The following is a 72089-nucleotide window of genomic DNA, read 5'->3' as shown; positions in this document are numbered from 1 at the left end:
ACTCCATCATTTGTCCAATGCTTCTTTATCAGCATATATTGGTTGTTTTAATAGATGTTACCCCATGGAGGCCTTTTGATGCTATTCCTGGATTTTAGTTATTTTACAAACTTCATTCAGAGGTAAACCACTTTTCTTTACATTCAAAAAAGGCAAAGATGGGTACTTATTAAAAGCCTTTATTATTGTTCTCTGAAGAGATATCTACCTGTCCAAAAAGTATTTCTCAAAGTTTTTAACCTGTTTGTCATATGCTCTGAGAATCTCCAGCAATCATATTCCTCCTTCTTGATGAGGAAGTATTAATCCTTCCAAAAGTTTGCTAGAGTGATGGGCCCTGTGGTTCATTAATAATGGATGGATTTTTGTTAGCATGTTTTCCAAATATGTTATGCTGTATTTTATAATTCCAAAATTATATGCTGACTGGTATTTTGAGTGTTATTATTTTTGTTTGTTTGTTTGTTTTTTTGGCTAGGCAATGGGGGTAAGTGACTTGCCCAGGGTCACACAGCTAGTGCGTGTTATGTGTCTGAGGCCATTAGTGTTATTATTTTAAATATGTTCTTACAACTGAGTGTTGAATTCAGGGTGATAATAAGTCACAACCACAAATACAACCTTACCTTTCTCCTTGAGAACTTTATACTTTATGTGTGTGGCTTGAAAGAAGCCAAAATATAAGGAATATTTTCACCCTTTGGTTCGATTGGACCTCTGGATTGAAACTAAAGCCATTAGTCTCTATCTTTCTTTGGTGTACATTAAGAATTTTTATACGTATCAAGACTAAATGACATTTTGATATCATTAAAGATGGACTCCAGAGATGGACAAGATAAAGATGTTGTTTCATGAAGTTTTTTTAAAAAATAATTTGTTGTCATCCATGCAGATCAAGTGATTAATAAGACAATTTGCCATGACTCCCTCTCTAACTTGGAAGCCATGTTTATCCTATTCAGGAGATAGAGGGCTAAACTGTCTTCCTGAAAGAGGCCATATTGTGTATAATTGTTTTTTATTGTTATTATTTCTACTAGTATTGAAGTGATTATTGGCATACCTCTACCTGAAGGCTAGCACTATCACTGTCAATGTGATATTCTCCTCCTTCTAAGATCCTGGAGAGGAAATTGGATTAGACCATCTCTAAATTCCCTTCCAAATATGAATCTATGGTCTCATTAGTTAAAAAAAAAAGCTGAGAGTTAAATTTATCAACTAATAAGGCCTCTGCTATTTTCTATCTGTAAAAATAAATTTTAAATGGTAGACCTACTCTCCAGGAACTTTACAGATAAATACATTAAAGCTGTGTCTACCCAGGGTGAACTATTTAATTGAATAGGAAGGATTCATTGGTGAATTTCACTTAGCAGGCTGACAGACCTCCAAAGGCAGTAGCCATATCCCTTCTGGGCATCTTGTGAGAAAAGAATAACACAAGAACAGTGTCAGTGAATGGTAGTCCTCAACTCCTCACTCCTCCCCGTAACCAATCTGTTCCCAATTCTTGCCACATCTCTCATATATGCCCCCTTCTCTTCTCTGATGCCACCTCCACCCAGGTATAGGGAGGACCTAATCACCTCCCTCTTTGGTTATTGAAGAAATTGCCTTCTAATTAATCTCCCTACCTCATCTCCCCACTTCTATCCATCTTCTACTTACCTGTTAAATTGATCTTCCTGAAGCTCAGGTCTGACAATATGTACCCCATTCCCTTAAATTCAATAAATTCCAGGACCTCTCTATTACCTCCAGGATCAAATATAAAATTCAGCTTGACCTTGACCTTGACTCGACCTTCCCATTTTTTCCAATTTTCTTTTGCCTCACTCCCCCTAAGTACTCTGAGATCCAGTGACTCTGGCCTCCTTGCTTATCCTTGTCTGATTACCAAATATAATGTTCTCATCTCAGTCTTCATCCTTCTTGACTTCTGCAGCATTCAGCATTGTTGACCACCCTTGCCTCCCGGAAAATCTAACCTTTCTGGATTCCCATGATACACTTCTGTCTCATTTCTCCTCCTACCTTCCTTCTCAGTTTTCTCTGGATGATCATCAATACCACGGTTCCTAATGGTAGACATTCCTGAAGGCTCTGTCCTGTCTTCCTATTCACCACATACTTGGTCATGTCATCAGTATTTTTGTTTTGATTGTTATTTCTATTAAGATATCTCTAAAATCTTTATATTTATCCCTAGTCTCTCCTGAATCCCATATCACCAACTGTTTGTTATACATTTTGAACTGAATATGATATAGGCACCACAAATTCAATATATCCAAAGTGGAACTCATTATCTTTCCCCACCAACTCATTCTTGGCACTCCCTTAAAACTTTTTTTTTTATTGCCATCAAGGGCACCACCATCCTTTCAGTCCACCAAGTTCTGCAACTTTTGAGTTATCCTCTCAGTACCTCGTGCTCATTCGTCCTTATGTCTAGCCAACTGCCAAATCTTGGTTTACCCATCTTTACAACATGTTTCACACATGCTCCCTTCTATTTGCTTGAACAGTCACTTCTCAAGTTCAGGTGCCCCCATTTTTTTGTATGTTTGTTTTCTTTTGTTTTTTTTTGTGGGGCTTTTTTTGGAGGTAATTGAGGTTAAGTGACTTGTGCTGCAAGATCACACAGCTAGTAAGTGTGTGAGGCCAGATTTAAACTCAGGTCCTCCTGACTCCAAGGCCAGTGCTCTATCCACTGCACCATCTAGCTGCTCCTGCTCCATGTTTTCTTTGTTTGATTTGTTTTGTAATAGCCCCCTAATTTCCCTCCTTGTATCTAGCTAGTCTCTCTGTACTTCAACCTATCTGCCAAAGTGATTTTCCTTATTCAATCAGTTGTCAGCTTTTATGATATCTTTTGTATACGCCATCTTCTCTCCTCTGAAACAGATACCACCCTGATCCAGGACCTCATCAATTTGTGCCTGGACTTTTGCTTTATCTTCTGATTCATCTCCCTGCCTCAAGTCTCTCTGCACTCCAAGCCATCCTTCAATTTGACAATTGACTCAAATGTCAAACTATTCTTCCTAAAGTATAGGCCTGCTTATATCACACACACACACACACACACACACACACACACACACACACACACCCCAATAAACTTCAGTGCCTCCCTATTACCTCCAGGATCAAACATAAAATCCTCTGTTTGATAGTCAAAGTCCTCCATAACCTGCCCCTTTTTTCCTACCTTTCCAGTCTTCTTACACCTTTACCTCCATTTACTCTACCATTCAGTAACAGTGTCCTCCTCACTGTTTCTTAAACACTACACTCCATCTCCCCACTGAGTATTTTCACTGGCTATCCTCTATGCCTAGAATCCTCTCCCTTCTCATCTATGTCCCCTAATTTCCTGGCTTCCTTCACCTTTCAGCTGAAGGCCTACCTTCTTCAAGAAGCCTTTCCCAGGCCTCTTTATTCATAATGTCTTCCTTCTGTTGACTATTTCCAGGTCTTTCTAAATTCAAAGCCAGCACTCTGTCTACCATGCCATGTGGCCCCTCCACACCCCCATAGTTATTACAGTTCTCTCCCTTCTCAAATTATAACATATATACTTCTCTGTTTACATCTTGTATATGCCCAATAGAATGTAAGCTCTTTGGGGGCAGGGATTATTTTTTATTATGCCTTTGTCTTTCCCCCAGCATCTTTTAGTGAGTCTCATATGTAGTAAATGTGTGTTGGGTTGGATTGCATTGGTAAAAGTTCCTAACACTTTTTTCCATTTCTAATGGAGTAGTGTAAGTAGTATAAAGGAACCGCCCTGTTCCTTTCCCCAGAGAAACTATAGAGATGACCTAAGCCACCTGCCTTTTGACTTTCATGATCAACTCTTTGGCAGGCCTGTGCTTACACAGTGTTGGGGACAATGGAGTTACAGTGGTTCCTCTGACTTTATGCTCAGTATTGACTAAGTCAATTACCTCTTTGTGCTTCTGTCTCTTTCATCCCTCAATGATTCTATTGAATATGGCTGAGGGTCTTGGAGTGATCACTAAAAACCAGGCAGCATTCGGGAAGTTCAAAGTTCTCCATGCCAGGTACCTTGAAAAGGGAAACTTGGGCAGCTAGGTGGCACAGTGGATAGAGCACCGGCCCTGAAGTCAGGAGGACCTGAGTTCAAATCCGGCCTCAGACCAAACACTTGACACGTACTAGCTGTGTGACCTTCGGCAAGTCACTTAGCTCCAATTGCCTTAAAAAAAAAAAGAAAACTCGACTCACTTTATAAAGCAACTTTTCTGATCAAGTCTAAGTTTCGCCACTGCCTGAATATCAACTTAGGGTATCATCAGTATTTCATATTTCTTTCATAACCACAATACCCTAAGTGCTATATGAATTTGGAAATGTTACTCCTTCCCTGGATTCACAGTCACAGAATCACAGGTTTAGAAGGGACCTCAGAGTCTAGCCAATACCCAAGTGGTAGTCCCCTCTACAAGATCTATGATAAGGGATCACTCATTCTTCCTTTATAGATCTAAGTGGAAGAGGAGCCTACTGCCTCTCCAAGCAGCCCATTCCCCAAGCAGCATATCCCACTGCCTCCCCAAGCAACATATCCCATTTAAGATAGTTCTAATTTACAAATTTAGGCTTGATGTAAAGGAAAAAAAAACCTTTCTAACGATTTGAGTTACAGAAAAGTGGAATGAGCTGCCATAGAAAGTAGTGAGTTCACACTTACTGAAAGACTATAAGCAAAGACTGGACACTACTTGTTGGGTATATTGTAAAGAGGAATTTTTAAAAAGTTCAGATTGATATAAATGATCTCACTGCCCATTGCAATTTCTTCGATTTCTTTTTCTGTCTATAGCTAGCATTTCTAGTACAATGTTGAATAATAGTGGTAATTATGAACATCCTTACTTCTCTCTTGATCTTATTGGGAAAGTTTCAAGTTTATTTATGTTACCAGTAATGTTTTCTCTTGGTTTTATAGATACTATTTATCATTTTAAGAAAGGCTCCATTGATCCCTATGCTTTTTAGCGTTTTTAATGGGAATGAGTGTTGTATTTTATCAAAGGCCTTTTCTGCATCTATTGATAAAATCATATTATTTTTGTTTTTGTTATTGATATGGTCAGTTATGTTGATCATTTTCCCAATATTAAGCCAGCCCTACATCCTGGTATAAATCCCACCTGGTAATAGTGTATGATCCTTGTGATATATTAATCTAATCTCCTTACTGGTATTTCATTTAAAATTTTTCGCATCAATATTCATTAGGGAAATTGGTCTCTAGTTTTCTTCATCTGTTTTTGCTCTCCTTGGTTTAGATATCAGAACCATATTTGTGTCATAAAAGAAATTTGGTAAGACTCTTTCTTTGTCTATTTTTCCAAATAGTTTACATGGTATTGGAATTCATTGTTCTTTAAATGTTTAGCAGAAATTGCTTGTGAATCCATCTGGTCCTGGGGATTTTTTCTTAAGGAATTCATTGATGACTTAATTGTTTTTTCTAACAGGGTTATTTAAGTATTTTGTTTCTTCTGTTAATCTGAGTTTATATTTTTGTAAATATTCATCCATTTCACTTAGATTGTCAGTTTACTAGCATGAAATTGGGCAAAATAGCTCCTAATAATTGCTTTAATTTCCTCTTTATTGGTGGTGAATTCACCCTTTTCGTTTTTGATGCTAGTAATTTGAATTATTTAGTTTAATCAAATTATTCAATGGTTTGTCTATTTTACTTTTTCATAAAACCAGCTCCTAGTTTCATTTATTAGTTCAATGGTATTTTTACTTTCAATTTTATTAAGCTCTCCTTTAATTTTTAGGATTTCCATTTTGGTGTTTAATTAAAGATTTTTAATTGGTTCTTTTCTAAGTTTGTTTGTTTTTGGTTGCATGCCCAATTTATTGATCTGCTCTTTCTCTCTTTTATTGATGTGCACATTTAGACATGTAAATTTTCCCCTAAATACTGTTTTGGCTGCATCCCACAAATCTAGAATGTTGTCTCTTCATTATCATTCAATTTAATAAATTATTGATTGTTTATATCATTTGTTCTTTGATCCACTCATTCTTTAAAATTAGATTGTTTAGCTTCTGATTAGCTTTAATCTATGCTTCCACCACCCTTTATTAAATGTAATTTTATTTCATTATGGTCTAGAAAAGATTCATTTAATATTTCTGCTTTTCTGCATTTTATTGTGAAATTTTTATTCCTTAATACGTGGTCAATTTCTGTGAAGGTGCCATCTACAGCTGAGAAAAAGGTATACTCCTTTCTATTCTTATTCAGCTTTCTCAAGAGGTCTATCATATCTAACTTTTCTAAAAATTCTATTCATCTCGTTGATTTCTTTCTTATTTGTTTTATGGTTAGATCTATCTAGCTCTGAGAAGTGGAAGTTGAGTTCCCCATTAGTATAGTTTTAATGTCTATTTCCTCCTGTACTTTGTTTAACTTTTCCTTTTAGAATTTGGATGCAGAGGGCAGCTAGGTAATGCAGACAGAGGACCAGCCCTGGATTTAGGAAGACCTGAGTTCAAATCTGGCCTCAGACACTGGACCCTAACTGTGTGACCCTGGGCAAGTCACTTCACCCCATTGCCTCACCAAAAAAAAAAAAAAAGGAATTTGGACGCTATGACATTCAGTGCACATATATTTAATATTGATATTATTTCATTGTTTATTTTTAGCAAAATGTAATTTCCATGCTTATCCCTTCTTACTTAGTTTCTATTTCTGCTTTTGTTTGTATAAGATCATGATTGCTACCACTGTCTTTTTTACTTCACCTAAAACAAAATGGATTCTGCTCCAGCCCCTTATTTTAACTCTGTGTGTCTCACTCTGTTTCAAGTGTGATTCTGGTTTTGAATCCACTCTGTTATCTGCTTTTGTTTTATAGGTGAGTTCATCCCATTCACACTCACAATTATGATTTTTTTTTCAAAATTAATTTATTTTAAAGTATCTACAATCACTTCCATAAGCTTTTGAGTTATAAACTTTTCTCCCCCTCCCTCCCCACCTCCTTCCCCAAGATGGCATGCAATCTGATATAGGCTATACATATACATTTCTATTAAACATATTTTCATATTAGTCATGTTGTAAGTAGGAATTATAACCAATAGGAGGAACCACCAGAAAGAGGAAACAAAACACAACAGAAGAAAAAAAATAGCAAATAGTATGCTTCGATCTGCATTCAAACTCCATAGTTCTTTCTTTGGACGTGGATAGCATTTTCCATCATGAGGCCTTTGGAGAGGTCTTAGATCCTTGCATTGCTGAGAAGGGTCGAGTCTATCAATATTAGACTTAATATCAACATATTCTGTTTTGTGGGTGAGTTCATCCCATTTACATTCACAATTATGATTATTAACTATGCACTTCTCTCCATCCTATTTTCTATTTTTTGTTTCTCTCTCTCTTTCTCTGTGTGTATGTGTGTGTTTCTCTCCCCTTCCCCTTCTAAAGTTCATTTTGTTTCTGACCATTGCCTTCTTTTATCTGTCCTCCTTTTTACAATATCCCCTTTCTCTTACCCCCTTCTCTTACTTCCCTGTTGGGTAACATAGATTTCTATTACAAATTGAATATGTTTATTTTTCCTTTTTGAACCAATGTAGATGTGAGCGAGGTTCAAGCCTTGCAAGCACTTTCACACACACATACACACACACACACACACACACACACCATCTCAACCTTAACTGTAAAAGCTCCTCCTTGCACACCTGTTTTATGTTAGATAATTTTCCTCATCCTTCTTCTCCCTTCCCTTTCTCTCATGGCATCCCTTTTTCTCACCTGCCCATTTTTTTTTGCATCATCCCAATATGCTTGACTCACTCCTGCACCCTCTTTCTATGGACAATCCTTCTAACTACACTAATAATGATAAAGTTCTTAAAAATTACATGTATCATCTTCCAGTATATAAAGGGAAACTGATGAAACTTATTAGGTCCCATATAATTTCTCTTTCATGTTTACTTTTTTATGCTTCTCTTGAGTCTTATATTTGAAAGTTAGATTTTCTATTCAGCTCTGGCCTTTTCATCAGGAATATTTGAAAGTCTTCTACTTCATTAAATATCCATTTTTCCCTTGAAAGATTATACTGAGTTTTGGTGGGTGGATTATTCTTGGTTGTAATCCCTGCTATTTTGCCTTGTGGAATATCACAGTTCAAGCCCTCTCATCTTTTAATGTGGTAGCTGCTAAATCTTGGGTGATCCTGACTGCAGCTCCATAACATTTGAATTATTTCTTCTTGCTGCTTGAAGTATTTTATCTTCAACCAAGGAGCTTTGGAATTTGGCTATGATATTTCTGGGAGTTTCCATTTTTGAATCTCCTTCAGAAGGTGATTGGTGGATTCTTTTAATGTCTCTTTTACATTCTGATTGTAGGATATCAGATCAGTTGTCCTTGATAATTTCTTGAAATATGTTGTCTAGGTTCTTTCTGTGATCATGGCTTTCAGGTAACCAAATAATTCTTACATTATCTCCCCTCAACCTATTTTCCCTGTTAGCTGTTTTTCCAATGAGATATTTCACATTTTTTATTATTATTTTAACTTGGTTTTATTGTTTCTTGGTGTCTCATGGAGTCATTTGCTTCCACTTGCCCAATTCTAATTTCTGAGAATTTTTTTTCAGTGAACTTTTGTACCTTTTTTTATCAGGCCATTTCTATTACTAAGGTGTTATTTTCTGCAGTATTTTGTGCCTCTTTTATCAAGCTGTTAATTATATTTTCATAATTTTCTCCCTTTGCTTTCATTTCTTTATTTTTCTCCTGCCACTTTTATTTGATTATGAACATCATTTTTTCCTCTCTCTGGAATTTTTGTTGGGCTTGTGTCCAATTCCCTTTTTTTTCCCTTGGAGGTTTGGCTTATAGCTGTTTTTACTTTGCTGTCTTCTGCTGAGTTTGTCTCTTGATCTTCCCTATCATGATAGTAGCTTTTAATAGTCAGGTTTTATTGTTGTTGTTGTTTGCTTATTTTCTCCCCTATTTCTTGATTTGCAATTTTATGATAATGTTGGGCTCTGTTCTTGGTGTGAGGGGTGAGGGGAAGGGACTCCATCTCAAGCTTACCACTTTTTTGTACTACTGTTTTCAGACTTCCAAGGAAAGATCATCTCTGACTTGAAAACTCCTGAAGCTGCTGCTGCTGCTTCTGTCACCACCACTTAGTGCCACCACTGGTGTTTCATTCCCATGGACTCCAGGCTAGCCTCCTCCTTTGTGCTACAGATCTCTCTTTCTGACTTCCTAAGTTGTCTTGGGCTGGAAGAATATCTCACTCTGACCTTTTCTTTGCTCTACCACACCAGAATTTGATTTGAGATGTTATTTTTTAAGTTGTTTAAAGGTGAACATTGGAAGAACTCAGCTGGGTGTTTCTCTATTGTACCATCTTGGCTCCACCCCTAGAAGGCTCTAAAATTTTTAAGAAAAAAAACTGAGCTTTTCTCATATTATTGTATTTTCTTTAAATTTTAAAGGAAAGTAATTAAGTTTTGCTCATTTTCCACTGGCCCCCTCACTCAGCCTGGAGGTTGAGATGATTACAGTATCACATTTAATCCTACCTACCTCTACCTACAAAAACCAAGAGAAGGAGAACACAAGTCTTCAGTAACTCTCAGCGGAAATAAGCATGCTCAGAAGTCAGGGCAGATTTAAGATATAATCAGGAAGCCCTTTGTGCTATCCCAACATCCTACCTGCCTACATAACCAGATGCCAGGGTTGGTGCAGGTAAGTTAACCCTGTTATACCAGCCCCTTAATAAGCAAGAAAAGGGACTGTTCCTATCCACCCCTCTTCAGCCCTTGCCTTGGGCTGCTTACTCAGCACTCTCCTTTCTCCTCTCATTTCCCTTCCTATCCCTACTATCTCAGAGTAATACCCAGGGCCAGGGAGCAGCAGCAACCACAGGGATGAGCTGTATAGGGCTGGGCTGGGCTGGCTCAACCCATCTCTATGAGTGTTTGATGGCTCATCTGTACAAGCCCTGAGTGGCAGACACAGTGAGTCCTTCAGCCTGAAGTACAAACATGAGCTTGGTTTTCCCCCAGCATAGGGTTAAAGAGTTGTGAGTTGTCTGGGAAAAAAGGAGGAACTAGTTAGGTCCTGGACCTACTCTCCCCTTGGTCACTAAGGGGTACCCCTCTTTTTCCCCCTCCATCCCACTCCCTTTAATGAACTTTACCTACTTAGAAGGTTGTTTTTTGTAACAATGAAGAAATTAGCTAGAGTGCCTGCCAATTGAAATTGTTTTCTGTTCCAGGCGAGAATTGAAGGTGTGTGTTTAAAGGGCAGGAATTACCAATGGAATAGTCACTAATATTGGCAAGCTGAAATGAAGGCAGTGGAAACTTCCTAACTAAGGTATGTTCTTGTATATTTGACCCTTCTTATGCAATGTCTCACAAGAATGTCCTTTGCAAACAAATTAAAACTGATGGTTCCTTAGTGTTCACAATCACTTGCTATTAACAGCTGTGGAGACCAGAAGTAGGGAAGGGCTATATGTGATAGAGAAGGGAATATACAAAAATAAAGTCTTCAATTGCCATGTGATTTTTACTTATTTAGCACCTACTGGTTGCTGACCACTATCGACACAAAGACAAAATTAAAATACTGCCTGTACTCAGGGTGCTTACCTCCTACTAGGGAAGTAAAGAACTTGTACAGAAAAGTAAAAATGAAATACATATAAAAGTAATTGGGGGAGAGAGGAGGAGGGCTGGAGGCAGACCTAACAAAGAATTCATAAAAACTTCTTGGAAGAGATCACATTTCTAGGAACTAAGGATTGGGAGTTTTTTAGTTGCAAGTTTGTTGTTGTTTTCTAGGATTAGTGAGGAAAACTTCATAATGAAAGGAAATAAAATATGAAACAATGACTTTTCACATGCCAATTACTCTATTGTGATTTTGTTTTTGTTTTTGTTTTTGTTGAAAGAGACTGGTTCACCTTGTCTCACCGAGGGTAGAAGTGCAGCAACCACTTATAGGTCCCATCCTACCAATGATGAACACAGGACCTTTGACCTCCTCATCATACTGATGCTAGGCTCAGTGCAGAAACCAGACTGGTTCTAGCCCTACTTCAGCTTGGACCTTTGAGCTGCTCCATTTCCCACTTGCACCAGTTTGATCCTAGTTAGGCAGGCTGATAACATACATGCATGCACACACATACACACACACACACACACACACACACACACACACACACACACCCCATATTGGATGCTTGGAGTGTGGATACTTGATGGATTTTAACCCTACTACCCTCAAAACTCTTCAAGCCTAGGTCTCCCCCAGTAGAAAGGATGACAAGTGTCATCACCATACCTCACCTACTTTACAAATATTATCTCATTTGATCCACACAACTCTGGGAGGGAGGTGTTATTAATATCCCCATTTTACAACTGAGTAAACCGAGGCAGACAGAGGTGAAGTGACTTGACCAGGGTCACACAGACAATAAGTGACTGAGGCCAGATTTGAATTCAGGTCATGATTCCTGGTCCAGAGCTTTACCACTACATCACAAAGCTGCCTTACTACTACAACTACTCTAATGCCTCATCACAGTGAGAAATAATGATGATGATGATGATGATGATAATAATAATAATAATAATAATAATAATAATATCCAGCATTTATATAGCACTTTTGAGGTCTACAAAGCACTTTATATATCACATTTGATCCTCATATAACCCTATATAGTACAATTGTTTCCCTCATTTTGTAGGTGAGGAAACTGAGGCGTTTGCCCAGGGCCACACAGCTCGTGAGTAACTGAGGCAGGATTAGAGCTCGCATCTTCTTGATTCCAAGTCCAACACTCTATTCACTGAAGAAGTGACACTGGCCTCTCAAAGGGTCTGCAAAGAGAGTACAAGGTCTGATGGGTGCCACCAAAATAGAAAAGCTTCACGTCTATGCCCATTGATGGACTGTGTGTTCCTGTCATCCAAGGACCAACCTAGCTGGCTGTGGGGAATCTCATCACCAGAAGGTTTGGCCACCAGGGATTTTGTGGTGTTTTATTTTCACCTCAACTCTGCATAAACAAAAGAAGAAAGAGAGTATGGCCTGAAAAAAAAAAGCACACTGAAGCTTTATTGCCATCATCATCCTCACAAGAGTAATAATTTCATCTATATCAAGAATTCTTAACTTGAGATCCGCAAACCCATAATGGGCCCATGGATAGATTTCATGGGATCAGGTAAACTTGTATAGGAAAAAAATGACATCCCAATTTTCACTAACTTTCATATTCTTTTGTAATTCTCTATTTTATTCTGTTCTTTTAAAAATATGATTCTGAGAAGGGATACTTAAGCTTCAGCACATTGTCAAAGGGGACCAAGAAACAAAAATGAACCTCTAGACTATACAGTTATCCCTTCCACATGGCTGGGGGGTAGGGGAGTGGCACTCCAACAATTTGGAAAATTCACGTAAAATTGTTTGGCCCTACCTTCCTTTTTCTTTTTATTTTATGAGGTATTTACAGTACCTTATTGTTGATATTGGGTACTTTGGGGTGTGTTTGTTGTATTTATTTAAAAGATATTATTAAAATATTATTTTATTTATTCATTTATTTATTTATTATTTAAAGTATTAAAGTATAAAGTATTAAAAGATAAAATATGTTGATATTATACAATACTATACACATATTTTACGCATCTCTGAGTTTCTAAAGTTTTTTCTGTGTTGTCTGCTGACTTTTGCGGCTTCTGCAAAACTCCTCCAAAATCCTCATTTAATTTCTTCCCTGCAATATATAGAAACTGCGATGGGGAAAGTGGCAGTTTGGAAGGGATAACTATATGCATAGTATTTTACAACTATAAATGTTATAAATGGTAAAATCAACTTCTCATTTGATCCTCATGACCACCCTATGAGGTAGGGTCTGTAAGTATTATTATCTCAATTTTACAAATGAGGAAACTGAGGTTCAAAGTAAATAAGCGATTTATAGAATATCAAAGCCAACCTCTTCATTTAATTGAGATCACTTTGGTGGATCAGTGGATTAAGCTCAGGACTTGGAGTCAGGAAGACATGAGTTTGAATCCTGTGTCAGGCACTTACTAGCTAGGTAACCCTGGACAATTCCCTTAAGCCTCCTGTGCCTCAGTTTTCTCATCTGCAAAATGGAGATAATAATAATAGCACCTACCTCCTAGGGTTGCAATGAAGATCAAAAAAAATGCTGCAAACTTAAAAAACACTATATAATACCAGCAATTATTATCATTTGCAGGTGAAGAAACTGAGGTCCAGAGAGGGCACATAGGTAGTGGAAGAAATGGGATTCAAATCTAGGTCTTCTATTTGTACTTACCCAAATCCACTGAGCCAGTAGTAGTGAATAAAGCTTGAACCCAAATCCAGATTTTCTCATTTCAACTCCAATACTAATTCTAATCTACCATGCCACCTCTATGATGCAGCTTACATAATGCATTGTATTGTAGAAATTCATATGATGCCCCATTAGACTCTAAGTTCCGTGAGGATAAGAACTATTTCTTGTTTGTCTTTGTACCCCCCTACAATGGCCAACACAATGCTTTTCATACAGTAGCCCCTCGAAAATGTAAAATAAATGAATGAATGAATGAATGAATGACACATGAACCCAACCCTTTAGAAACCTTCAAACCAGTTTGATTTCCTCAATTGACTGAAGGGATTGGGGCTGTTTCACTATGTTGTTGATAACCTTAGGCATGTAATAAGGAATAATTCCAAGCACAATAATTCTGAGATTCTAATCTCTTTAAGGACAGAGACTTTGGCTTAATCATCTTTATACCTATCCTAGTACCTGGGCTTGGTGCCAAAATCTGATATTCTGTGGGCAAACCCTGAATGGAGATTCAAGTCTTAGGGTTAGTATCAATAAGCTTTCAAGATTGAATCCAACCTATGTGACCCCAGATCTGAAGCTCTGGAGCATAGATTATTCACATAAAGTGATAATTAAGTTTTTGTTGAATAAATGAATGAATAACTGCCATTAAAAGGTTATAAGTAAAATTGCATTGAACCACCAGTGTATAGTGGAAAAACTATTGGACTGGTCATCTGTAATTGAGTTTTAACCATGGCTCTGAAACCAATTAGCCATGTGAACTTAGGCAATTCAATCCAACAAGTCTTTATTAAGCACCTACTATGTGTCAGGCACTACCCCCTCTCTATTGATTGATCTTAGTTTCCTCATCTAAAAAATGAGGTGGTTGGACTAGACCTCTAAACTTCCATCTATCTACGACATTCCACAATTCTGTATGTCAATGTAGTATCAATAATGCAAAAAGGAATTCTCTGTGTGTCTCTTTGTCTTTCTGTCTCTGTCTCTCTCTCAGTCTCTTTCTTTCTGTATCTCTCTGCCTCTCTGTCTCTCTCTGTCTCTCTATCTCTCTCTCTCTCTCCCTCTCTCTCTCTCTCTCCCTCTCCCTCTCTCTCTCTCTCCCTCCTTCCTTTAGATCCATTGAGTGTAGTGAATGTTGTTTCTCCAGTTAATATGGTGTATAGTATTTCTAAAGTTTTTGAAAGCCCTGGGAGATATGAGACTCTTACATTAACATGAGAAGACATTTATACAAGAATGACATCCTAGGAGAGCACAAACAACTCTCCACAAATGTATAAATCCTTTACATGTATTCTTGTCCTTTCAGACCTTGCTCATTTTAAAGTGTCCAATTAGTTTTAAGTCTCTTTATTCTCCATGGTTCATAAGGGAGGATTTTTGCCCTGTGACTCTGAGACTCTGGCTAAAACACGGTACATCCCACCCACATGTGGGATTCTTTTAATGACAGAAACTCATTATCTGGAGGCAGTAACTTTACATTCCTAAACATCTCCCCAGAAAAAAAAATTATTTTGGTGAGTGTTTGTAGTGGCAAGGCCACTCTTAAGAAGATGGATGTGGAAAAGCAATCATGCAAAAAGGGATAAATAAAGAAGATGGCAGGGCCCAGGGAGTATTTTAAAAATCTCATTGGATGTAAAATGTTAAATCTGCCCCCAGAACAGCCTCCTCAAAATATTGGTCCCAGGAGACTTGAATGAGGGAAAAGCTGTCTGGCTGACAAACTAATGAGAATTAACTATAGTATCCTTAGCAGCTTTTCTGGTCATATCAGGCACCCACTTTCACCTTTCTATTAGTAACAGCCCACATTTACATGAAACTTTGAGGTTCACAGAACACTTTCCGTCAAAACTCTCATATAATCATTACAACAGCTGTAAAGTAGGTGTAGTAAGTATTACTTCTCCTATTTTATGGATGAGAAAACCAAAGTTAAAGATTAGGTAGCTTTGCCCAGACTCACTCAGCTAATAAATATCAGAGCTAGAATCGAAACTGAAGTCTCTTCTGATTCTGGAGCCAATCCTCATCCCACTGCACCAAGCTACCACTTTTAAGACTTAGTTTATTGAGATAGAGAAAGGCCTCTTAGTCTGTGAAAAGGAGTTGGGTGACTTCCACAAAGCAGCTGGGATAGGTTGCCAAAATTCCAAGGCGGTAGGACGAGATTACAAAATCGCAAAATTTCAAAATGTAAAAGGACCTCAGTTGCCACGTAGCCTACGCCATACCAGAAAAAAGGAATTTCATTGGGGATCATAGATTAAGAACTAGAAGGGCCCTTAGAGATCATCCAGTCCAATCCTTTCGTTGTGCAGAGGAGGAAACTGAGGCCCAGAGGTGAAAAGACTTGCTCCAGTTTTCCCAGAAAAGTTACTGCCGAGATTTGGACCCAAATCCAGTGTTCCTTCCATCATACTAGACTCTACAATGTATTTTAAAGAGGATATTAAGCCTTTGCTTTAAGACCTTCAATGTGGTATGGAGTGTGGGGTGGAGTGAGGCTGACTAACTCTTAAGGCAACACATTCCCCTTTTGTATAGCTCTATGTGTTGCAAAGTTTTTCCTTTCATCAAGCCAAAGTTTACTTTATTTTCTACCCATTGCTCCTAATTCTGCCCCATTGGGCCACTAGGAATAGTCTGATCCCTCTTCCATAAGACAGCTCCTCAGACATTGAAGCCAATGAACATGGCTTCTCTAACTCTTGTCTTTTCTATGCTTCTCAACATCAATAGAAAGTACAGGTCCCCTCCCAGAGCCTCCTGTTGCCCCTACATTTTCTCCACTGGGAGCTGGATTAAGGGACACCTCCCTTTGCTTATTCCTCATCTACTTCCACCATTCAGTTTTCAAGTTGTCCCTTCCCCCTCACAAGACTGGCAACTAATGGGATATGGCTGCACTCAGCAGAGACTGAGGAGAGAAAACTGATCACGTCTGGGTCAGAATGGTGCCTTGCCAATCCCATCAGAGAGACAAGCTCAGGGCAAAAGTGATTTTTGCATTAAATATGTATCATCTGTTCCTTAATATCTTGTTAGGCTTATGGCCCTGATAATTTCCCATCCTGTGGATGATACTTAACAGTTTTCCCAGAATTCTAAAATCAGCTACAAGACACCCCCCAGCAGCCTTATCTGTCTTCAGAGCCAAGGGAATGCTATGAGTTATGACTATGTCTTTCTTTGTTCTTTTCTCCCCCTTGAGGCCCCATTTTTCCAAAGGTGGGCATTAGCACACACCAACATTTCATATTAACCTGACTTTTTTAAGCTCCCAGGAGTCGTCCCTAGCATCTGGAATTCCTCTATGGCTGCTGAATGTATGGCTCAATTTATAGCCACTGCAGAGCCTGGGAAGGGAGCAGAAGAGCATCCTACTTAACCACAAATGTGCAAATTCTCAAGAAAGACAACAGATCCCTGGATATCAGACCTAGAGGGCCTCAAAGGCTGTCTACTCCAACCCCTTCTTTTTTTAACAGATGAGGAGAAAATTAAGGTCCAAATAGGTTAAGTCCAAGGTCACATAGCTCCACCAAAATTCTGTCTCTTGGCACTTAGGTATAAAAGGGCACAATGACCTTGACATAAACTTGCCTGCACACACACACACACACACACACACACACACACACACACATACTTGTATGACTCCAATATATGACATAATCTCCAGTCGGGCTCCAACCCAATTCACAGGTCAGGTGCAATGTGTAGCTTTCTAAATGAACAGATTTTGACAAGGAACCCCAATCTGTCCCCAGCCACAAATGGTTAATTCATGCTGTTGTGAGCTGCCCTCAAGCATTAAGGAGTTTATGTGCCTTTAATCAGATTGATCTACAATCCAACAGCAACTCCAAAGTGAAGCTTGGGGGGGGGGGTGAAACCACTGTGTACCCAGCAGCACATAGCTACAGCCTCAGAAAGGAATTCTGACAAGGTAATCATTAAGCACAATCATTGAGACAGCGTAGGAAGGGGGAGCAAGGCTGAGAGAGGGGAAGGTGATTTTTATTCACACTTCTGGGAGGTAACCCAAGCGGCATTAGCTGGCTGGATGTAGCCACAACCTGTTTTGCTTCCACTCTGCCCTCCAGGGCCTCAGCAGGCACGGTCCTCTAGGAAACGAAATGGGAGGGGACACCTCTTTCAGAAAGGTCATTGGGACTGTGGGAGCTCCTGCGGGTCCTTGCGTTCTTCTAGGGAGATATGCAGGCACGAGCCAAGGCTAGCTAGCAAGTGCAGCCTGGGCTGCCTCTCCAGGCTGGCTGCCCCCACCTCGAGGAGAACGATGAAGTGGCAGGCATTTTGGACAGGATTGGAGTATTTCTGTCGATTCCTGGGCATCTCCACGGCAGCAGGTAAGACAAACTCTTCCTGCCTCCTGGCTACGTCAGGTGTGTTCATAGCAAACAGTCCTAACAGAGGAACTGGCAACCACTGGGAAAGGAAGAAAACAGACAAGAAGAAAGAGACATTCATCTGCTCTGTCGCTATTCTCCATGACCCAAGGGTTTCTTTTCCAAGACCCCCAGATCAGCTGTTTCTAGGGATGGTGGTGCATATAACTGACCACCAGGTCAAAACTCAAGTTGTATCCATTCTAGCCAAGTGGAGGGCATACGCTTGTGGCATTGTTAAAACTGTCTTCCAGAGAGAGTTCCCAGTGTCAGAGAAATGCTGACAATGGGATAGAGTGTGAACTGCATTGTCAATCTGTTTAATCGGTAAAGAAATAAATTGATTGCTAAATGGCACCAGGAGGTCCAAAGGTTTGCTTATATTACAAAAGCCACTCTTCCTGAGCACTTCATTCTATTCACCTATAGCATGAAGGGATGAGTCTCAGTGGTGTCTAAGCTCACTCCCAGCTCTCACATTCTATGATATGTTTCTCTGGGATTAGAACAAAGATGCCCAAAAGGCAACCCGGTCTATCCCTTTAACAGAAGCAGAGAGGAAAAATAGGGAATGATTGCAAGAATATAGGCATTTTTGGAAAAGTATTTGTTATACAGTGGGAAGCATGTTGACTTTGGAGTTGAAAGACTTGGATGCTTAGCCCAGCTCCAATACTTGCTATCTACATGAGTTTGGGTAACCAATCTGAGCCTTAGTTTCCCATCTCAAAAATGGATATGACAAAGAACCTATTTCAAAGGGTTGTTCTAAGGAAAACATTTTGTAATCCTCCAATCATGCAAATATGAATTATTATTGTCATTAAGTCTTCAGTAGACCCACAAGTGCTGTATAAATGTGCACTTATTATTGTTACTATGGTTATACTATCCTCAGCTTTTTAAAGTGGAGTTCATATAGACAGAGTTCTGGGACAAGATACTATCCTATTTTCTTTATATATTTAATATTATGTGGATACTGCACAGGTGGATGAGCTATGCTTGTTATGATCGTGATTATCATCAACAGTGTACATCAAGCAAGTAAATCATAGTAAATCAAGCAAGAGGGCTTGATTTAGAGTCAAAAGGCTTGAATTCAAATCCTGCCAGTCACTTTCTGATTGATCTTAGGGAAAGTCAACTAACCTCTTTGAGCTTCAGTTTCAAGTGAGGGGCTTAGATTAGATGGCCTTTAATATCCTGTCTAGCTTTAAAGCTGTGATCCTATTACCATTATTGTCATTGCTTAGGAGAAAGTTAGTTACTATGTAGATTCTGTTGGGACGTTTTTTTTAACTTCACTTTAGTCCCACCACCAACCAGCAGGTCCTCTGACCCTTCTTTCCATCATCCACTCTTTAGGGATGATAGGGAATGACAACTCATTTGCAAGACTTTGCTAATTCAGTTGGTTGAAATACAGGCTCTTCCACCACCATCCACAACTCCTTCAGATGTTTGACCATGGTCACAAGGACTCAGCACAAATCCATCCCTACTCAAAGTAAAAGCCCTGCTGGAATTGGGACAGCAGTGTCCTCTCTGTACATAAAAAGGACAGTACATTAGGTGAAATTAGGAGCAAAGCATTAAAAAGGTAAATCTGCTGGGGTGGGGAATCTGTAAGAGAGATCTGAAAGCTAAAGCTATATTTGTACTGTCTAATGTTTTAGATTATTCATGCCACTGTACCCTTCCATTAGCAGAAATAAATAAGAGTTGAGTATAGTATGGTAAATGGGATAGAGACATGTCTGTAAGCCATTAAAAAATTATAGATCTTTCCTCCTAATGGATTAACCAAAGGCAGTTAAAAAGTCTAATGTATCTATACCCACAACAGAGACTGAAGTCCCTTCTCTGCTTGTACATCACTTCTCTTAACCACAGCTCTTTCTTCCTGCTCAAAGTCTGACCATTAACATCGATGGCAATAATTAGACCTCCATAGCCTACCTCCAACCTACATATCAAGTCATATTTTCCATGACTGCCCTTCACATAGTAAATTCTCCAAGTGAATGGGGCTCCTTACTCTCATATGCATTTATTCAGCCTTTAATTAAAGGCCTAGCTCAGATCCCACTATCTCTCCTGATTTAAAAACAAAAGCATAATTTGGAGAAGAAGCCCATAGGTTTAATCGGACTTTTTTTTAAGGCGTTCAGGGTTAGGTGACTTGACCAGGGTCACATAGCTAGTCTGAGGCTGGACTTGAACTCAAGTCCTCTTGACTCCAGGACCTGTGCTCTATCCACCACACCCCCTATCTGCCTGCCTTTTTTTCTTGAGGTAATCAGGGATAAACAGTTTGCTCACTCGGGTCCTTTTGACTCCAAGGCCAGTGCCCTAGCCACTGTGCCACTTAACTGCCCCCCTTTTGTTTAACTTTTTATTAAAAATGCTTTGGATACAGAAAGAAGTCCATGAAACATACACACACAATTGCACACATTGTACGTATGCACACACACACACACACACACACACACACACAGGTTAAGCACCCCTACTCAAGACTATGAATTGCAGAGAAGGTGCTGACCTACATTGGTAGAGAGACTTTCTACCTTTTTTTTCCTTTGTTTCCCCAATGCCACATACATTTTTAAATGCTGCAAGGATCCATGATTTCATTGCTACCCTTCGATGTCTCAGTAGACAAAATGGGGAAGCACGGCTGTTGTAGTTTAGGCCATTTAGTTGTGTCTAACTCTTTGTGACCCCATCTGGGGTTTTCTTGGTGAAGATACTAGAATAGTTTGCCATTTCCCTCTCCAAAAGTGATCTGCCCAGGGCCACATACCTAGTAAGTATCTAATGCTAGATTTGAACTCGGGTCCTTCTGACTCCAGGGCCAGCACTCTATCCACTGTGCCACCTAACTGTTCCTTAAAACAGGAGAATTGGAATGCTATTTACTTGCATTTGACTCTTTGGGGTCCCATCAACCATTTTGTCCATGGGGTTTTCTTGGCAAAGGTACTGCAGTGATTTGTCATTTTCTTCTCCAGTTTTATGCAGGCAGAGGTTAAGTGACTTGCCCAAAGTCACACAGCTAGTAAGTATCTGAGGTCAGATTTGAACTCTGGTTCTTCTGTCTCCAGGCCCAGTGTTCTCTATTCACTTCACCACCTAGCTACCCAGAAACACAGCTAGATAGCAGTTAACATTTTAAACATGGTTCCACATTTGAGAAGGAATTTTAGCAGACTAGAGTAAATCCAGAGTAACACAAATAAGATGGCAAAATGACTCAAAACCGTTCCATAGGAAATTGTACTGAAGGAACTGAGGTTATCTAACTTGTAGAAGAGTAGACATTAGGAGGGAAAAAGAGTAGCTCTCTCCAAATATTTGAATGGTTGGCATATGAAAGGTGGTTCAGACTTGACCCCAGAAGATAGAACCAGAGCAGCTATAAGGAGTGGAAGCTACAGGGAGGAGGATGATTTTGGCTCAACAGATGGAAAAAAGTCCTAATTATTATTGTGGATAATAAATGACATTAATTTGGTGAGTACCCAGGAGCTCAGGGCCACCAGGCTACCAGGAAGAGTAAACTAGTCCAAGTTGGAAACAGAGCAGATTAAAGCCAAGTGGGATGAGTCCTGTGAGTTATCATTGAACTTCCATCCTGGGTGAAAGGGAGAAACTCAACAAAGAAAAGAAAAAGGAAGGGAAGGAAAGGAAAGGAAAGGAAAGGAAAGGAAGTGACATGTAGAAGAGGGATTAGATTTGACTTGCTTAGTCCCCAGAGGTCAGGACTAGGCCCAATAGTTGGAAATGTGTGATAGGCAAATTTTTGCCCCATTTGATAAAAACCTTCCTAAGAATTAGAATTGCCCAGTGCTAGGATAGACAGCTTCATAACAGAGTGCATCCTCTGTTACTGGAGATCTCTGAAGGTCTTCAAGTAAAACCTGGATGGTCATTTCTCAAGGATATTGTAGAAGGGACCCCTACCCAAGTTGACCTAGATGACCTCAGAGGCCCTTTCTAACTCTGAAGATATGTGGTTCTGAGAATATTTACTGTTCAAGCAACCAAATTCAGGCAGGAGTGGTTAGAGCCCTGAACTTGGAGTCATTAAAACATGAATTCAAATCCTGACTCAAACACTTGATGTGTGACCCAAGGCAGCTCACAGTCTCTGTCCCATTCAGTTTCCCCATGTATAAAAATGAGGATAATAATAATACCTAGCTTTTGAGATTGTTGTAAGGATCAAATGAAATAGTATATATCAAGTGTTTTGCAAACCTTCAAGTGCTATGTAAATTTTAGCCATTATACTATTATACTATTCCAAGAAGGATTACATCTGCATTTTTTTTTATTGCTCAGTTGTGTTGTAAACCCTGGATTATATAACTTTGAAAGGGTGTGTAGTCACGGCACAGATGGGTGGGGATTCTGACTCCTAAACAGTGGCCAGACTTTTATTTTAGCTAAAGCAACAATGCTATGACTCAAGCTAAACTTATACATAGACACAACAGAAAACCACCTACCGGTACACGTTCAGGGTTGAGGAAGGTACCAGCTACCCAGAGAAATCCTTTTCTATTGATCCATTACTGCAATTCTACCTTCTCTCTTCCTGTCCTGCAAGCTTCGTCCTTTTATCTGAAAGCTCTGATACCTCTTAAAATGCAGTCTACTCAACTGTTAATTCCATGATGGCAGAGACCCTGTCCTGTAGAATGTTTATGTCATCTAGCCCAGTACAGAGCTCAGCAAACAGTAAGTAACCAATAAATGTTGTCTTAAATTGAATTAAATTCAGTTACCAATGATTTGTAGACAAAAATTAGTTCAAGTTCCTTCTGGCACCAATAAGGCCCTGTCCTTTTCTGATTCTCAGTTTCATCACCTGTACAGTAATTGGGTTGGATTAGATGATCTCTAAGATCCTTCCAGATTCTGAATGTTTATGAATCTATCATTTCATCTACTCAATTGAATCACATTTAATAAAATATGATAGAAGGGGCATTCTCCATCATTTTTCCCTTAGTGTGAACAAAGTAGGTAAGTCCATTGTTAAAGGTGGCAAAAAGAAAAAGCATGGGAGCATTGGCCTCCTGTATGGAAAAGTAGCTGACCCTACAAAGATCAGCTTGACCTACTCCACAATTTTACCTAAGGCCACCCCTGACTATGGATGTTTGGAATTAGGTTTAACATCATTGAGTGTTTTCAGTGACTCAATCTGCAAATCATCAGTCACACAATTATATGATTTATAGCCAGAAGAGACCTTAAAGCTCACCAGATTTGGAATGAAATCCTACCTCTGCCACTTACTATCTGTGCGAACCTGGGCAAGTCATTTTGCCCCTCCCAATGTCAGATTTCTCACCTGTAAAATGAGAGGGTCAGAAAAGATGACCTTAAAAGTCACTTCCATCTTGAAATCTGTGAACTTATGATCCTATTAATATTTGCATTTTGAGGGCAGCTAGGTGGTGTAGCGGATAAAGCACTGGCCCTGGAGTCAGGAGGATCTGAGCTCAAACCCAGCCTCAGACACTTGCTAGCTATGTGACCTTGGCAAGTCAGTTAACCTTGATTGCCTCAATATATATAATTTCCTTTTCCAGATGAGGAAAGTGAGGTAAAGAGGTCAAGTGATTTGCCCATAGTATAACAAGCTAAGTCTCAGAGGCAGAATGCAGGCCTAGGTCTGTCCTAACTCTGGGTCCAACCTTATCTCAATTGAACCAGGCTGCCCTCTGAGTAATAGTTAATAATGATAATAATAATAATAATAATAACTACAACAACATAGTTTTAGGGTTTTATAAAGCACTTTGTAAATATTATCTCATTTTATCCTCACAACAACCCTGGGAGGTAAATGCTATTATTATCCCCATTTTATAGATTAGGGAACTGAGGACAATGGGAGTGGGGGGAGGAAAAAAAAGAGCATTTATTAAGTACCTCCTATGTGCCAGAAACTGTGCAAATTACTTGGCAAATATCTCATTTGAGCTTTACAACCTTGGGAGGTAAGTGCTGTTATTATCCCTATTTTACAATTGAGGAAACTAAGGCAGATAGCAGTCAAGTGACTTGCCCAGGATCAAGTAGCTAAAAAGTGAATGGAACAAAATTTAAACTCTGTCTTCCTAAGTATGTGCTGAGCACCTAATGTTTGTATGTAGGAGAAAGGATAATTCTATCACAGGGCCCTAATTTGTCTGCCTTTCATTCTTCCTTCTCCCCACTTGAAAATTACTCAGAATATACACAGTGTTGGGACAAAAACATTCTCATGGGTTGTTTACACACACATTCATTGATAAGGAAGCAAACAGATGATGGCGTTTATGTTGAAACAGCTGATTCAGAGAGGTTCGGTTTTCCTGTGCTTTTGCCAACAAACAAATAAGGTGCAGATTTTGAAACAGTGATTTTGTGTAAACACTGTTTCTCCTGCTAACTCGCTCATTCTCACACAGCAAATATTTTGGATCCAGTTGGAAGCTCAGTGCAGATCTCTTTGGGACACAGGCCTGCTCGTAGGTTTTGAGAAAAAAAGAAAACTGTCCAAGTTATTTCCCATACCCATGCCTTTCCCATACCACATGGTTTTTACAAGAATTGAAAATGGAGACCTTGTTTATTAATATATAGAAGGGCCCAAGGAGCATTTTAAACCCAGATGTTCTCATTATATTTTAAAGAGTACAGCTAGTAGGGTATGTGGACCTACCCCACTTCAAAGTCCAAGAGACCTTAACGTTTCTGAAGCATCCATCTTGAGGCTCAAAAGTAATATCCTTCTCTCTTAAATTTTATCCCTACAATCGCCTCCTGCCTATAAAAAGATCATTGAACACATTGATATAAGTAGAGGTGAATTTATTACTCTTCCAAGGCAAAATTGAGAGGTGGTGAAGGAGAATGAAGTAAATAACACGCTTGTTAACAGATTCACATTTCCATCTTGCTTCTAGGGTTGACTAACTGTACGACCATGGGAAAATCACTTAACCTTTCTGACCCTGAGTTTCCTCATCTGTCTAATGGGAATAATGATACTTGCACCCCCTCTCTCATAAGGTTATTGTAAGATGAGTGCCCTGTGGACCTTAAAATGCTACTGTTTACAAGTGTTGGCAAATTGAATATTTAGATCTGTATGCCACATTGTTCACGGTGTTTTGCTTTCTCAACTTGTCTGACCGTTCAAGGAATAAACAGAATATACATTACACATACACACACACACATACACACACACACACACACACACACACACACACACACACACACATCTTCCAAAGATTATTTGGCTTGTATTACTTTCTTATATGACATCTCTGTGTTCTCCTGTTTTCATTAAGAAAATGGAATCTGGAACTCTATTTCCAACTGTGAAATTTTCCATCTTATTATAGGCTTGGGATTCAAAGCCAATATTTAAAAAGCATATAATAGAATACTGAGTCTGGAGTTCCAAAGATCTGAGTTCAAATCCAGCCTCACATGCTTACTGTATGACCCAGGACAAGGCACTTCATCTCTGCTTCAACTTCCTAAATTGTAAAAGGGGGAGAATAATAGCACCAGGTTATTGTAAGGATCAAGTGAGATAGTATGTAGAAAGCACTTAGCACAGTGCCTGGCACATAGTAGATGCTGAATAAATACTTTTTTGCCTTTTCTTCCCTTTCTTTCACCCCAAATGAGCATTGTGTACAAGAAAGAGGTCTGAATCTGGAGATATAGGATGAGTACCAGATTCAGTTCAGCCACTTAATCAGGGGGTGACCCTGGGGAAATGATCAGCCCTTCTGTTCTTCTGTCACCTCATCTGTAAAATGGGAATAAATTTGTACTGCCTACTTCATAGCATTGCTGGGTAGAAATAAAGTAAAAGCACCATATAAAGATAAGATGTTACTTTAATGTGAGCTGCTACTGATTCCATGTAAATTGCAATATCTTTATTGGGATTTGAAAAGTTAAACTTTTTTTGAGATTCTGCCTTTATTTATTTGAGAATTCCCACAAACATTGTAAATCACAACTTTATAGACACCTGCCCATCCCATGGGACTCCCACAAATTGACCACAATACATCCATACGATGCCCTAAGCTTCTATTCTCTTGTCATGGCAATGGGACTTATGGAGCAGCAGTCTGTCGATTGGTTATTCTTTGTGCTCACTACATGACCAGTGAATACTCTTTCTGATAATTTTTTGGATGACATCCTTCATGTCACTTCTCCTGCATCATCCCTTATTTGTAAGGTGTTGCAGTTTTTTAGATCCCATCATGCATTTCTCATTGCCCTTTCAGCAATCATCAACTCAAATTCCTAAAACACTCTAGTGTTCTTTGACTTGTCTGGAAAGTAGGCAATCTTCATCGATGTGATATTTTTTCCTATGGCTCACTTCCCCAATTCCTGGGTTCTGTCTGCTAAGCCAGAGAACTCATAAGCCCCCACCAGTCTACTCCCCATTATGAATCAGAATTAGTTAAATTCTATTAGTTAAAAATAGGATTTACTGAGAAGATATAATGAAAACAATAGTAAAAAAAATCCAAACCAGAACCCATTCTCACCTTGCATACACATGGTCCTTAAGGAGAGTAGACTCAAATGTAAAGTACAAAAGTATTCATATACAGATAGAGAGAATACACAGGTCCATGAGTTATCTGGAAACTCCTGGCCCTGCGAGTCTTTTCTCCCTTCATGAAATTCTCATGATATTCTTCTCTGTTTAGTTCTCTACTGGCCTCTGAGAACTAGTGTTTTTGTAAAGTCCATAATTAGTACATCTCCTCATTAGCAGGGATGAAGCTACCAATACCCTTTGGTGACTATCTTTCCACTCTTATCTGCAGGCATTATCTCTGCCATTGGACAGTGCCACTCCAGTGGCCACTGCTGTTGCTTCTAATCACCAGTGGGATTATTTCTCCACTTTGGTCTGTAGGCACTTCCTCTGTCATTGGCCATTGTCATTCTGGCAGCTTCTGCTAAAGCCTCTGGCCACTAATAGGACTTTGGATAAAACCTCTGGATCTTCCAGATTCATGATTTTCTGGGCAGTCTCCTCTAGGAATGCTTATTGGCACAGGATCAGGAAAGAATGAACACAAATGAAACATGTTACCACGTGCTCATGGACAAATGGCAACTTGCTGCCACTCCCCCCAACCCTGAAACTCAGAGTAGTCATTACCTCACTCACTGCCAAGAGGGATAAGATACTGTGTCATTGGTGGGTCATCAGTTCCAGTTCATCAGCTCATGAGGCACCATTTCTTCTAGCTCTGTAACCAATTAGAAGTCTCTTTATTGTCATTCAGTACCACCGCCTCAGTTACACATGGCTAGACACAGGCTTTTAAAGTGTTGGATTAGAACAGGCAGGGACTATTTGCCCATGCTCTGTGAAAACCCCCAGGAAGGGCAAATCTGAGCATGCTCAAATGTCTGAGCCCTTATCAGTTAACCCACCTATTATACTTGCCACTCCCTCTCCCATTAAATACATTTATTTCTTTTGAGAGACTGTAAATCTCATTTGGATGCTCTAAAATGGCACCAACCTTAATTCAATCAACAGAATGTAATCTACAAATGGTGGCATTTGGAGGACCTCACTGTCCAAAGGGAATCTCTCTTTAGGCTTAGACTCTGTGTTCAATCTCCTCACTGCAGTGGTGAATACCATTGGCAAATTTTTGCCTCTTATAAAAACATAACTTTTTTATTAGAATGAGTTGTTCAATCATTTCGGTTGTGCCCTACTCTTTGTGAGCCCATTTGGGATTTTCTTAGCAAAGACAGTAGAGTGGTTTGCCATTTCATTATCCAGTTCATTTTACATATGAGGAAACTGAGGCAAACAGGGTTAGGTGACTTGTCCAGGGTCACACAGCTAGTAAGACCAAATCTGAACTCAACTCTTCCTGACTCCACGTCAGGCATTCTATCTACTGAGCCATCTAGCTGCACCCATTAGAATGGGTAGCAATTTTAATTATCAACTAGTATTGCTAATTCCTATATGTGAAGAAATTATACACTATTTTGGTTAAGATTTCTTTAAAATACAACACAGACACTATCTAGTAACTTTCTCAGTAATCATTCTATTATCAACTATTTCTTAATCTAGCCTTCTTATTTTCCCTCAGGATCAAGTTGAGCACATATTTGTAACTCACACTGAACCTTTCTTAGAGTTCAGCATGAAATATTCAACAAATATTTCAGAATCACAGAAGTTCTGAATTAGCTGGGCCCTCAGTGGCCATCTGGTCTAACCCACTCCTGAATAGGAATGCCTCAACAACCCACCTAACAAGTGTCAAAACTCCCCCAGACCTCCAATCAGGTAAAAACCACACCTTCCTGGGCTGTTCACTCTGCTTTTATACAATTTTAATCTTGACATCAAGTCCTAATTCACCATTTCCACACATTTCTCCGATTCTGCTTTCTAGAGGCAAGAAAAACAAGCCTAATTCCTCATCTTCATTAAATATATGAAGTCATCTATCATGTCTCCCCCTCTTATCCCACCCCTTTACTCCCCATTATCTCCAGTTCCATAAACTCCTCCTCATATGGCATTAAATAATTTTTAGGTACTTTTCTTAGGTTTGGGCATGGTTTCAATATCCCTAACTAGCTTCTTCAGTTAGTGAGTCAACAAGCATTTATTAAGCACCTATTGTGTGCCAGGAAATGTGCTAAATGATAGGGATACAAAGAAAGGCAAAAAAAAAAAAAAAAAACAGTCCTCGCATTGAAGGAGATCACAATCAATTGTGGGAGACATTATACAAACAATTATGTACAAACAAGATATATACCAGATAAACTGGGAATGGTCTCAGAGAGAAGGCATAAAGGGGAGTAGGCAGGCTTCTTGCAGAAGGTGAGACTTTAGCTGAGACTTGAAGGAAGCCAGGGAAGCCAGGAGGTAGCCGTGTGGAGGAAGAAAATTCTGAGCATGGGAGAGCCAGGGAAAACATTTTGAAGTTGGGAGTTGAAGTGTCCTATACAAGGAATAGCAAGGAAATCAGTATCATTGGATCACAGAGATCATGGAGTGGAGTAAGGTTTAAGACTGGAAAGGTGGGGTGAAGGGACAAGCTATGATGGTCTTTGAATACCAGAGGATTCATATTTGACCCTGCGCATGAAAGATACTGAAGTTTATTAAATGGGGGGAGGGGTAATATAGTCAGACCTGTGTTTTAAGAAAATCACTTTGACATTGCAGCTAAATGGAGGATAGATTGGAGTGGGGAGAGACTTGAGGCAGACAGATTTCCCAGCAGACTATTACAATAATCCAGGCATGAAGTGATTAGGATCTGCACCAGGGCAGTGGCAGTGCCAGAGGAGAGAAGGGGGCATATATGAGAGATTTCACAAAGATAGAAACAACAGTATTTGAAAGCTGATTGAACGGGGGGGGGGGGGATGTGAAGGGTTAAGGATGATACCTAAGGATAATACCAGCCTGAGTGACTGGGAGGATGGTGGTATCCTCAACAGTAAGAGAGAAATAAAGGAAGAGGGAACGGTTTGAGGGAAAGTTAAAGATTTTAATTTTGACTATGTTATGTCTACAGGACAGCCAATTTGGTATATCTAATAAGTCATTGGAGATGATAAACTGAAGATTAAGAGAAGGACTGGACAAGTAGATCTGAGAGTCATATGTATAAAGATGATAATCAAAACCACAGGAGCTGATGAGATTACCAAAAAAAATAGTATAGAGAAGAGAAAGACTCCAAGACAGAACCTTGGAGATTGTTCATGATTAATGGGTACGACATGGATCAAAATCTAGCAAGAGACAGAGGAGTGGTCAGATGAGGTGGAGGATAGCCAGGAGAGATCAGTGTCAAAAAAAAACCTAGAAAGAAGAGAGGATCAAGGACAAGTGGGTGATTGACAGTGCCAAAGGCTTCAGAGAGATCAAAAAAAATGAGCATTAAGAAAAGGCCAGTAGATTTGGCAACAGAAAAATCATTGGGAGCTCTGGGGAGAACAGTTTCAGTTGAATGACGAGGTCAGAAGCCAGGCTGCGAAGAGTTAAGAAGAGAGTGAGAGGAAAAGAAGTGGAGGCATCTATCATAGATAGGGTTCTCAAGGAGTTTAGCTGAAAAGGGGAAGAGAGAGCTAGGATGATAACTAGTGGGGATGAACAGATCAAGTCAGCATATATTTAGGATGATTGCCAAAAGTCCTTTCAGCCAGCTTTCCTCCAACCTTTTATCTTAGATCTATAGAGAGGTACCTAGCTGTCTGCCTACAATTAATCAACCAACTAACAAGTATTTTTAAGCAATGAATATGTGTCCAATCCTGTACTAGACACTAAGCAGAAGAATATATAGGACAGATAGCACAATGAAGAAATTTAGAATCTATTTAAGACAGGGATTCTTAATCTGGGTTTCATGAACTTGGCTTTATTTAGATGATAGATAGACAGATAGATAGATACATAGATAGATGGATAGATGGATAGATGGATGGATGAATAGATGAATGATAGATTTAGATGTAGATGTACAACTATTTTTCAAGATAATTGATTGCCTTTATAACTCTAAGTATTTTATTTTATACTTTTAAAAATATTATTCTGAGAAAACGAACGTAGACTTTCCCAGACTGTCAAGGTAGTCCATGATTCAAAAAAGCCTAAAAACCTCTGACTGAAGAAATCAAAACTGACATCCACAAAGGTACAGATATGAGAAAGTCTGTTATGTACAAAGATAATAAGCAATGCCTAACTAGAAAAGAAAGAGCATATTGGAGAGTAATCAAAAATGAGTAATAAATCACAAAAAGTTACCATAAATACTAAATCACACATCATAAATAACTCTCTGTGAATACAAACAAAGAGTAAACTAGATTACTGAGGGTGTTGAATGATAGATGAGAGATGTGTAGACTTGGTGTTAGAGACAATTGGGAAACATTTCAGGGTCTTGAGGAGGGGCATTATGATGACACTGGTGTTTTATGAAGATTAAAATGACAATGAAAGATATATTAGAGAGGATGGAGGCGAGGCAAGGAGATATTTAGGAGTCTATTTTGGTTACTAAAACATGAGGTGATGAAGGAAAAAATCAGTTTTCCTGCCAAATTCCCTGATCTCAATACCTACTTACCAGTAATTGATACCACAGTGAGAAAATCACAGAAGCTGAGTTGTTTGGAATAGGAAGGCAACATCTGATGCCCATATCATTGAACAAGGTACCCACCTCTCTCCCATACCGTGATTGCTGTCAACAAATACGTAAAAGTAGCAAAAAGCAAGGCTCATTCTCCTGCTAGTGTTTGAAGTTTGGCCAACCATACTGCTAGTCGAGAATTTGTCCTTGGAGGAAAAAACAGGAGAAGGGAAACACAGATGCAGTGAGAATGAGACAGATGAAAGATAATGGTTAGGGAGGCAGGGAGAGGTTATCTACTCGCTGGAAATTCATCAAGGCAGTTCAGTATAAGAGAATAGGGTCTGATGTTCTCAGGTGCATTGCTCTATGTGGGTCTGTGGTTCCTTCAGTGTTTCACATCTCTGGGAAAGTTTTGTGTGCTGGCCCATGCTGCCAATCTGTCCTAGTTCTTCAGGATAGTGAACATATACAGCGACAGGAACCACAATATCCTTAACTTTATCTAAATCCTTCTCTCTTTTCTTGCCAGAGATCATGGTACCCTGAAAGACAGAGACTAAAAAAAAACAACAAAAAAAAAAACCGATGTAAATGAGGGGGAAAAATTAGCATTAAACCTCATGATTACTTTTTTTCCAACCTAAAGGTTTCTGTCCACTTAACTACTTTTGAAAATGTTCTGCTCTTTTTGATACCTTAATATTCTGCTCTCCTGTTTCTATTTTTCCTTGAAAACCTAAAGCTTTTGTTCTTTGAAATGAATTTTTTATTGTTTTGCATGGCTTTGCATAATGTGAATGATATGGCATTAACACTATAAATTACTTTAGTACTATCATCTTTATTTTATTGACACGACAGGAGTGTTGTAAGGTTCAAGTGGGATAATGGATAAAAAGTGTATTCCGAACCTTAGAGTTCCACATGAATGCCAAGTACTATTATTATGATTGTTATTGTTATTATTAGCATATAGTCACCAGACCTCAAGTTTGGTGATGACTTCATTCCCTGAACCTTGTACTGCACCCCTGCTGGACTCAAGTGATGTTTATTGAAAAATATCAGAGTATACTAGTAAATGTTTAACAACTAGGAAAAAATAATACATACATATATACTTTTAAGTTTAATCTACGTTATTAGCACCTTATTAAGTCTAGACAATCAATGAAACAATAAAAGTCTTGATTTGTGGTGGATTGTCTATTCCTGAGGTGTAAATGCTCACCCTGAAAATCAAAGGTTCTTGCATGCGGATAAGAGCTGGCTCCAGCACATCCCTGCCACAGCCCAACCCTGAGCAGTGAATGTCTCTCATTATGTAACTCCTCATTGACCATAAAGATTGCGTCGTATTTGTATTACACAAATCTTGTATGTGGCTTCATGTACAAGTGAACTGGTAGATATTTTATTCATTTTGCTTTATAATAAAATTTACTCCTTCCCAAATCACAAAAAAGTAGCTAGAAACTGCTTTTGTTTTCAGGTCTTGAAATTTCATGAAATCATCGCCAACCCAGAAAGCACTTTTTTAAAAAATTACTCAAGTAGTAACTTTTTTTTTACATTTGTAAAGTGATTTCTCCACAGAGTTTCAAATCTTAAAGGCTTTTCCTAAATATGCTAATCTGAGGTGGTCTCAGGGTATGCAGGAAATACAATTCTTTCCCAGATGGGGTCTTGTGCTATGAGAAAACTTCTGTTTTATATTACTTCATGACATTATCACAGGCCCATCACTAATAAAGTTACAGAAAAAGAAAATTATAATAATGTGCTGTCCTACCCATACAAAGCTGATATCATTGATCTAAGATGAGGTCCTTTTTCCAGTAATAGGGATGAGTTTTCACTGAAGCAACCACAAGCTCTCTGCGCTTCCTGTGACCAGCCAAGAGCAAACATTTTCAGGATTCAACAGTCCAATCTGGCAAGCTTTTACTAAGTTCACATGCAATCCCTGTGATCACTTACACTGAGTGAGTTCTCTGCAAAATACTCTTTTAGGCAAATGTATGTTTGACATTCGAACAATGTGGCCAGTTCATCTTGAGAAAGGACCTCAGTATCTGGTACCTTGTCTTGCCAGGAGATCTTCAGAATCTTCCTAAGACAATTCAAATGGAAGCAATTATATTTCCTGGCATGGTGCTGGTATACTATCCGGGTTTCATGGGAGTCAGAAGAAGCAATACAAGGGCACTCTTAAGGTCTGTCTGAAGAATTTTGGTATCAATTGTAAGACATGGGAGACCCTGGCACAGGACTGCCCACCATGGTGTGTCCACATCAAAGAAGGCACTGTGTTCTATGAGCAAAGCAGAATTGCAGTAGCTCAAAAGAATGTGAGATACACATTTAGAGACATCTCCATTCCAAATATTCCTCCAGACTATTTGTGCCCAACCTGTGGTAGAGTCTTCCAAGCTCATATTGGTTTGATCTGCTGCCATCAGACACACTGCACATTGACCCAACACAGTGACGTCATTTTGGTCTTCTTTGAATACAAAGGAATATAACCAACAGCATGCAAAGATGAGATGGGGAGAAGGAGGAGGAAAAGATTTATCTAAAAGCCCCTCTTCAAGGGACTCGTCTTCTACAAGGGAGCTGGAATGTGTGTTTAGGGAAAGAGATCAGCTGATCAGCCAGGTTAGGACTGCACTCTGGGACAATGGACCCTATAACCTTGGCTATATTGTTATTATACATTAGTGAAGGGTACTAATTAGTCTTTAAAAATGTAACAATTCTTACGCAAAATTAAACTCACAGAGAAAATAATCCTTGTGTGACCTAAGTCATAGGGTTATCATAAGGATCTCATAGCTCACAGCGACAACATGTAGTGAAAAGTGCATTGGACTTAGAATGAAAGGAAAACTTGGATTTAAATCTTACCTCTGACACTTAGTAGCTGGGTGGCCATGGGTAAATCTCTCAAACTCTCTAAGCCTCAGTTTCCTCAAATATAAAATGGAGATGACTATGCCTGTGTTACCTTCCAAATAACATTGTTGTGAGGGTCAAATGAGATGATTATAAAGCATTGTAAAATGCTTTGAAAACTTTAAAGCACTACAGAGATGTCAGCTCTTATTATACTGTATTTTTAAAAATGTCTTGTGACCCATAATGCCCTAGGTATAGTAAATGTCAGTTATCATTTGTCTTGTGGTACAATGGAAAGATATTGGAACAAAATGAGGCACTTGGAAGTCATTCAACAGTTAACAAAAAGAGATTTACTTAGCCATAGAAGGAGAAGGATATTTAAGAAGGATATGCAAGAATCCCTTGAGTTAATTCGGTTGAACAAAGTTCCCATTGCGATGCACAAGTGAAATATTGGGAGGCTTTCTAGCACGTCATGACTGCTCTGTACTCAGCCGACGACGAAGTGATGTGGGCAGTTACCTAACTAACCTCTAACACAGGAGTTCTTAAATAAAGCATCTGTGGAAGAGGAAATGAGAGATTGTGTCTTTATTTTCATTAACCTCTGGTTTCTTTGTAACTGTGTGTGTTTTATTTCATGAATTTGAAAATGTTTTTCTGAAAGGGAGACCACTGACTTCACCAGACAGCCTAAGGTATCCGTAACACAGAGGAAGGTGGAGAATCCCTTAGCCTCTGCCTCTAACAGTGAGGGGTGTTGTGCTCTAAACATCTGTTGATGTTAAACATCAACATCATCATCTGTTCACTTCATATTGTTTTATGATTTTTCCAGCAGATTAGAGTGACATCTTGGTACGAGCCAGAAGGGGACGGAAGAGGGCAGTTCTGAGTCAAGAGGGGGAGGAATTGAGCTCCTCACCAGGGCAGATGGGTCAAAGTAGTTGGCAATGTCCATGCCTGGGTGTGGTTAACAAGCCCCAGTCAGATAAGCAGGTAGTGATAGCTTCCTCAGGAAAGTCATATCAAGAACCAGATGCTCTGGGAGGACAAATTGCTCTGCTAGTGTCTTTGTGAAATGCGACTCTTTTACATGACACCATGGGATAGCCTGCTATGAGCATTCCTGGCATGGATCATCCACCCCAGCCTTAAAGGGTTCCTCTTCCTGAGGATATTTGGGCTCACTTCCTCTTTCCAAGGGTCTAAATCAGTAAACAAGACATGGAGAATATATGGAAAAGAGATGGAACACTCTCCAGGCTCCCAAGATGCAGCTTGCCTCCTATCCAACATCCCCAGGAACATTCCTTCTTCTTTGTCCTACTTTTGACCTTTACTAGTTATATGATTTTGAGGAAGACACTTAACCTTTTTGACCTTCAACTTCTACATCCATGAAATAGAATTCCCATGTTATCATTCCTATTTGCAATCTCAATATATCATCTTCTTCCCAGAAAACATAGAAAATTTAAGCTTCATATGGGGGAGACTCCTAACAATAATAGTTAACCAAAAGTGCAATGGACTGCTGGTAGGGTAGTGCCCCATCCCCTCCCTTCAAGAAGAAATTGGATACCCACTTGTCTGTGAGCAGCTGTTGATGCAGTGGTTAGAGTACTAAGTCTGGAGTCAGAAGGACTTGAATTCAAATATGGTCTGAGACAATTCTCAACTGTATGACCTTATGCAAATCAAATAACCCTTTTTGCCTCAGTTTCCTCAACTGTAAAATCAAGATAATAAGATCACCTATGTTGCAGAGTTGTTGTGAGGATCAAATGAGCTAATATTTGTAAAAAGCACTTAGCACAGTGCCTAGCACAGAGTAGGAGCTTTATAAGTGTTTATTCTCTTCCCTTCTTTGTGTTGATTTAGACGAGAATAGGTATAGGTTGTACTCTATGGCCTCTGAAGTGCTGTCTAGCTCTGAGATTCTTGCTTATGTGAATTACATCATCTCCCACACAGAGTTATTTGTGAGGAAAGTACTGTCTCAATTACCTCTTCCTGTCTGTTGCTCAGACCAGCCAGGACTGCTTGCCCTGCCCTGGTAGATCAATCATTCAATCTAGACCTGGTCTCCTATGCCTAAAAACTCCCGGGGAGTGTGGTGATGGCTGGTCTCTTGTTTATATGCTTTTGTGACTGTCTGCGTGGTGTACTATAGGTTAGCCTGGACGGCTGCCATCTCCCCCAGACAGCCTGTCATTGACCTAAGGAATTACTGTATGGGAGAAACTATGAGCGTAAATAGTCATTTATACAGAAGAGAGAAGCTGGACTAAGTTTGGAATAACGAAATTTTATAGTGAGCAGTAGGTTAGCACAGCTCTCCTCACAGTGTGAGGACCAGAGGTGCTTTTTCAGTGTTTGGCGCACCTCCCTGTCAGACTGGGAGGGATGCAGTGGAAAAATAAATTTTCCCATTGATTATTTATTATAAATTGACTTTTAAAAATCAATAAAAAACAATTAAGCTTGCTTTGCAACTATATGCATTTAGGTAAAAGAATTTCAATGTGTAAAATGTCCTTACCAACTTATCGGCTCTGCCTGCAAGATCTTTGTTGACTTCAGTCTTTGTGCATTTCTTTCCAGACATTTATCCTTTCATACTTTCAGACTCACTGTGTTCTCTTTTCTTCCATTTGCTCATTTTTTTTGTTCTGCTTTATTTATATATCCATCAACAATCACTGGATTTCTAGGCTTAGTATAAAGTGAATTTTAACTAATAAGGAGGCCAAATTTGCAAACACGTTAGTCACCATACTAATGGACAATAATAATCATATTCCCATTTAAATAGCACTTTAAAGTTTGCAAAGCATTTTATATGCATTATATCATTTGGCTCTCAAACCAGCCCTATAAGGTAGTGCAGCAATTATGATCCTGTTTTACAGATGAGAAAACAAGGTTTGAGCAAAAGAGTGAGCATGATGTTATTCTCGCTACCAGCCGTAGAGATGGTAATCAAGCAGGTAAAGGAGCAACTCTTGAATAATCATAGCCCATGTGTATATAGGATCATAGATTTAATAATATAAAAGACTTTAAAAGTTATCTAGCTCACCTCTCTTATTTTACAGAGAAGGTAACTGAGGTACAGAGAGATTAAGTCACTTGCCCAGGGTTACACAGCTAGTAAGTGTCTGAGGCAGGATTTGAACCCAGGTGATCCTATCTGCAAGCTCAATGCTCTTTGCACTACATCACACTATGTAGCATACATTTAGCACTAGTGGTTTTGATGGAGAAGACCCAGTGAGACCCATAGTAGCCCAAGAGATGGGCTGTCACAAGCATTATTCTTGGCAGACCTGACTGGAAGGGAACTATACAGTCTAACAAATAGAAAACACGGAATCAGCTTACATTGGCATGGGGCAAGTAATATCTGAGTGCGGACAATCCAGATAGGATTTCAGGACATGGATCATGACTGACAAATGTCCCTTTGAGAAAAAAAAAAAAAAACATTGACTCTTTGGAGTCAAAAACCAGATTTAATTTCAAGTACAAACCTTCATGAACTCCTCAAAGTCTCCTGCCAAATTGAATTAGAATGAGTAACCTCTAAGCCTTGATGAAGTGTCTAACAGCATACAAAAGGAAATGATATGTGAGAAGCTATTGGAACCCCTTCACCTCCTACCAGACCTGATACAAGTGCTCTCAGGAAGGAAAATGACTGAGCTAGGTCTGGACATAAAGCAAAACATGAATTATGATATAGATGATAATTAGTAGAAGGGAAGGTAGAGAGTCCATTCCACTACTACCCTGGTACTGTGAGGAACTTATGGACTACCTGGAGAGGTAATCAAATTCTCTATATACCAAGGCCAAGAATCCAATGACTGGCGGTAAATATAACCACCTCACCCCAACCCCCCTCTCCACTCACCTGAGATCCTCTTATCATCCAAGGGCCAGTGGGCACCCTTACTGCAGGTCTTCAAGAAGAGGTTGGACAACCACTCATCGAGTTGCATAGTGGGGATTACTTTTCAGGTATATTTGAACTAGAAGGTAGCTGAGGTCCCCTCTATCTCTGTAATGCTGTGATGCTATAACTGAGTCCCATAATCTGAGACAAGTTCTGATCCTGGATAGGAGACATATAAGGAATCTCTGCTTTCCCACTAGAATATAAGCCCTTTAAGGCAAGGAACAGAGCTACGTTTTGCCTTTCTTTGTATCCTTAGCACTCAACATAGTGTCTGGAATAGAATAACCCCTTAACAAATTGCTTGTTACCTGTCTCTGTGTCAAATACCATTCTTGCTAAAGGCACCCAATCCCTGTTACCCAGTTCCTTTACCAAGCTTCTGACCCCCGTTGCCCAGGGTCTTGTGTGGGCCCTTGATCACTGATGCCTGTCCATAAACTCTGTTGATAACTTATGATCTCTGTTGACTCCCAATGTTTGTACTTGTGCTATCTGCTCCATCTCTGGCCCTTGGCAGATACCAAATTCATTTGGTCATAACATCTTTGCATATGCTGGTACCTTGCTTGCTTGCCTATGACTCAGCAATAATATAAAAGGTGCCTGAGTGATTGGCCTCTTGGGTTCAAGTTAGCTGGGAAGCATAGGGATATCGGAAGTGGGCCTAGACCAAGAAAGGGCAGAGGAAAATTTACCAAAGCCAAAGTCGTAGGCTTACTAGGCTTTGGCCTTTCACTAGCCAATAAGTAATTAAAGTAAAAATTGGAGACGTGTGAAAGACTGATGAGAAAAGGGAATGATAGGCCTGATGGGAGAAACAGATCCTTCAAAGGATAATTACAGAGAAAATGTGTCTAGACACCAAGAACACAAAGACAAAAAACAGGTAAGCTCCTCAAGGAGCTTAGATCATACTGGGAGAAAACAACATATGTGCTACTGAGTACATGACTATAGAACTCACCCTTGTAGGTAATTTACTTTTTTAAAAAATTTATTTTATTTTTAATTTATAGAAAAAAATAAGTGTTTCCATAACAGAGTACAATAAAAAGATGATTCCATATGAAACTGTAAATCTTTTATTTACAACTTGTTATTCCTTTTAAATATACAATAAATATATCATGTAATTTTTTATGAATTTTCATATACCCTGAATAGGAATTGGAAAAAGATACTGATGCTTTGGTTTATTTTTGTTATTTTTGCAGAAAGGGAGGAATACTGTTGTTTTGATTTTATTTCATTTTGGTTTTGGTCTGGATCTGTGGGTTCAACAGTATTGGGAAACGTACTTAAGGAAAGTCTCACCAATGATGTCTGTAAGTCATCAACCAATCAACAAGCATTTATTAAGAACCTACTATGTTCCAGGCACTGAGAATATGAATAACAAAGACTAAAACAGTCCCTACTTGCAAGGAGACATTGAGGAAAAATGCAGGGTAACCTAGCTAATATGTGTCAGAGATAGGACTTGAACTCCGGTCTTCTTCACTCCAAGGCCAGCCTTCTCCATTCCACCATGATCCATCTCTCCGGATGTCTACTTAGCATACTAGCTAAACACAAAGGAAGTTCTACTACTTCTACTCATGGCTGGCATCAAGAATGAATTCTATCCATTGTATACCCAGTCACATTATTAGAGTATGCTTCATTCTTTCGGAAGGTGAAACTTTCTGACTGTTTAACTATATAGTCCAAGGAACTCAATAGCAGATAACTTTGGCTGTACATTCTAAGTAGGCACTAAGAGAAGGTAAGCTCCTAGAGGGGAGAGACTGTGTTTTTGCCTTTTTTTAACTCCAGCACTTAGCACAGTGACTGGTGCATAGTAGATGCTTAATAAATGCCTCTTCACTCAACTTTCCTTGCCAAACTAGTTGATAGAGCCCTATGGGAAAACCTGGCACTTCTACAAGGTGCTCTGTGATCAAGATTACCTGGGTAAAATCCTGATTCTGCCCCCTTGCTACTTTCATGACCTTAGATAAGTGACGTCATCTCAATGGGATGAACTCTCCTCAGTTTCCTCATTTGTAAAGTGAAGGAGTTGGGCTGGATGACTTCTGAAGCCCTTTCTAACTCTGAATTGGTGATTCTGATACAGCTCAGCACTAAGGCATCAAGTTGACTATGAACTTGGCTTCTGTTATTCACCCTGAAGGAAGCCCAGACTTACCAGGCTGGTGGTGACAAAACTCCAAAAGCAAAGCTAAGCCTCCCCAGAAGGTCTGAAGGAGTGCACTAACACCCCTAATCCAACAACTCCCCTGATGCCAGAGTATGCAGCCTTGGCCCCATGGGGATACTGTGCCTCACTGACACAAGAGCCCCATTCTCCTTTCCTAATCCCCTCTCCTCGGCACTTTTGCCTGCTAATTACAATGGCATTATCGCTCTGGTTACAGCTTTCCTTTAACAGGGAGCAGTTGGGCCAGACTTCAATACTTTCAAAACTGCTTGCCCATTTAGTGGGGCCCTCGTCATCTTGAGGAACTTGGCTTTCTCTGGTCTCTGGAGCAAAATAATATAAAACCTATTCAGTAAAAAGCCTCTTTCGACTAGTTGGGAACAGTTTTTATTATTAAATGCAGTCAGTTTCTCAGACAGACTTCATCAACCTGGAGTCTGTTCAGTGTGGGGGGATAAGAAGATGAGAAACTCAGTGATTTATAGCTCTAATAGGTCCCTTTTCCATGGAGGGAAAGGCAGCTGAGATGAAGTGCACATAATCCCAATCAGCCGATTCTTAGCTCACTGTGTATTCATTCATTAAATATTTACCAATCACCAGTTATAGGTTTCAACTCTGGTGACCTAGGTGATCACTTGTCCTAAGCATTAGTGGGGAAGGTGGGCAGTAAGAATTTTGCCCTTTATTTTGGACAATGTGGCCTCATATGGAAAGAGTCCTAAATTTGGAGTTAGGAAAGACTTGAGCTCAAATTCTGCCTCTTACACATCCTAGTCATGTGGTCATGGGTAGGTCACTTAATCCAGTTTCTCATCTGGAAAATGAGAATAGCAATACTTATGATACTTAACTCACTAGATTGTTGCAAGAGTCAAATTATGTATGTAAAGTGTTTTGCAAACCTTGAAGTCAATTATTTTTATTATTATCATCGTCATTGTCTTCCTTTTCTGGTCATGAGGTCCCACTTTATAGGAAATTTAAGACATTGTGACTCTATGCTGCATTCGCTGAGGCCACCCCTCAGAAAGCCATATGGCACATGTTATATAGACAGGGAGAAATCCCGTGGCTATATTGGAAACAATTTTGGAAAAACAAAACAAAAGCACCTCTTTCTTAAATTTTTTTTGTCCTCCATGTCTTTTAGGCTTGTCTCACACTGGGTTAATGCAAACACGTTCATATATCAACCCGGCAGAGCCAAGAGAATTGTGTGAAAATATCACATATCACATACGCCCAAATGAATTTGTCTGGAAAGTCAAGCTTAGAGGATTGTAGGAGATCATAGAATATAGAACATCAGATATCTAGCAGTGGAAAGGATCTTTTTTGTGGAAGAGATATCTAGCCCAACCCTCTCATTTTATGGATGGGGAAATTGAAGCTCAGATAGGTTAATTAACTTGTCCAAGGTTACACAGCTAGTGAGTGTCTCAGATGGGATTTAAACCCAGTTGCTAGAGGGAGAGAAAAGAACTAATTTGAGGTCAAGCAATTCAGGTAGTTGGGGAAAGTCAGCCTGTATCGATGTAGGATCATAGATGTAGAACGAGGAAAGAAATAACAATAATTGTTATTATTATTAATATAGCCTTTATGTAGCACTTTAAAGTATGCAAAGTTCTTTATACATATTATCCCATTTGATCCTCACAATAACCCTGGGAAGTGAATGCTATTATTATCCTCACTTTACAGGTGAAGAAATGGAAGCAGACAGAGATTAAGTGACTCGCCCTTGATCATACAACTAGTCAGTGTCAAAAACCAGATTTGAACTCAGGACTTCCTAACTCCAGGCCCAACACTCTATCCACTGCTCCACCTAGCTGCCATTAAAAATCTTCAGGAGCTTAGATATCATTAAGACCAACCTCTCTCACTTTACTGGTAAAGAAACTAATCCTAGAAAAGTAAAATGTTTTCCCAAAGGTCACATAGATAATAAGGAACAAAGCTAGGATTTAAAGGTAGTCTTATAAATACAGTCACCTATGTATATACACACACACACACACACACACATTTCTAACTGTATCACTCTTCCCCTTTCCTCTTTTTGCTCTAGAACTCAACAAGAGTACAAAGTTCAAACAGATTCATTGTAATTATGCTCCAATAAAATTAGGGTCTCAGATATCTCATTTGATTCCATGTTGCCAATGGGTTATGTAACCAAATGAATTTTTTTTTAAATGATCTGTGTTTCTGGGCGTGGCCTTCTCAGTTCTGATTTCAAGCAAATAGGGAAAACTCCCCTTGGGAGAAAATATATGTAAATATATCACATGACAAACATACTTGCTTGAGTTTTTTAAGTGACATTGCAGGAATAAATGACCTCAGACTCTGGTAGGGATTTCCCCAAAGAAAGTAAATACAGGAACTCTCCCACATGGCCTAACAAATCCCCATCCTCCTGTGAGATTATGAACCAATGGGCTGTCTCCCAGTCTGATGATTCTCATCATGTACTACGGGAGGGATGGGGGTCAGAGTTACATAAGATGACGCTAATTCGCACCAGCGTGGGACTCTGTTCTCTCCAGCCCTGTTGTAGCAGGCTGGGATTTCCAAGTCAGCGGAAAACATCTGGAGAGAAATGGAAATTATACTCTATGCATGAGAGACAATATGGTGCAACTGATAAAGAGCCAGCCTTTGAGTCAGGAAGACTTGGGCTCAAGTCCCACCTTTGACACATACTGGCTGTGTGACCCTGGATAAGTTACCTACCTTCTCAGTGGCCCAGGGAACTCTTTAAGACTTTAGATTTAGAATAAGTGATGATCTGCTTTCATAGAGAAAATTCCTCACCAAGACCTCCCTCTCCCAATGAAATCGAAGGTCCTATCAAAAATTAAATTAAAATAAATCCATGTATATCACTGGCCAATCAACAAATAATTGTTCAGTGCTAATATTAAGAGCTAGGTGTTGGTGGGGTGGGGGTGGAGGACACACAGTTCTGAGACATAGACTCTTCCTTCAAGAAGCTACAAGGAGCTTTGTCCAAATGTATCAGTCTTTAAATAAGTTTCCCATCTCTTCTCACCCCTCCATGTCACATGGGGTCTCTTCAAAAGGGAAAAAATGCATAAAGATGAGTTAAAGGGTACTTTTTTTTTTAAGCAATCAGCATTAAGTGATTTGCCCAGGGTCACACACCTAGTAAGTGTCCAAGGTCAGATTTGAACTCAGGTCCTCCTGACTCCAGGGCTAGGGTTCTATGCACCATACCACCTAACAGCCTCTGAAGGGTACTTTAAAGGTTACCTTATTTAGCTCATTTTTAAAAGGAAAAAAAAAAACTGAGGCCCAGAAAAGGGGAGTGACTTGTCCAAGGACACACAGCTCACTAAATGTTAGAGTTTGGATCTGAATCCTAGTCATCTGATACCAACTTCAAGGCTCTTTTCTATCCCACACGTGCCTGTGGAAAGTAAGACTAGAGTTGTTCCCCGTCTCGTTTCTTCAGATTACTGAAGTTCACTGCCAGTGAATGCATCATCTGCCTGAGTATGGAAAGAAAACAAAAATGTTTCATATGGTTATTGTGTTTGTTTGTTTTTTCTACAGAGGTATATTCTATAAACATAGGAGCTTTATTTATTTTCCTAACACAGGCACCCAGATACAGCTTAAAGCATACTTTAACATATGCATATTCCCTTCTTAGAATAAGCAGAGAAATACGAGAGATAGACAGATAGATAGAGATATATGGGGGGAAAAAGAGAATGCGAGAGAGAGGGAAGGAGAAGGGAGGTAGGGAGGGAGAGGGAGAGGAAGAGGGAGAGGGAGAGGGAGAGGGAGAGAGAGAGAGAGAGAGAGAGAGAGAGAGAGAGAGAGAGAGAGAGAGAAGGGAGAAGCAGGTGAGAGAAAGAAAGAGGGGAGAGAGGGGGGAGAAGAGAGAGAGTACATTTATTAAGCACTTACTATGTGCCAAGCCCTGTAGTAAGTTCTAGAGATACAAGTACAGGCAAGCAACATAGCTCCCTGCCTTCAAGGAGTTTATATTCTAATAGGGGAAAATGACATATAAAAAGGGAGTTGGAAGGGTGGTGTTAGTGCCAGTTGGGAGGAAAACTGCAGATGGGAAAGGCCAGAGAATGAGGAGTGGATCTGGGCGTAAAATGAGCATGGCCTGAGAACCAGGCTATACTGGATCCAGTTCAAACTGTCTCAAAAGATCTGATTGTTAAACCCTCAGTGTGAATATTCACAACTCAGAAATGAGTAAATGGTTACAAATTAGGACCTGAATTGTTTTGTTGATTGTCTAGACTTAAGAAAGTAATAGAGAGAATATTAATAATTCAGATTAAACTTAAAAGTATGTTGTGCCTACATTTATTTTGTTGTTATTGTTTCTGGGGTTTTGTTTTGTTTTGTTTTGTTTTGTTTTTCCGGAAACCCAGTTGTTATACATTTACTAGCACATTCCTGTCTGGTACCATACAAAATGGTGGTCCTTTACTCACCAACTAGAATAGAGGGCTTAAGGGAAGAGACATCTCCAAGATGAGAAGATTGCTGATGAGTAGGTAGAAAAGTGCAGAGAATGAGGAGTAGAGAATTATGGAAGATCAGATCTGGAAATGGCCTTAAAGAACATCATGGTCAATCCCTCTCACCTTCCATTTTACAGAGGAAGAAACTGAGGCTCAGAAAAATGAAGGAATTTGAATGAAGTCATACATAACATTTGTAGAAGAACCAGGGTTAGAATCCAGTGTTCCATGTTTTCAGTCCAGTATTTTTCCTACTATACCATATGCCCTTTCTCCCTACTACCATCTTAGCCAAATACCCCCTGATTTTCAAAAAAACATACAGACAGGAGGATAGAAGATAGAACATTTTACAGAAGGAGGATAGAATTAGGCCTCTTGGGTTAAGGACAAAACATGAAAAACAGCTTGATGCTGTAGGTACTTACCAACATGACAATTAGTCTTAGAACCTAGAAGGAATTCCCATTTTGATCTCTTTGTTTTTGAATCCTATTTAGAAAAAATTTTGGATGGTCCAGCTAAAGTGCATCCAAGAGATATTCCACAGGAAATTAAATTTAAAGGCAAGAACCTGCTTTACAAACATGTCCAACCTCTACCATTACCCAAAAGGGTTATGGTCTTTTTTTCAGGAGTAGGTAAGAAAGTAGAATATATCATAGGTTCAAGGGATTTAGATATGGTTATTCCCATTTTACAGATTATTTTAGAGATTAAGAAGCTAAGGTCCAGAGAGGTTATGACTTGCCCTAGAATACATACTGGTGCGTAACAGAGCTAGAATTAGAACCCAGGTCATCTGACACCAAATCCAAATTTATTATCATTTTCACCATGCCTTCCTGCCTCCTTCCTCCATAGAAGAAACAAAGAGAAATGGACGTTTGTTCTTACCCCGGTCCCCAAAGTTTCCTTTTCACAAGCTTTTCACATATGCCTGATTAATATTTTCCCAGGTGCGCTGACACCTGGGGACCCTACCTAGGTACCATGAAGGACACAAACGGTCTGCAATAGAGTAGGATCGTAGAATATGCAGCATGGTGTATGGGATAGAACAGCTAGGTGGCTCCACAGTGCACAGAGTGCCAGGCCTGGGGTTAGGAGGACTAATCTTCCTGAGTACAAATCTGGCCTCAGAACACTCACTAGCTGTGTGACCCTGGGCAAGTCATTTAACCCTGTTTGCCTCAGTTTCCTCCTCTGTAAAATGAGCTGGAGAAGGAAATGGCAAATCACTCCAATACTTCTACCAAGAAAACCCCAAACAGAGTGATGAAGAGTTGGACTGAACAGCAATTGGATAGAGCACTGGATTTGGAATAAGAGGACTTGTTTCTGTTCTTTTGTGTACCCTCAGCACTTAACATAATTCCTAGCACACAGTAAGCAATTAACAAATGCTTGTGGAATGAATGACTGGTCTGACTTCAAATCCAGCTCTCCTTGTTACATGTGTGACCTTAAAAGACTTACGTCACTTCTCTGTTCGTCAGTCCCTCCTTTGTAAAATGAGGTCTTTCCCAGCTCTAGAACCTATAACATATATACCTCAGGTTGCCAATTCATTCCCAGAGAAACATCACAGTAATTAATAAAAAAAAAAAAAGCTAGCATTTATATAACACCTACTATGAGTCAGGCACTGTGCTAAATGCTTTACAAATATCTCATTTTTGAGAACAATAGTTCTCAAAGTGTGGTCCAAGAACCCCTGAGGTTCTTTGAAACCCTTCCAGGTGGTGCTTGTGGTCAAAATTATTTTCATAATAATATGAAGATGATATTTGTTTATTCCAATACTCCTCCACTTTTCAAATCTGTATCTGGGCAAGACTGCATTTTCTTCAACCAAAACAACATACCGCAAACAGATTGAGTGCAAAAGCCAGCATGCAAATTCAGCTGTCTTCTGTTAAACAAGATATTAAAGAGATTTGCAAAAATAGGTAAAACAATGTCACTCTTCTCACTATTTGTTTTTTTGTTTGTTTGTTTTGGAAAGTATATTTTCCATTAAAATGTTATTTTGTTTATTAATATTTTGATTTTTATTGTTTTGTTATTTTATTTTGCTTTAGTTTATTATTGATATTTTAAAATGACTATATCTAAAACTTTATCAGTTTTCATTTCAAATATGGTAAGTATTCATAGATTCAACCCATATAGACACACTTCTTTAGGATCCTGCATCATTTTTAAGCATAAAGGCATCCTGAAAGCCAAGTTTGAGATTGGCCGTATTAACTGAATAACCACTGCCACCTTGTGGTCATGCTCTGGAAATGCATCCCTAAAAGAGCATAAAGAAACCAAGTGTGACCACAGATTGTCCCTGAAGTTAGAGGGACCATGGAGACACAACTTTAATGTCCAAACGATGAGAGTCCTATGGGGCCCAAGGCGTACATTTCTTAGCCCTTTCTATAACTGTAGAGTAGTTGTGGAAGAGTCAATAGTGTTCTGAGTTTCCTGCCATTATCATTAGGACAAGATCGATAAATTAGGGAATACAAAAGAAATTGTCTCTGTTCCCTCTGGGAGCAAGTACAAACTTCTCTGTTTGGCAGTTAAAGTTCTTCACATCTTGGCTCCCACCTACCTTTCTGCCTTACTGGGCATTATTCCCTTAGACAGACTCTTTGTTCTAGTAGATCTTACGTATTATTCCTTATACGTGATGTTCTATTTCCCATCTCGGTGCCATGGGTTTTCCCCCATGCCTGGAATGCATTTCAGTCTTTTAGAATACCAAGCTACCTTCAAGATACAGTTCAAGTGCCATCTTTGACATAAAGTCTTCCCTAATCCTTCATACATGTGCATGTATGTAAATATATGTGTGTGCCCTCTCCTCCTGTAGAATGTAAACTTACTGAGGGTAAGGGTTCTGTCACTTTTGTCTTGTATCCCCAATGCCTAGCACAATAGTAGATGCCTAATAAATGTTTGTTGATTCATTTATTAACTCTGTAATAGGAAATAGGCTAGGTACACATTTCTTTGAGGCAAGGGCTGCAGGGAAATAGTTTTCAAATTAATCTGTGTTATTTGTGCCCAAACCGTTGGCTCCTACCCTATATTTTCTTTATTTGTTCAGATCTAGAAGGACTGTTCTAGTTAAAACTCTGACATCTGGTAGGACCCCTGACTACAGGACCCTGACTTGCATGACCCAGAGGGCATTGGCCTGAGGTTGGAGCAGAGATAGAGTGTTTCCCATATTTCCTTAAGTCCCTTCTTCCACTCTAGTCCCTGAATTCCACTTAAAAGAGTGACTAGGGGATTTCTGGAGGCAGTGTGATACCCAGGAGCACTAGTCCATTTTTCTCTTTCTATCTATACTTACAGGGAGAGAGAGAAAAGGGGATAAAGGAAGCTCTTCTTTGCCTAGAGAACAAGGGAGGAATTGAATCCATTCATTAATAAGCAAAAAGGGAAATCTATACTCCTCTGTTACTGAGGCTCAACTCCTACTCACCTTCTTTCTCTCGAAGTATGGGAATTCTCCAGTCACTTACCCTCAAAACTAAGGTGTAGTGTTGCTAGGCAGTGAGCTACCATTCAAAAGACTGAACTTCAGCAATCAAAGAAAGCTGTCTTTTGTCTTCTTGGTGGGTCTGTTTGCCAACTACAAAAAAGATCTTTAGGTTCATACAAAAAGGTAGTATAAAAAAATAAGGACACAATGAACCCTACCCTGGGCAGAGGGCAAAAAAAGACTGTTTGGGGGCCAGAGGGGAGAAAGGCGGGGAGGAGAGTATTTCCTGGAGCAAGGGACTGCCTTGACCTTTGAAGGAAAACCAGACATATAGACAGCTAAAAACAAACGCTAACAAAAGATAATACCACTTGATTCCCTTACCCAGGTCGGACTCCATGGTTAGCTCCTTTGAGGCTGTTTTCACCCTTACCTTACACTCCCATCTTTGAGTAAGTCAAGCCCACTGTCTAGATGTTATGTATTACTGAACTTGAGGCATAAGAACCTTGTTGAAAAAAAGACACAGACCTACTCCAAGTTCATGATGCCCAACAACTGTAACTGGGCCCAGTGCTGCTTGTGATTCCTCTACTTTTCCATTTGGTTCCCTAGTACACCTCTCACATTGGCTATTCCAAACATTCACGCCCCTTCATTAAGGATACTCCACCCCGGAATTCTCAAATTGAAAGAGAGTCTTGTAAATTCGAGATTTTTTTTTTTTTACTTTGTTAATAATATGTCTTGGCAAAGTGAATCCAATGAATCACAGATATTTCTCCTTGAAAACAAGGGGTAAATGGATAGCAGATTAAAAACTGGAATTCAATAATACATTGCTTTCAGGAAATATTATAAAAATGAGAGACATACACAAAGATAAAATAAAGGGCAGGAGTAGAACTTATTATGTAAAAAAAGCAGGAATAGTAATCATGATCTCAAAATCAAAGTTAAAATAGATTTAATCAAAAATGAAAAACTGAGATAGATAGATACATATGTGTCAGCAAAATTTTTCAATTTTGTTTCAGACCATTTAAAATACCTAGACAGTATAAAGTATTTTAGTATATACTTGCCAAAACAGACACAGGAACTATGTTAACATAAATATAAAACATTTTTTATACAAATAAAATCAGATCTAAATAATTGAATTAATATTTGTTGTTCATGAGTAGGTAAAGTCAATATAATTTTAAATGACAATTTTACCTAACTAATCTATTTATTCAATGTTATCCCAATTAAATTACTAAAAAAAATATTTTATTGAATTAGAAAAAATAATAACAAAGTTCATTCAGAATAGCAAAAGGTCAGGAACTTCAAAGAAACCAGGAAACAAGATGTAAAGGAAGTAGCTTCAGCAGTATCAGACCTTAAACTATATTATAAGGGAGAGGGGAGGGGAGGGGAAGTATAAAAAAAAATTTCAATTACTTTAAATTGAAATGTTCTTGTATAAATAAAACCTATGTTGCCAAGAATAAAAGGAATGTAGAAAATTGAGGGGAAGTTTTCATAGACAAATCTCTCAGATAGGATGTAACTGGGTTAGAATATTGCTGTGGTGTAGGAAATGATGAGCTGGTTGATTTAGAAAAATATGGAAAGACCTGGACTTATGAAGGAAGATGCTTCCCACCTTCAGAGAAAAAGATGACAGGTAGAAATAAGCATAGTACTATCTTACAGATATGTATATAAGCATATATATGTGTATATATGTCTATATGTATAGATATCTATGTATATGTGTTTATATCCATGCTTCATTGTAGCCTTCTCTGGGGAAGAGGAGGAAGGAGGGGGAAAAATAAAGTAAAAAGTGCACAGCAGAGAACAAAAGAAAACCAACAAAAGCAAAGAAAGCAGCTTTGAAAATAATGTGTAGTATTTATTATATAGGTTTTCTTGAAATGGAAAATGTATTGTTTTACGTTGAATCCTCTCTTATGGTCTGCTGTGTATATGGCAATGTTTTAGTTTTTTTTTTCCCTTTTCTCATTTTGTATTTGTTTAAAATAAAAATAATTTACAAAAAAGAAAGAAAGAAAACTTTGCAGATATGAGATTTAGACGCAGAAAAGGGAAGTGACTTGTTGAAGGTAACACAAGTTAGACACAAGAAGTTAGAGTAGGAATGATGGGGTGGAAAGAGCTGAAGAGTTGGAGGATGGGTTGAACTAGCTTGGCTAGATAAATCTGATTCGTCTAATCGCTGTTGATTTGTGCTCTACCTTATTCGTAAATGGGGATGAGGGTGGGGCTGGGTAGTGGAGTAAGGAGGTGTTGGAATACTGAGACCCAGAAAGACCCAGGGTTAGAATCTTGATTCCCCAGGATGCCAAGCTGGGGGCTGAGAAAGTTAAGAAAGAATCTTAAGGTTTTGATTTATAGATTTTGCATAAACTTCCCAAAAGGCAGAACTATTTTGAATCTGGAGTTTTCCTTCAGTCCTTCAGGCTTAAAAAAAAAAACAAAAAAAAACAAAAAAGAAAAACAAAAAAAAAACTCAAAGGACTGTTTAGCTGTGTTGGACAAGACTGGGCGGCAGGGACTCCTCCTTTCCCACGTGAAGGGAAAGGTCTCTGCAGGGGTGGAGTCAGGGCTAGTGACTAGTGAAAAGAAACTGTCCAGTGAGAGGAGAAGAGGTGTGGCTGACCTTGGGCAGGCATTTCCACCTTCCAAAGGTGGGGCCAGAGAAGGGAGGAAGAACTATTTCTTTCCTTTTGGGTTCACTCCCTATTTCAAACCTATTGCTAAACAAAAGGAAAAAATGCTTATCAAAAGGAAACATACATTTTAAGACTTCATTTGGTTGTTTAGTCTTGAAATCCTCCTCCCCAAAGGTCTCATTCAGCTACCAGGACACAGTGGCTTTTCAAGAGGGCCTACAAAAGATGCTTCCAGGGGAAGTTTCCAGAATTTGAAAAATCCCTTCATTTTACAATCCAAGAAACTAAAGCTCAGGGCAGTAATTGCTCCCCTAATTTAATTATGCTGCTTCTAAATAACTGTCTCCTCTACTCTTTCAATCTGTTCCCTGTGGGTTCCCCTAGTAGGTAGCTAGAATGCACTAATATAATAGCTGGTATATTGTAATACCAAATTCTCAAACATAAGCCAGACAAAAAGTTCCCCTTCTCTGAGGGTGGCTGACCCAACAGCATAGAGTCTAGAATTCTTTGTGCCAAGCAGCCATGCATGGGCTCCATACTTAATGTCATATTCTATGATTACTGATACCCTACAAAACTATCTATTACTTAAATGGGTTATAGGATGCATAATGTCACCATTTGCCACCATATTTTACAACCAAAGTGATTTTCCTAAAATATGGATGATACCATGTCACTGCCACCACCCTACACTCGTTAAATTCCAATGGCTCCCTATTACTTCCAAAATCAAATATAAAATGATCTGTTTGGCATTTAAAGTCCCTCACAGCCTGGGCCCTTCCTCCCTTCTCAGTCTTCTTATATTACACTGACTTTCTGGATGTTTCTTGCACATGGCACTCCATCTTTCAACTCTGTGCCTTTTAAGTGATACCTGGAATGTCCCTCCCTCCTCCCCTCTATGTCCTGGCTTCTTTCAAGACTGCTCAAATGCTACCTTCTGCAGGGAGGCTTTTTCCTCCTCCCTCTACTACTTTGAGATGGCCTGCCTTTTCCTCTGCATACATCCTGTGTAGTTGTTTCCATGTTAGACTATATTAGACTGTGAATTCCCAGAGGACATGAGCCATGTTTTCATCTTTCTTTGTATCCCCAACACTAGTGAGCAGTATCTGGCACATAATAATGGCTTTATAAAATGTTTGCTGACTGGCCACCAGCTTTCCTACAAACACAACAGAAAAGTGACTCATAGAACCAGCAGATCTCTTCAGCCAGCCTTCATAACCTGGCAGACAAATAATTCAGACCAGCCACCTTGTCCAAAGGCCCACATCTGCCAGGGAATTGCATGCCTCTTTAGACCTTAAGGCTAAAACCAGGTGTCATGTGAGAAGAAATGCATTTCCCAGCAAGTTCAGACACCTAATCCACTAACATCTTAGAGAGAATGTGTTGTAAGATTTAAGATTTCAGGTTGCAAAAAACCTTAGAAATGATGGAGTCCAGTTCCGTCATTTTATAGATAAGGAAACTGAGTCTCAGAGAGTCTCAGAGAGAAGTGACTTACCCAAGGTCACACAATGAGTAAGTATCAGGGCCAGAATTTAAAGTGAGGTTCTCTGACTCTGAATCAGGACCCCTGTTCGGTAAGACCACAACCACATCCTTTTCAAGTTATACCTGAGGCCTGAAGGAACAGGGCAGAGAATAGGAACCTTGGAGAAGCTTCAGGGTTACCAGGAGGGAAAATGAAAGGGGAAGTGAGAAGGGACCTAAGACAAATCCACAAATTAGGGCTCTGATAACAGCATGGAGGCCTCCTGGGGGGAGGGGAAGACCAGGGAGCTTGCTGGAAGGTAGCTGTGCCCTAGGGACCCAGGGTGGGGCTGAGATGGGAAAACAGACTTCAGGATGAGTTGCCAAGTTTCTGCAGGTGTGTAGATTTCACAAAGGATATGTAAATAGATCCCATTAAAATATGCTTTGATTTTTATTCAAGTTTTTCATTAATTTTAGTAGCATCTTGGCTTGTCTTTCATAACCTGTCTTACCCACCATCACATCCGTGTCAGATCAGTGTAAAATTGGGGCTACATTCTTATCAAAAAATTTTCTGACTTTGCCTTTGCAAGCATCAGCGTTGAGAAAGAAAGACAGTTACCTTCTTCATTTGTACATTGGAAGGAATGAGTTGATTTCCAAATCCCTAAAATTCTTGATGGAATTGCATGGAGAAGAGGATTAAGTTGCCTTCTTCCTAAGGAACGTAGAAAAGAGTCGTTATCTTGCTAAGAACAATTAAACACACCTGGAGACCACAGGGAGCTAGAGAGACCTTCCACAGACCTGCATCCCATGACACTCCCCCTTTACACACACACACACACACACACACACACACACACACTTCAGTTTGAACCTCTTCTTGAAAATTACTATAATATAATCACAGGCATCTACATCAGGAAACTGTTAGGGGGTGAGAACAGCTTATTATGTGGTCTGATCTCAAAAGATGAAATGAAAAGCTTATCTGTGAGTTCAACATGTAACTGTCTTTACGACCTAAGCAAACACAGAGAGCTGCCTTAGAGCACTCTCAATTTTCATATTCTCAGAGCTTCAGTAGCTAAACTCCCCTTTACTTTGTCTTGAGAATGGGCCCTTTTTCAATTGATTTCTATTAGGCTCTAGGCAAGTCATTCAAATCCTTGGGTTTCCTCTGAGGAAGTTCAATCTATGAAGGAGAGCATTTAAAAAACACTTACCATGTGTTGGGTACTGTGCTAAGACTGGGGATAGATATAAAAGCAAACAAGGCATTCCCTACCCTCCTGAAGATTACAATCTAATGGGAGAAGACAAGACACAAAGGAAAGGGAGGAAGGCTGTCCACTGAAGCCATAGTAAGGAGACAGAAAGAGTGGCAGGGCAGCCTGGTTCCCATATGGATGAAGCAAAAGTCTTACCTGTTAGGGTCAAGGTAGCAGGACAACGGAACTGGCAATAGAGGCTCTCAAAAGCTAGATTCAGCTCTGGGGTTTGGATGCACGTGGGTAAAGGGCCAGAACAGTTCTACAATAAACAAACATTCAGCTCGTCACCTGAAGTCAATGAGATGTTGTGTTTAAGTCTGCCATCGGGCATCAAGCCATTCTCCTGCCCCTTCTCCACCATGCCTCTTGTGTTTCCAGTGCTAATCGGCGTGGGAGTTGAAACTTTCCTCCAAGGACAATTCAAAAGCCTGGCTTTCTATCTTCTGTAAGTAACACTTCTTTTTTGTCAATAATAAATCGTTGTTCTCTGTGTAGAACTTCATATATACAGATGGCCTATCGATGGGACCAGAAAGTCAAATGAGATAATATTTGTAAAGTGTTTAGCACAGTGCCTGGTACACAGTAGGCACTTAATAAATGTTTATTCCATTTATCTCCTCCCCCCACCCCAGTCAGGTCCCTAGCCGCCTTATAAAGGAATATGACCTTATCAAAGGATTTCAAGGCTCTTCTACTCTAGCCAACTCTTTTGAACAGGGCTGTATTCAAACCATTCCAGGAATGTGGCCTTGGGTTTCTGACTGCTCTACTCCGAGCCTCAGTGTCCTCATATGTAAATCTGGGGTAATAATTGTTGCACTGTCCAGCTCACAAGGTACCACAGAGAAAGCATTTGTAAACAGAAAAGTGCCCCAGAAATGTGGGTAGTTGTGGCTGTTGTTGATGATGATGATGATGATGATAATGATTTATTAGTTTTCAGCCCAGAGATGTCCAGAGTTGCTCTCCTCTCTACTAGGCCCCCAGATCCTTCTATGAAGCTTCATTGTGGAGTTATTCTGCTACTGGGTTCTTGAATACTGTGCTAAAGAACCACAAGCTTGGATGGCTTCTACCAGGATGGAAAAGCTTCCAGCATGGCCCCAGGGGTCAGGAGAGGGAGGCTCCATTGGAAAGAGCACTGATGCTTTTGGAGTCAAAGTACTCCTGTATCTGCCCTTTAATCCACGTATGGCCTCAAATTCCTCAATTGTAATATTTAAAAAAAAAAAAAAGAGGGTTAGACTAGATGATTTTGAAGGTCATTCTTCCAGATCTGACTGTATTGTCCTACGAACAGACTGTGTCTGCTTTCAGCCAAGCTGAGGATAAGCGAGGGAATAAGTATTTATTCAACACTTTCTGTGTGCCAGGCACTGGGCTAAGCCTATTACGAATATCCTCACAACTTTGTGAGGTAGGTTATGGTCCCTGTTTTTCAGTTGAGGAAATGGAAGCAGACAGAGGTAAGGTAACTTGTCCAGGGGTCACGAAGCTGATGTGTCTGGGGTCAGATTCGAATTCAGATCTTCCTGACTCCAGGCCCACAGAGGTCTTTCTGACTCTAGGCCCGGCACTCTATCCACTGTGCTACCTAGCTTCCTAACGTAGAGAGACTTTTCACTAGTAGGATGGACACTGGTGATGAATTCATTGAACACCCATGAAACCAAGAGAAAAAGACAAAAAAAATGAGAACTCCTTTATATATAAATATTCATGTATGTATATATGTAAGTATATATGTACACATACACATAGATACACACACATATGCACACACATTCATGCATGGAATAGCAATAGTAGGTAGAATTCAGGTTTTATCCAAGCCATATTTGGGGAGAAAAGACAGTCTACATTTACTAATAATTTGTTGTTCAGTTGTTCAGTTGTGTCCAACTTTTCATGACTCTGTGGACCATAGTATGCCAATGCTCTTGCAGGGTTTTCTTGGCAAAGACATTGGAGCGGTTTGCCATTTCTTTCTCAAGTGGTTTAAGGCAAACAGAAGTTAAGTGATTTGCCCAAGGTCACACAGACAGTAGGTATCTGAGGCTGGATTTGAATTCAGGTCTTCCTGACTCTAGGCCCAGTGCTCTATCCACTGAGCCATCTAGCTGCCTCCTGATTAATACTTCATTATGATAAATTAGGTAAGTAAGGGGAAGGGCCATGTCTAACTTATCTCTACTTTACTTACAGAGCTTACTTAGCACAGTGGCTCTCAAATGAAGGCTACCCTAAAAGTTCCTGTTGTACAATTAAATGAATGAAACCCACACCCTGGAGGGGAAAAGACTATGGGTATAGACAATAGATTGATTGGGACACCGGAAATCAGTGATTAAAAGAACAACCCCCAAAAGTGAGGGAGGGGAGAGGAAGGGACCATTGAGGATGCTGCCTCTAATCAATGTCCATCCTCTAGGTTTTCGGGGACTGCAGTCTCTATCTGTGAAGGTTCCTACTTTGTGGCTAAGCTGCTTTCCCTCTGCTTCAGGTGAGTACTTTCCTTGTTCCCCTGGTGGCTGGGTATAAACAAGGAGACAAAGGGGAGGAGGGAAACAAAACCATCTCCAACACACTTCCCGTACCAAGTGAACCTAGAACATCTTCCATTCCTGGAGACACAGTGTGGTGTACAGCAGCCAACACTAGAGCTTCAAATGACCCTGAAGTAGAGATCAGAAGATGGACCTCCCTCCCTCCTTGGCAGAAGATGCAAGGTCTCACATTCATGCATCTACTGTCAGAATCAGAAGTATGCTTCAGTTTGACTGATCTGTTATTTTTCTTTTCTTTTTTACTTTTTGTCATAAGAAATTGTACATTGGGTAGGACAGTTAGGAGGGATATATTTGGAAATCAAGGTTCTAGAAGAGTATAAGCTACCCATTTAAAAAATTTAAGATCTTTTTTTTTTAAATAATACTAGCCCCGAGGGTCATAAGACCTGGTTTTAAGTCTCAGCTTACATACTTAGACACGTATCCCTATGTTATTTTTCAAGTCATTTAAATTTCTCTGAACCTCAGTTTGCTGTTTTGGAAATTGTAGCTAACAATGCTTGCACAACCTATCTCACCAGGTTATTGGGACAATCAGATAACATCATATGTATGAAAGTTTGTTGTAATTTGATAAGCAAGTTGATGAGTGGTTATTATTATTAATCAGCAAGCATTTGTTAACCAACCATTCTAGGCCAGGCCCTGTGCTAGGTGCTTTGGAGACAAAGACAAAAATGAAATAGGTCCTGACCTCAAGGAGCTTATCTTCCATTACAGGAGAAACCACAAACTCATGTAAACGTAAACAGAATAAATACAAGTTAATTTCTGGGAAGGAAAGGATTGTCCTTAATAGTTGGGAAGATCAGAGCAAGGCTCATGTAGAAAGTAGCCCTTGATCTGGGCCCTAAAGGAAACAGGGGGGATTTAATGAAGTAGAGAGCAGAGAGAAGAAGGCAGAAAACCTCTGTTCAGTGCTCATTCATAGATCAATATTGGATCTATTTTACGGGTAAGAAAACTGAGACCCATGGAAAGCTTAAGAGTCTCACAGGTAGTATTACAGACAGAACTCAAACCCAGTACTCTTTCTTCTACCCAGGTGGCAGCTACTATGCACCTTATCAAGACATCACATCTCAAGCTGAAAAATATCTCAGTCCTGAGAACAATGGAGGAAAAATGGGGCACAGACCTCTCCTCATGTCTCAGGGCCCAATGCATTGTAGGGTGATCCCTTCAGTCACTCAGACAGTTATACCAGTCAAACAGGCCACTGGTAGTGCTTAGCTCTCTGAAATCCATGGTGATAACTGGTTTATCTAATACCATTCACAGTCTCCCTAGGAAGAGTCTCAGATTTCTTTTCCCCAAAGGAATCAGTGCTATCAGGCTAGGCTCTGCTAGAGATACCAATTACTCTGTTTTCTCTAGAGGATGACAGTCAGGCTGAAAGGCATACATCTGGCAAGTCAGAGACATGAGATAGCTTGGGAAAACTTGGATAGAGTGCCTGTGGTTCTTAGGATCCCAGATTCATGGACAGTGATAGCTAGCTGGAAGGGCCATATCAGGATACTTAATCCAACCCCTTTATGAGTGAAAGCACTTAAAACATACTACCCACCTCTTGACAGAAAAGTGATGATTACAGGGTGCAGACTGAGAAATATATTTTTGGGAACTGGCCAGTATGGGAATTTGTTTCGTTTAACTGGGCAAATTGTTTGTTTTTGGGTTTTTTCTCCCAATGAGAAGAGAGGAAAAAAATAAAGTTTTGTTCATTGAAAAAATAATAATAAATTAAATTTTTAAAATGAAGGAGCAGAGGCCTAGAGATATGAAGCAATTTATTCAAGGACACACAGAAAAGAAAACCAGGACAATCGTCCAGTTCTCATGACTGCACAGTCCAGAGTTTCTTTCATTATTCCAAGCTGCTTCCTGTCGGGTTGGGTTACCTCCGATGTTGCCTTGGTTCTAGTCACCTCTCTCTGTTGGCAGCCAAGTACATAATAGGTGGAAAGGTTTTAATTACCCCCAGCCCTAGCATCACACCTTGCACACAAAGCAGGTGCTTAATAAATGCTTGTTGGACTGTAGTGGGCTGATCGAAATTAAACGGGTATTAAATGAGAGATCTGGGATTGCAGCCTAAGTCTCTAAAGTTGTTCTTCTGAGGTAGTGTGGTGTGTTTGACAGCCCAGCCCCACTACCCCTTAGTTTTTCCAATCTTGAGCACATCAGCCGGCCTCCTCTGAAGCCTTTAGCTAAAGAGGGGAAAATAGCTTCTTGTCAATGAATGGATGGGAAACGACGGACATTAACCTGAGTCCTCATCCAGCTCCTCCCCAACAAACCGTACATGCAGTGATGCCGAGAGCGGCTGATCAGGAAAGGTCACACCAATATCTAGAAAGAACCAAAATCACGTTAGACCATGACAGGCCTCATCTGGACACTGTGATAGTGAGACAGTGAGTTAGATATCCCTGAAAGTTTTCAAAATGATAATAGCTCTCATTTTTTATAGTGTGTTATTGCTTATAAAACATTTTCCTCACAAGTCTTCAGAGGTTGTTTTTGAAAATGTAATTCTCATTTTACAGATGAATAGACGGAGGGTCAGGGAGTGTTAGTAAGGAAGGAAAGGGAGCAAGCATGTATTAGGTGTCTGGTATGTCCCAGGCACCATGCTAAAGTGATTTACAAATATTATCTTATTTGATTCTCACAGTGACTCTTGGAGGTAGGTGCTATTATTATCCTGCTTTTATAGTTGAAGAAACTGAGGAACACAGAGGTTAAGTGATCTGCCAAGGGTCACACAGTTAGTGATTTAGGATCACAGACTGTTCAAGATTTGTAGGCACTTTAGAATGGCTACAAATGGGCAGAATGCTGTGTGACGTGGCATCGGACTTAGATTCAGGGAACCTGGTTTTAATCCTACCTCTGACAATGACTTCACCTCCATAGGCCTCAGTTTCCTCATTTGTAAATCGAAGGGATTGAGCTAGATGGCCTCCCAAGCCCCTTCCAACTCCAATCCATGGTGCCATACTCTGAATGATAGGGTTCATCTGGGTAGCGAAATAAGAGGGAAGGGGAGGAAAGGACAGGAGGGTCCTTAAGGAAATAAACCAAAGATTCCATAGTACAGAAAAACTCTAGGATTTTTTAATATGCCCCATTTTCCCTTGTTTGGCCTCAATTCCCATAGCCCTTATTCACCACATTTACCTATGTAACAGATGTAGTGCTGTCTTCATCACTTTACGGGTGGGAAACTGAGTCACAGAGAGAGAACCAGAATTCATCAGGGAAATTAGCCTGATTTCCTTTTATGGAGCAATTAAACCACACTGCCTCTATTCAATATTGATCAATATCTGGTACAAATTCAATCATCTTCCCTAGAGGGTTGGTCATTGTTTTTGATGGTTTCTTAGGTCTCCAAATGTATATCTAAGGGGTGGAAGGGGCAAAGGAAAGGAGTGGTTAGCCAGCCAGAAATGTGGATTTCTAAAAATGACAAGACATTTTCAATTTCCCTGGACCTTCACATTGTAGTCTATTTTTCCCTAGCCACTAGAGGTCACCCAACTCTGGCCTTAAATAAGATGCAAAATGTTAGATTCAAAGGGTAATAGAAAATCTAATGTTTCCAGCAACCATACAAACACCAAATGTCAGCAAGAAAACCAGCAGGGCACCAGTGTGGTGTCTACCTCTCTGCCTTAGATTAATCTCTCTATCTCTGTCTCCCTTTCTCTTTCCCCCTCTCCTCCTTGCCCCTTCCCTTCCTTTCCCTTTCCATTCCTTCCTTCTCCCCTCTGATCCCCTCTCCTCCCATTTCCTCTCCTCTTCTGTTCTCTTTTTTATCTTCTCTGTCTCTCCTCGTCTTCTCTCCTCCCCTTTCTGCCTTTCTGTCTCTCCTCTCCTCTCCTGTCCTCTTTCTGTTTTTCTCATCTCTGTCCCTCCCACTTTCTATTACCCTTAAATGGACCTCTCTCCCCTTCTCCTTTAACCTCCACTCTCCTCCCTCAATATTTTCTCTCCTGCTTCCTCATTTGCTTTTTTGCTCCATTAATCATGGCCACTCCCATCCCCACCTATCTTTTCTCAGGTGTCAACCAGAATCTCTGGCCTATGTCTTGTGGGAAAAGGCCTGCAGGTTGGGCTGCTTCCAGAAATTCCTGGGCTATGTGCTGCTTTCTGTCGCCTGCTTTCTGCACCCAGTGCTGGTCTGGCATGTGACCATCCCAGGTATGACCACGGACAGGGATTGATAGGGATACCACCTACAGAGCACCCAATAAAGTGCTCTTAAAGTACAAATGACTGAACATCCCAGACTCTCCAGTCACAGCCCAGAGACCTTAGGTGACTGTTTGGCTGAGGTCCCTGGGGATGGAGAGAGAGCCAGTATGGCTCGTCCTGACTAAATGGAGGATTCTGAGCAAGGGCTCATCTTCCTTAATGGAGAAGGCCAGAGTCCTCTGGGAGCCTAAAATAAAAATAGTATCTTAGTGGGTAAAAGTTTTGACTCAATATTGATCCTAACCTTCCACAGGATTTACTGTTCTGGTAATTACCAAAATTAAGCTAATCACTAGAATATATATATATATATATTTTAGGAAGTCAGGAAAGAAAAATCAGATTTGAAAAAAGTCACAACCACCACCCTCACCACAATAATAACAACAATTTCCATTTTCTTTTTTTTTTTGTTTTGTTTTTTAGTGAGGCAATCGGGGTTAAGTGACTTGCCCAAGGTCACACAGCTAGTACATGTCAAGTGTTTGGTCTGAGGCCAGATTTGAACGTAGGTCCTCCTGACTTCAGGGCGGGTGCTCTATCCACTGTGCCACCTAGCTGCCCCAACAATTTCCATTTTCAGAGCCCTTTAAAATTTACAAAGTACTTAGTCACCAGTTCTTCTAGGCACTAATAACCCTTGAGATTTCTCTTCATGTAGTCAGCTTGGAGAGTTCTCCATGCCAGGACCTCCAATTAGACTTTTTAAAAGTGGACAGAGATTTCTTAGGGCAGTAGAGTGTAGATTTAGAAGTGGGATAACTTCATCAATTTATGGATGAGGAAACTGAGGCCCAGGGAGGTTAAATTATTTCCCTGAGGCCATATGGATAGTAAGTTTTATAGACAGGATTTGAACCCAGGTCCTAAGTTCCAAATGCAGTGTTCTTTCTACTGTACCAATCAATCAATAAATATTTACAAAGCACCTACTATGTGTCAGGCACTATGCTAAGCTCTGGGGTTACAAAAAGAGGCATAAGTCAGTCCCTGACCCCAAGGAGCTTACAAACTAATTACCATGTGCTTCCTTTATATCTGAGTATAAAAATCAGCTACTAATAAGGCTATTATATGTGTGTGTGTGTGTGTGTGTGTGTGTATATATATATATATATGTGTGTATATATATATATATATATATGCAGGATGACCCCAAGCCAAATGTGTCTTTGGGGCCCTCTTTACTCATTCTCTCACCTCTAAGCCAGGAGGGGAACCACCTAGCCTGTAGGCATGCTATCACTCAGAGACATAATTCTAACATGTGGAGAAGCAGTAAAATTAGCTTGTTAATATAAATTCAGTTTGAGAGGTCTGCGAGAAAGACCTCAGACTCAAGAACACAAGGCCGCATGGAGGCCAGTAGACTTCAGGACACTGGGAAATTGATGTTGAGAAGTGGCTAAGTAGGGATAAGGAGGGACCATTCTAGAATATATCCATTGGATGAAAAAGCTCATAATCATATAGTTTCCTATTTTACTAATTATTCACATTGACTAGGTGCCAAGCTTGATTGCTTTTACCTGCTAGAATATAAATAATGGCAACTCCCTATGAAGGTCAGCACCCTGAGACCAAGCCCCAGCTGCTAGACCCTAGTTACAGCTCTATCATTACTAACTTCCTTGGTGTAAAGGAGTTAGTGAATGAGTTTGAATCCCAGTTCAGCTGCTTATCAGCTGTGTGACATTCAGGGAGTCATTTGACCTCTCCAGAACTCAGTTTCCTCATCAGCAAAATGAGGAAGCTGAAATAAACAGTCTCTATGGTCCCTTATATCACTAATATTCTATTAGCCTAGGAGTTCTAGTGAATAGAGCTATCCTGATACAGGTCAGCACCTTCTCAGCAATTTATAGTCATCAATATTAGCCTAGACAGGTTCAATGATTTTCCCAGGATCACACAGCTAGCATGTGTTGGAGGTGGGACCTGAACCCAGGTCTTCCAGATTCTGCCCAAAGGGGCATTAGTACCTCCGAAGGATGTTAATGAAAGCACCTTGTAAACCTTAAAGTTCTCTAGAAATGGATGCTGTTATTACAGTAAAAGTCAGCTCTCTATCCACTAAGCCACATTGCCTCTATGGTGAGAAAACAACTTTGTAAACCAAGAGTTTTTAACCTTTTTTGTATCATGGACCCCTTTGTCACTCTGGTGAAATCTATGAGTCTCCTCCTTAGAACAATGTTCTTAAATTCATCAAATAAAATACAAAAGGTTACAAAGGAAACCAATTATACTCAAACACAGTTATCAAAATACATGTTTTGAAGTTCATGGACCTCCAGGTTAAGAACTCTAGCCTACTGGGAGCTTCCATGACGAAGGAATGTGATGAGGAGACGATGCTTTGTACCATAATCTATTAAGTTCCTTATGCACATCAGGTATTATTATTTTCAGCTCAGCATGAGGAGGGGTAAGTCCCTCCTTTGCTGAGATCTGAATTACTAGGTAGCCATACTAATGGAAAAAAAATTTCAAATGAGGGCCCTTGGGGATGGCCACTAGGTGGGGGATGGCCCCCGAGGGTTTATGCTTGGAGAGACTTTGACTTTCCACTGTGCCATTTCCAGAGTGGCTGAAGCTCACTGTGTTTTCCAGGGTCTATGCTGATCATCACTGGCCTGGCATATTTCCTCCTGAGTAAACGTAAGAAAAACAAAGCTAGCTGCACCCCAGAACAGTACACAGACCCCTCTGCTAGCGCTGTAAGCACCACAGGATACGGGGATACCGAGCAAACGTACACCTTCCACAGCTCCTTCAGGGAAGGGCCGACCTCCCTCTTTGGCCACATGAAAAGCATTTTGAAGGGGAACAAGAAGTCTCCCGCAGCCAGGCCCCCAGACACACTGATGGAGCTGGTGTTGGATCCAGCTGATTTACTACCTGGAAAGAAGCAGGTGCACTTCGAAGAGAAGCTGGTCAGAATCATCCCCTCTATCACCGAGAGCCTGGACGACAGGGACAGCGAACCGGAGGAGACCACCTCTGATACTGTGCCCATCATTCCCCCTCCAGAGGCCCCTCTCCTTATGTCTTCCCTCACATCCACGGGCTTGTTTTGAAGAGCATATAGAGTTCTCCTTTCATTATTCATCACAGAGGGCCTGAAAGGGTACCCATCCCCTAGGGGGTCCCAAAGAAGGTTCCATCTCATGTTACCACCCTTCTAAGAGCCTTTGAGTTCCAAAAACTCTCCAAGGAATTCATGAGACCTAACAAGGATTTGAGTTTCAGAGAGTCCCCAAGGAACTCATGGAATCTCCAAGGAAGACCCTGTAAGATGACACAGCAACTCTTGATGTATGTTAGTAAGGCTCATTTCCTCTCATATTATGGGTGGGCTGAGACCTAGGAACATAAAGTAACTTGCTAAATGGGTAGTCCACATTTCCAAGTCAAGAACAATGCTCTTTCTATCTCCAAGAACTTTACATTATAGGCTTTTGGTTTTGCTTTTATTTTTTCAAGAGAAGCCCTTCACACTCACTTCCCACAGAAGGGGATTGCGCAGAATGACAGAATTCTCTCTGCAAAGGGACTGCTGGATTGGGCCCAGAGACTGAATTGCCTTGCTGTATCCTACCTTTTTTTTTTCCCATGCATTGTACACAGCCCTGTCTGTTACCTCATGGCTATTGATAAAGACTATATCCAGTCCCTTAGTCCAGAAATAGTCCAGCATCTAGAGTAGCCCTGTATTGGTCATCTAAGATTATATGTCTCAGCTGTAGTTACCCTGGGAATCCATGTGCCTTTTGAACAAGCTCAAAAGACATACAATCTTGTTGAATTTTGAGTCCATCAACAGAATTTATTAAGTGCGTCCTGTATGTTCTGGTGTCATGAAAAGTTATAAAGGAAGCACAGTAAAAGTTCACTTTTGAAAGTTGGCCACCACATGTTGAATTGTGGTGGCTTTGGTGGCCCACGAAGAGGACAAATGTCACTAATTAGTTTTAAGTGGGAGGGAAAAAAAAGTCTGAATAAGGGAATGAGAATTTCATAACAATTCTCAGGTAATTCCCACAGCACCCATTCTGAGAATATTTTTCCAGTTTCCAAAGAGATGTGGGAACCTTGGAAACTAAGAGAAACTGAAAGCATTGAGAATTCATCTGCTGTGATGTCATGACACAGAACATCAATTCTAAGTGTATTACACGAGCAAAGTTCAACACAGAGAGAGACGCTACAAAAGCTCCTGGGACTCTCGGGGCTTTGGGGTTGGGCTTGGTGGCCTCTGGGGTCACTTCTGACTCTGGCCTTCTGTGATTCTGTAATAAGGTCTCTTCATCACGTCCTGGATAAGAGGACAATCCTGACATTAGCAAATATTCATAAGGAAAGGAAAGATGATGTCTTTTAGGAGCTCACAACAGCCCAAGAAATTAATCCCATTGATTAACAGCATATCAGGTAGGGGCAGCTGGGTGGCCCAAAGGATAGAGCCTTGGAGGCAGGAACCCACTACTCCCCAGTTCAAATCTGGCCTCAGGCACTTACTAGCTGTGGGACCCCGGGCAAGTAAAAAAAAAAAAAAAGACACACACACAAGACATTGTCGAGTAAAGGTCTCTAAGAAGGTTTGTTTTAATAATAATTTGTAATTAACATTTCAATTGTATATAAATATATATTCTAAGGTTCTAAAAAGCAGTTTATCTGCTTTTGATAAACAAAAACATCTCTCCCACAATTCTGTTTGCACTATTAATTTGCACTTTCTTCAGAGGCTTAGTAAACGGAAGCCAAGGTCAGCCTAGTCTCTTTAGGTGAGAAAGGAAAAGTAAAGAGAGGGAGGAAGAGAACAGAAGGTGAAAAGAGAAAAGAAGGTGAGCAATGTGGGACAGGATGGGATGGAGCAGCGGAGCTGGGGAGAGAGCTCAGGAAAAGGAAGATGGGGCATGAGTGTTTGAGGGACAAAGCGTACCAGGCTATCTGCTCCAGTCTACATTCCTCTGCGGCCTAGAAGGGTCGTGAGCCCTTGCTAGTATCCTGGATCAAGGCCATCCCTCAGGACTAGAAAGTGCATTGTCTAGGCCAGGGGTGGGAGCCCAGGCATCTAATGCCACTTTTGTTTCTAATTAGCACTGTGGTCTTTGCAAAGTCACCTCCCCTCCCAATCTCAGTTTCTTCATCCAAAAGGAAGGTCATAGGTTAAATGACTTTGCAGGTCCCTTGCGGCTCTAAATTTATGATTCTCATAAATTTCACAGTAATCAAATCTAAATGAATCTAGTTGCATTTAATCTTAGAGGAAAACAGTGCAAATGCACATGAGAACTCCATTTTCCCTGATAATGAGGATCTGTATAGTTAGAGGGAAAAAACAAACTAAAATACTGGTAGCAAAATTGTAGTACAGGAGTGTGTTGAATTTTGAAGTGGGTTACCCATCACAGATGGTCCCCGTTGGGAAAGATCTCCAAAGAAGGCCCTTCCAAGGGAGCAAACCATCACCATGTCATTCCCAAGATGTGATAGAAGGAAGCATGCATATTTCAAGCACTTAAAAGAGCCTGGATGGAATAGTAGGTGGAGGGTTGGCCTCATTGCTGGGAAGAGACAAATTCAAGTCATTTTTCCTCTGACAGGCAAGCTGCTTGTGTGACCCTAGTCAAGTCACTTCACTTCTCAGTAACTTAGGTAACTCGATAAGGCTATAAGTTGCATAGAAGGTGCTGACCTCTCTTAGTAGAGAGAGTTTCCTTAATCAGGTATCCCCTATAATGAAGATACCACAGGTCTATTATTATTCCTAGCCCTCAAAAGCCAGATGTTACAAGTATCCAGCAGTTGAACTCAACTTCATGTCAGTACCTCTGTATTGTTTTCTCTGAATTTAGCCAGGACTGGTTGTTGTTGTTTGTCCTTTGTTCTCGAAGAGGACCAATTACCTTGCGAAACTGGACTCTGGAGGGGAAAGGCTTAATGTGGGGGGAGGGGGAGTTATTCTCAGTCTGTCATGCTAAGTTTTAATAAACACTTGAAAAACAATGGTTGTGGATACATCTTTGAGCTGGCATCTGTAATGGAAAAAAAATTTCAGTAACAAAACATCTGGGAGATTGGCAAGTTCCAAGACTGGCAAGTTCCAAGTCAGCTTCCTGAACCATGTCAATCGAGTGGTCATCAAGGATTTCTCGAGCATCTACTTGGTGCAAAGCCTTAAAACACCTGCTTGAACACCTGTGATCTTGTCCATTTTAGCTGAGCTGAACTCCCAAACATGAATCTTAGCTGCCAAATCAAAGAGGAAGTGATGATTTCATGCAACTGTTTTTCAGAGTTAAGCCTATGAGTAATTGTATGGGACAGAAGCTTGTTGAACCTGGAGACAAGAGGGATAAGGTCAGAACAGTCATCACAGAAAAGGGAAGTATTTGTTGACAAGCTACAGGCACTTTGGCATGTTGTCATGCTCACTGGTAGCCACAAAAGGTAAGTAGAGGCAGGCATAACTAGGGCAGGGTAATTGGGGTTTAGGAGTGCTGGAATTTAGAGGATGCTTGAAGAACTTCAACAAGATGGAAACAACTGAGTTTTGCATTGGTTGGCAAAAATAATTAGTTAAAAACAGGAATCTACAAAAGGATCCCAATTTCTTCTCTACGGGGCTAGAGCCTAGCTGGCTCACTAGATAAAGTGTCGACCTTGGAGAGGAGGAGACCAGAGTTCATAATCCTGCCTCAGGGACTTACTAGTTATGTGACCCCAGGCATGTCACCACCTCTTTCAGACTCAGTTTCCTCACCTGTAAAATAAGGATAATTATCGCCCTTACTTCATAGGGTTGTAGTGAGGATCAAATGTGGTAATACATGGAAGGCACTATGCAAACCTTAACATGCTATATAAATGCTAGTTATTATTATTATTATTATTATATCTCCTTTCTGGCCACCCCCAAATGTTGATTTGCTGATGTAAATTCTTACTCCTGCCCTGGGGGTAAAAAAAAATCAAATTACGACCCTGCGGGTAGGCATCATTAAACCCACTTGTTAGGTGAAGGATCCAAGATTTAGTTAATTCCTGTGACTCGCTTCCTAGCCCAGAATTATAAAGAGCATTTCCAGAATTCCAAGTCCAATGCGCTCCCTCTATGAGTTTAGGAAGAGAGGCCCTACTTCGTAAAAATGTAAGGGGCTATATTTATATATATGTATATATAAATGGCCACTATTTACGTCATGCTTTCAATCTGTAAGCCAGATGATGCAAAGTCTGATTCTCCTCTGGCCAAGCTTTAAAGCATTTGCCCACTCTGTTCAAGGGTTGCAGTCACCACAAACCCTCCACCTAACTTTCCACTTGAAAGAGTATCACCACCTTGATGGGGAGGAATGTCAAAGGTCATCTAGTCCTACCTTGTCATTTTACAGGCAAACTAAGTGAAGCTAAAGCTAAGTCAGTGACTGACCCAAGGAGATACAGGCAGCAAGCATCAATGGTGGGATTCAAATCCAGGTTCTCTCACTTGAGAGCCAATTCCCACATTAAGACAATCAAAAACACTTTCTGAGAGGTAGGTAGACACAGATTATTTTACAGGAGAGGAAACTGAGGATCAGAGAGGTTAGGCAAAGATTTAAACTGAAATCTGACTCCAAGTCACCTTTCCGCAAAGTCACAATCCTCTAAACCACGTAGAGTGTATTTCATTCTTTCATCAGCATTATTTCCCAATGCTAGAATTTCTCAAATAAGTTCTCTCTGTGTGTAATTAAATGTGAAAAAAAAAACAACCTGTAGATGTACCACACACACTCACACCCAGAGAGACACACACAACCACACCCAGCCAGCTAAAGACCTCTGAGCTTCTGGGAATATAATCTTAATTGCAATTTCCTTCCTCCAAACTAATACAACTCTCTGGCCATCCTTGCTTCACCCTGATCCTCCAGCTGTTGGAAAAGTCTTTAAATCAACAGGGAACCAGAAGGCCTAGATGATTATCCTCTTCATGCCAAGGCATTTGGAGGGAGAAGGGCCCAGTCCTGGAGAAGTAAACAGGAATTTCCTAAGTGATAAAGGGCTCATGTGACCCCTCACAGCTGGCCTCTGACATCTTCCCACTTGATTGTTCAGAAGGATGGGAAACATAAATTTAAAACATTTAGAAAATCAAACAATAAGAGCAGTGTTTAAATGAACTGTTTTGTTTGAATTTTATGCTGAGCATTTTTTCAAAATGAGAAGGGCTAAAACTCTTTTGAGGTAGAAAGCTGAGCATGTTGAGAGCAAAGAGGTGGAGACTTTAGTCTAAGTCTACCAAATCCCAACCATGTAGCCCTCAGCAAGTCGTTTCACCTCTAGAGGTCACATTTTCCTCATCGATCAAAAGGGGAGATTGGAGGAGATGATTCCTAGGCAGGGGTGTTCTGAAGCTATCTGGGGGCCAATTGTTAAATGTTCAGTAGGAGCATTTACACTTGGAAATCAGCGAATGCTACAAATCTGGGCTCGATGCATTATTTTGTTGATTATTGATTACCTCAAGACTTAAGAAAATGATGGAGAAAATGTTAATATTTCTTATTAAATTTAAAAGTGATTTGCGTATACATTTTTTTTCAGAGCTGCTTGTTAAAACATGTAATGGCACATCACTGACTAAGCTCCCTTTCAGCTCTAGCATTCCATGAGTCAGTTAAAAGACCAGTATCTGAGAGGCTGCATGGCCTCAGAGTCAGGGCCTTCTAGGTTTAAATCTGGTGCATACTGCTTCTGTGACCCTGGGAAAATTAGTTATTCTCTCAGGGACCCAGGCATCTCCTTCAGATTCTCAGTGGTAGCAATATGGTACCAATCTGCATCAGTGGAGGGAATTTCCTCATCAAGAATTCACACCACTGATGAAATTATATGTCCTGTCCAAAAACACAAATAACAGAATCATAGAATTTACTGGGAAAAGGGACCTTAGAGATATAACCTAGTCCAACCACCTTATTTTATGGAAGTGAGGGCCATTTGGGAGATGGACTCAGGTCACTGTGTGAAGCACTTTATAAAGATTATCTCATTGGATGCTCACAACAACCCTGAAAGGTGGGTGCTGTGATTATCCCCATTTTGCAGATGGGGAAATTGAGGCAGGCACCAGTAAAGTGACTTGCTCAGAGTCACACAGCCATCAAGTGCCTGAGGCTGGATTTGAACTCAGGTCTTCCTAACTCCAAACCCAATGTTCTATATGTTGTATCACCTCACTGCCTAGGTATATACTCTCCTTGACAGCAGGGACTCTCTTTTTTTGCTTGTATTTGTATTCCTTGTGCTTAGCATGATGCCCAAAACATAATAAGGGCTTAATAAATACTATTCTATGCCTGTCCAACGTGACTTACCCTAGGTCACACAGATAGGAACCTCAGACCAAGAATGCAAGCATAGGTCTTCTGGCTCAAAATCCAGTACTTTTTTCCTCAATGCCAAGCTCTGAGCTAAGTCAAAGCTGGCTTAGTGAATATCAGATAATGATTCTAAAGAGAAACATAATATATCCTTCTTTTTTTTGGTTTTTTATCTGACTTCAATGAGAATTCTTGTTTGTAAGAGATTTGGGGAAACTTTTCTGCAAGGAGATTATCTCCCCCTCCCTCTCACTTCTTCTTTCCTTCTGTACTCCTCCCTCCTTCCCCCCCCCCTCTCTCCTTTCCTCCGCTTCCCTCTCTCAGAATCTTAGGCGGTTGCCTGGGACACTGAGTGATTCACCCAGAATTATACAGCCAGTATATATCAAAAACAGATCTGAAGCCAGGTCTTCTAGTCTTTGAGGTCATCACTCTACAAAACCAAGCCACCTCTCTGTCCACATAAGGAACAATTGTAGAAAATGGGTATAGTTGGGACTGGGAAAGGGTGACATTGGGAAATGTGCATGGTACCATTGCACACCATATAGAACAACAACAAAACTAAAAAAAGTCTAAGAAGTTCAGAGATGGAAGATAGCAGGCTACAGTGCAAAGTGTGCTGCATTTGGAGCCAAGAGAACCTGGGTTCAAATCCTGCCTCTAAAGCATATTACCTGTGTGACCTTGGATGAGTCACAACCTCTCTAGGCTTCAGTTTCCTTGTCTGTAAAAAGGAGTTGGACTCCAGGGTCTTTTCTGACTCAAAATCTATTGTCTATGACCCAGAACCTTAAAGGTCTATCCCAGGAGTGGGGAATCTGCTTGAGGCTATATGTGCCCTCTAAGTCCTCAGGTGCAGCCCTTTGGCTGAATCCATACTTCACAGAAAAAGTTTGGATTAAGGACTGCACTTGAGGACCTAGAGAGCCACATATGGCCTTGAGGCCACAGGTTCCCCACCCCCAGTCTATCCCAACCCATACCTATATCCCCTCTCCAACACATACAACAGACTTAGACTCAATAAATAGAAACAAAAACATAATGATATTTTTTAAAACTACAATAAAATCCACATCATCTGATTCCAAATTCATGACTCATTCTACTATGCTGAAGACTTGAACCAGGATTCAAGAAAGAGAACAATGATTTTCTGAGAACTACCATAAGATTGTCTTCTGGAGTGTTAATGAGTAAGTTTACGCTTACTTACATCTGATGGCCCTTCCCAATATGTGAAGAGGGTTCATCTCTCCCCACCGCAAGTATTCTTTTCAACCACAAATCTTCCTCTGTGTCCTTCCTAGCACTCTCTCTTTTGTTTCTCATTTTCTCTCTCCCCCTCCACATCTCCATAAAGGGGATATCAGATATGGGAGAAAGAGATTCACGAGAAAAGGAGCAACGTGGAGAATGAGGGGAGACAGCAAAGGGATTTGTTTGAAACTTTCTCAGGGGGATATGTCCTTTATGGATTCTAGAACTTGGGTCCTTTAACATTTTCCATTTTCAGCACCAAACAAGTTTCCTCCTTTTTAATTTGGCAGAATTTTTCAAGGTGTGGCATTTCAGTCGATAGGCCGTTTCTCACATTGCCCTGGGAAATATTCTTGGAGTATCGGGCCCATCTGTACAGCTGTTTCTTGCCATTTCATCTAAGAAGTAGTTGTCTGTACAACCAGGCCAAGTTCTCCTTCTATGAGGGGGGGTAATAAGATGACGAGCTGGTATGTGTTTTATGACCATGCTCTATGTACGTCCACGTCATCAGAAGAGTTCCTCGTTTGAACTGCTAATGGTCACAGCTCTTCTCTGCTAAATCACCAGCTCTAGTGACAAAGGACAAGGCCAATGCTATCCTCTCATTCAAGATATTTCCTTTTATTAACAGCTCAACCATCCTCTGAGAAAAGAATTTCACCTCCATCTTGTTGTTTGCTTACTAGGTGATGTATCTGTCTTTTGGCATTTGACTTCTGCCTTGGAAAGCAGGAGAGCTAGGAAGGGAGGGGAGAAGGAACAAGCATTTACTTAGTGCCTGCTATGTGCCAGACATTGTGCTAAGCATTTTACAAATATCATCTCATTTGATCCTCACAACAACCCTGGGAAGTAGGTACTATTATCCCCATTTTATAGTAAAAGAAATTGAGGTTAAATGACTTGCCCATAGCTAGTAAGTGTCTGATACTAGATTTGAACTCAGGTCTTTCCTGACTTGAAGTCTAATGCTTTA

The 72089-nt window shown here is 40.1% G+C and overlaps 1 protein-coding gene across 3 annotated transcripts; it reads left to right on the top strand.

Moving 5' to 3' along the window:
* The first annotated feature begins 17481 nt into the window (after window positions 1-17481).
* Window positions 17482-64976, top strand: TMEM72 (transmembrane protein 72). Of its 3 annotated transcripts, XM_027847408.1 has the most exons (5): window positions 17482-17848; window positions 54007-54073; window positions 56063-56134; window positions 60274-60413; window positions 63081-64976. In XM_027847408.1, exons 1-5 carry the CDS (start codon window positions 17779-17781, stop codon window positions 63545-63547), a joined length of 816 nt encoding a protein of 271 aa, XP_027703209.1. In that variant the 5' UTR covers window positions 17482-17778; the 3' UTR covers window positions 63548-64976. The 3 variants fall into 3 exon arrangements, with proteins under 3 accessions (XP_027703209.1, XP_027703210.1, XP_027703211.1); XM_027847409.1 differs by lacking the exons at window positions 54007-54073; window positions 60274-60413; XM_027847410.1 differs by lacking the exons at window positions 17482-17848; window positions 60274-60413 and having other exon boundaries at window positions 54068-54073.
* The last annotated feature ends 7113 nt before the right edge of the window (window positions 64977-72089 follow it).

This window comes from Vombatus ursinus, unplaced genomic scaffold (genome assembly GCF_900497805.2).
Source record: "Vombatus ursinus unplaced genomic scaffold, bare-nosed wombat genome assembly UNPS02015404.1, whole genome shotgun sequence".
Classification (NCBI taxonomy): Eukaryota; Metazoa; Chordata; class Mammalia; order Diprotodontia; family Vombatidae; genus Vombatus; species Vombatus ursinus.
The sequence above is the reverse complement of the archived record's forward strand: the minus strand, read 5'-3'. Positions and strand labels throughout refer to the sequence as shown.

Coding starts and splice junctions, on each gene's coding strand:
- TMEM72 (XM_027847408.1), top strand. CDS start 17,779: ATGAAGTGGCAGGCATTTTGGACAGGATTGGAGTATTTCTGTCGATTC. Junction 17,849..54,006: donor GGGCATCTCCACGGCAGCAG/GTAAGACAAACT, acceptor TTGTGTTTCCAG/TGCTAATCGGCGTGGGAGTT. Junction 60,414..63,080: donor CTGGCATGTGACCATCCCAG/GTATGACCACGG, acceptor TGTGTTTTCCAG/GGTCTATGCTGATCATCACT.